Source organism: Rosa chinensis, chromosome 5 (assembly GCF_002994745.2).
Source record: "Rosa chinensis cultivar Old Blush chromosome 5, RchiOBHm-V2, whole genome shotgun sequence".
NCBI lineage: Eukaryota > Viridiplantae > Streptophyta > Magnoliopsida > Rosales > Rosaceae > Rosa > Rosa chinensis.
Window position 1 is genome coordinate 83,784,602 of NC_037092.1, and position 72,089 is coordinate 83,856,690.

At 37.5% G+C, this 72,089-nt stretch overlaps 4 protein-coding genes and 1 pseudogene across 4 annotated transcripts in view; 4 read left to right on the forward strand and 1 right to left on the reverse strand.

The window, feature by feature from the left end:
• Nucleotides 1-5,477: 5,477 nt before the first annotated feature.
• On the reverse strand, nt 5,478-17,667 carry LOC112164304 (annotated as a pseudogene).
• On the forward strand, nt 17,572-24,199 carry LOC112164737 (beta-glucosidase 12). The gene is made up of 13 exons (XM_024301032.2): nt 17,572-18,113; nt 18,235-18,304; nt 20,299-20,357; nt 20,463-20,538; nt 20,704-20,781; nt 20,873-20,960; nt 21,090-21,345; nt 21,432-21,547; nt 21,757-21,974; nt 22,080-22,111; nt 22,206-22,308; nt 22,407-22,515; nt 23,846-24,199. The coding sequence occupies exons 1-13, from the start codon at nt 17,940-17,942 to the stop codon at nt 24,015-24,017; spliced, it is 1,551 nt and encodes a 516-aa protein (XP_024156800.1). The 5' UTR covers nt 17,572-17,939; the 3' UTR covers nt 24,018-24,199.
• An 8,361-nt stretch (nt 24,200-32,560) lies between these two features.
• Nucleotides 32,561-37,149, forward strand: LOC112166087 (beta-glucosidase 12). Its single transcript, XM_024302852.2, has 13 exons — nt 32,561-32,751; nt 32,879-32,948; nt 33,763-33,821; nt 34,417-34,492; nt 34,641-34,718; nt 34,825-34,912; nt 35,408-35,663; nt 35,774-35,889; nt 36,011-36,231; nt 36,325-36,356; nt 36,460-36,562; nt 36,658-36,766; nt 36,852-37,149. Exons 1-13 carry the CDS (start codon nt 32,590-32,592, stop codon nt 37,018-37,020), a joined length of 1,539 nt encoding a protein of 512 aa, XP_024158620.1. The 5' UTR covers nt 32,561-32,589; the 3' UTR covers nt 37,021-37,149.
• Nucleotides 37,150-48,028: 10,879 nt separating this feature from the next.
• Nucleotides 48,029-52,325, forward strand: LOC112201629 (beta-glucosidase 13). The gene is made up of 13 exons (XM_024342532.2): nt 48,029-48,295; nt 48,389-48,458; nt 48,648-48,706; nt 48,801-48,876; nt 48,981-49,058; nt 49,217-49,304; nt 49,559-49,814; nt 49,914-50,029; nt 50,140-50,357; nt 50,464-50,495; nt 51,576-51,678; nt 51,813-51,921; nt 52,008-52,325. The coding sequence occupies exons 1-13, from the start codon at nt 48,110-48,112 to the stop codon at nt 52,222-52,224; spliced, it is 1,608 nt and encodes a 535-aa protein (XP_024198300.1). The 5' UTR covers nt 48,029-48,109; the 3' UTR covers nt 52,225-52,325.
• Nucleotides 52,326-69,564: 17,239 nt separating this feature from the next.
• Nucleotides 69,565-72,089, forward strand: part of LOC112167993 (beta-glucosidase 12) — a 5,216-nt gene continuing 2,691 nt past the window's right edge. The window contains exons 1-8 of the mRNA XM_024305102.2: nt 69,565-69,732; nt 69,842-70,051; nt 70,600-70,669; nt 70,999-71,057; nt 71,164-71,239; nt 71,579-71,656; nt 71,758-71,845; nt 71,963-72,089. The exon at nt 71,963-72,089 is cut by the window's right edge and continues 129 nt beyond it. Of these exons, the coding sequence (XP_024160870.1) occupies nt 69,890-70,051; nt 70,600-70,669; nt 70,999-71,057; nt 71,164-71,239; nt 71,579-71,656; nt 71,758-71,845; nt 71,963-72,089 (660 nt within the window). The 5' untranslated portion in view covers nt 69,565-69,732; nt 69,842-69,889. The remainder of the gene's footprint in view (nt 69,733-69,841; nt 70,052-70,599; nt 70,670-70,998; nt 71,058-71,163; nt 71,240-71,578; nt 71,657-71,757; nt 71,846-71,962) is intronic.

The following is a 72,089-nucleotide window of genomic DNA, read 5'->3' on the forward strand; positions in this document are numbered from 1 at the left end:
TATTGATGATGCCCTAGCATGTTCTGTTACAAAGGGAATTATAAAGTATGATGATATCGAACCTCTCTTAGTTGAAGAATGTCAACAAAGAGCATATTGGCCTAAATGGAAAGATGCGATCTAGGCTGAACTGGATTCACTAACAAAGAGACAGGTATTTGGGCCAATGACGTTGACACCCTCAATGTAAAGCCTATTTGCCATAAATGGGTCTTTGTTAGAAAGCGTAATGAGAAGAATGAGGTTGTTAGATATAAATCCTGCCTTGATGACCATGTTGGCAGCCGATCTTTCACAAACAAATACCATAGCCCAGGGTCCCTAATCCAATACCAGTAAAGATTAGAGGCCCCAAGCCTATCCAAAAAATGAGGAACATCCTAACAAATAGAGTGAGCCAGATACTAGACCCAAAAATGATAGTGGCCGGAATCCAAACCCAAAGCTGAGACCGGGTCAGAGTCCAGTGCCACAGCCCGCCGGGATCCCAAATTCAGATCCTCTTGCACCGCCGGCAAGACCCCTTGCCAGCAAAATTCGAACTCCAGACCTGCATCATCTCTACCAGAATCGAGCAACCCAGCCAAGGAGCAATCAATCTTGATCTCCCACCATTTGCGTAAAGAGAAGACCCAGCAACCGTCATCACCCAAAATCCAAAAACCCAAATCCGCCAATGACCGGATCTGTGTAATCAATCACCTGTGCAGACAGGTCACCACAACTCCAACGCCCCTTCATCGGATTCCTTAAAGCAACCACCGATGACCCACTGAAGGAAGTCGTTGATGCATAACCTCGAGACGAGATCTTCGTCGCCAAATATCCTTGAAATTGCGAACTACCACCACCGAATATGGAAAGCGATGAGAATAGCAAAGAACATATCGAAACTCATGAGTGACTCCATGAAGATGGAATAGGTACATGAACGGTTAACCCAAAAGGGTGCCGTTAAATGCAAGCTACTTGACAAATGCTCGTGCTACTCATGTCAGTTACAAATCAATTTCAGAGCTAGCAATTACAAGTTTTAATTTCTTTTAATAACAGCAAGTTTTTGATGAATATATACATGTTTATTTGTTGTTGCAGTTGCGCTTAATGGCGTCCCCATAGGTCCACAGGTATTTGAGCATAAATTTAACTTTTCTTGTTTTACTTGTTCTGTAGTAATGTACATAGATCAGTAACTCATAAAAATTTCCATCATTTTATTCAGGCTGCTTCGCAATGGCTATTTTGTTTATCCCAAAGGAATTAGAGACCTTTTATTATACAAAGACAAGGTATAATTATCCACTTATTTACATTACTGGTAAGTTATTGATTTTTGAGCAAAAAAAATAATATTTTCATTAAACGCATTAAGTATCATGTTCAATAAAATATTTAATCAGAATGAATGATGACTTGTATCAAAATATACACACTCCTCTCTTCGGGTTAGGAGAGAAACCCTAAAGCCAGTGGCGGTGGGCCTTATAACTGAGAGATCTCTCCCGTCCGGCGGTAGCTTGACGTCTAGGCTGGCCTCCAGCCTTGCCGACGTAGCAGTTGGCTGCCGGATGGGTATTGATGCTATTCCCCGAGGAAGCTCTTGATTGGACGTTTAGATTAAGGTTCTGCAGGGTTGGTTTCGGCCTCTAGTCTCTGTAGAAGTCTCTGAGCACGTTTGTTGTGCTGAGCCTTGTCGACAGCGTCTCAAACCGGTGGCGTGGCGTCGTGGATTCTATTTCGACTGCGGCACGGGTCGTGGGGTGCGTGGGTAGATAAGGTGCGGTTCCGTGGCAGTGTGGTGCACAGCGACACAGGTCGAGGTAGCACTAGTCTGGAGCCACTACAGCAAAATTGATATTTTATAGCGCACATTTGACGTGTGCCGTAAAAGACTGTCATTTACGGCACACATCTGATGTGTGCCGTTGGAATGTCTTTATTCGGGTCATTCACGAAGTGCATCTTATGTGTGCCATAAATTTAGTTATCTATTAACGGCGAGCACAATATGTGTGTTGTAAATGAATTATTTTATTAGTGTTTTACGACTTACTTTTCAAGCATGTCGTAAATAAGTTATAAAGTATTAATTTTTTTATCGAAATATGTTAATTTTTTTTTCTTTTGTTGTGATTGAAAAAAGAAAGACAAAAAAGAGGGATCTGATTTCAATCTTCCTTCTTCTGAGGAAATTATCTCGGAGTCCATGGACTCTGACTCGCCGACTCAGTGGTGGTTCACCGTTCACTCCCTCACCGCCTCTCTTTTTTTCCGGCAACCTCTGTTCTATCCGAGACCTCTCTCCGTCCGTGAAAGATCGGCCTCCCTGTTTCTTCCGCCAAGAAGGTAATAGCACTACTGCTCCTCTATGGTATTGTGTTTTGTGAGAGTAAGAGTGACTCTGAATTTTTGCAGATTCTGGTTTCGATTGCTAATGGCATAGAGCCGATGGAGGCAGTGATCGCCGTCGATGTTCCACACCGAGCCGGAGCTGATGTCACTGTGGCTTCTGTGGAGAAGCAGCTGAGGGTTGAGGCTTGTCATGGGGTTAAGATCATCGCTGAAGCTTTGGTTTCGGACTGTGGCCAGAGCTCCCTCGATCTCTGAGTACTCAGTCCCTCTCCTGAATCGATGAATGGATGTGTTCTTATGCGAGGGTATTCCTCACAAATAAACCTACGTACGTTTGGAATTCCAAATAGTAAGTATTAGTGTTTCAGCTCGTTTTGAATTTCTTGTTGATTTTGCGGTTCAATTAGGGTTTGATTGTGTGGAATGTTTGGTAGAACGAAGTGAGGGCCAAGTTATCGTTTTGGTTTACAGTTCCTGTTTTGTAGTTAATTTAGGAAATTTAAGCTGAAAATTCATTTTCAAGTTGAAGTTGTTTTTGAGTGTGAAGAAATTCATGTATGTGTTTATATTAGGAGAGACATGGAATTATTTGGGAGTAGTTAGTTCATCAGTACTGGGGGATAAAGTAAGAGATCTATTGAGAGTTTCAGCATTTCTGGGTTTGGAAATGGTTAGAGTTTTGTGGTTAGGTTTTCTACATGTTATTTGGTGAGAACTACATTTTGATGCAATTCCCTTTTGTTGCAGCTGAAAGTATTTTTCCCGATTGTGACTTTTACAAAACCAAAAAGCAGCCGCAATTTCCAGCATAGGTATTATAGTGGTCTTCATTCTTTGCCTTTAGCAGCATACATTCTCTAGAGTCAATTATTATCCCTGCAGTATATGGCAGTATTCATATCAATCACTCAGATACTCAGAGCTCCAGAAACACTACGCAGCCATTTTCGACAAGTTAGAGAGCATTTCCCTATGAAGTAGGAATATTTTATCCCTTTATTTTCATGAAACTTTGCAGCAGAATCACCATTTGTACAGAAACCTTAATATCACAACAGCCAAATCAATAACTAAAGCATGCACAATAAATCATACATTTGCTGAACATATGATCAGAAAATACATCTAGCTGTTGCTAGAAGTTTATGGTTATGAGGAACAATAAAATATAATTTGTTCATCGCTCCTCTCTCTCGGACATAACTTATGTTCTCCAAAAATGTTGTAAGCTGTAACATCAAACTTTCAAAGTGCCACCAAAACTAAAAGCAGAGGTCAACCAAAATAAGTGTTGCAACTTGTAATATCACACTACAAAAGTACCACCAAAACTAAAAGCAAAGAACAACCAAAATAAAGTGTTGTGTGTTGTAACATCTGCCTTCCACCAGGTTATTCAAGTGATACCCAGCAACCAAGGATATTCCATTATTATATTAATTTTCACTCCTCACTCACATTTCTAGAAATTCCATTTTGAGCTAACAATTTCACTGACAACCTCTTTATACCAAGGCAACTTACCCATCACAAAAGGTGAAGGTGTGAAGACAAACAAAAAGCATAGACCATAACTGGAGACAGAGCTAACCTCTGGTATCACATCATCATATGATCAATAATTTGAATGAATTGAACACTGCAAATTTCATAGATGAAAGGGACACTCTGAAAACCAAAAATAGAGGTACATTCTGAAAACCAAATACAATGATATAAATTTTAAATCATGACATTCTACTTCTTTGCTACTAATCAGAAGATTTAACTGCACCCCCAAAATAAAAGACGAAGAACTTTCTGTTAAATTCAAAAGGAAAAATCGTTCAAACAGTGTCTGAACTTTTCCAGACTATTAATTTTCATACCTATACTTTGAAAAACATCAAAATGGTACCTGACGATTTAAGCCCGACCCAATATTCATACCTAGAAACAGTAAAACTGTTAACTCCGTTAAATTTTCAGGGGTAAAACCGGTACTTCTGAAACAAAAAAAAAAATTTGGAGTTCTTCGTACCTATACCATACGAAGAACTACTCCATACGAAGAACAACTTTGTTTGTTCTCATACCAGTACTAGAAAAGTATGCCAATAACTACCATGCCTAATACGAGATTCAAATACCAATATCAAAATGGTATACTAGATCCAAATACTCGTATCCCCGTATCCAGAAGAACTCAGGAAGATTGGTGTACAATGCCAGACCACCGCCAACAGCCATTGTCATGATTCCAAGAACGTGCAACAGCCATGCTCAGCTCAGACCCATACTTGATCGGAACCCGACCTTCATCTACATCGACGACCTGAATTCAGAAACGTCCTCCGACATCCCAGAACCTGACTTAGGGTCCCACATCAAGGCTGACCAGCAAATTGCCCAAACTACGACATCCCATTTCGACAGAGATCGGAATTGCTTCGCCGTTCCATTTCCAACAGAGATCGAACCCAGACTTGACCCAAAGTGGAATTACCGAAATTTCATATTCCCTTGCTATCAGGCTCCAGAATCGAAATTTCCTTGTGCATCCACCCGAATAATCTCCATGATTCCAATTATCCGGTGAACTAGGCTTAAAACCGAGCAAACAATTACAAACCAAACCATTTTTGCTGTTACAGCTACCAAAATTTCCACATGCATCTACCTAATCACGACTTTTCTTTCCTTCTTCTCTGTTCTGTTCTCCCAAACCCATCAAAAAAAGAAAAATTGAAATTGATTTCAGCTGCAAATAATTGAATTCTATTTTTGGATTGTGGGTATTGGGATTTTTGATTGAAATCGAAGCAGAGAAAATGTTTGGAGAAGATCGGGTTACTGGTGAAGCCATGATTGAAATTGAAGTAGAGAAGATGTTGGAGAAGATTGGGTTGCCGGCGAAGCCATGATTGAAATCGAAGCAGAGAAGATGTTGGAGAAGATCAGGTTGCCGATGAAGCCATCACTGAGAGGGAATAATTGGGTGGTTGACGCCTCACACTGTGGATTTGATTTGTAATACCAAATTCCAACATATCTTGTAGTACCAGAGCTTCCATTAGGAGTAAAGAACCCGAGTTCAATTTTTTCTCCTGATAGAACTTGTAATTTTGCTTCAACGCATCCACCACCTACACAACCAAAGCCAGAGCTGAAGGAGTAAATGCCAAACTCTTCCAATTCTTCCGCCCATCAGTGGACCCATCCAAACCCAGCTCCGAAACTGAGCTGCAAAACCCCAGAATCCCAGTCAACGCCCCGAAAAACACCATCAAAGACACGAACAAGAACATCCCAGCAACAAGAACAACCAATAAAAACACTATCTGGAAAGCAAGAGCAGTACCCAATATTGGCCAGAACGAAACCTTGACGGATTGGACAGCTGCTATGAACTTGACCGGGCGGCCATAGAAGCCGTGGAAGACACTGTAGGTGATTGAGCAGAGAGCAAAGAGAGAGAGGACGAAGATGAAGAAGGTGAAAGCGAGAGCAAGGAGGTTGTTCTTCAACACCAAGACCCGTCTTCACATCTAGAATTGAAGGGGGAGATGAAGAAAAGAGCACTATTGTGAAGCGAATCAATCAATCAGAGAAGGAGAGAGAAAAGAATTTGAAAGCAGCTGGAAGAAGGGGCTCAAGTCAAAAAAAAAAAAATCAGAAGTACCGGTTTTACCCCTGAAAATTTAACGGAGTTAACAGTTTTACTGTTTCTAGGTATGAATATTGGGTCGGGTTTAAATCGTCAGGTACCATTTTGATGTTTTTCAAAGTATAAGTGTGAAAATTAATAGTCTGGAAAAGTTCAGACACTGTTTGGACGATTTTCCCAATTCAAAAAGGTGAAGCAAGCATTAAAATTAGTTTTTTACTTTATTTATCCAACAATTTCATTGAAGCTCTATATTGCATAACAAAAGCTCTATATTTATGTTCTCAGTTGTGGAAGAAAGCAACCCATTAAAGCAAACAGCAAGACCTTGAGCTCAGCTCACAGCTGCCCTCCTAATTCCTAGAGGTACTTTTCCTTGCAACATCACATTCTTTCATTTGTAGAATTGGGTATTTTGAATGTGTTCTTATTAGCAAACTGTGTTGGTTTACTTGGTGTGAAGGAGAATTCTGTGGATTGTGGTGCGCATTGTGCCTTATTGGTAGTTTTTGAAATGAGATGAATCTGATGGTCATGAGTCCTAGTGTTCTTACCTTTTAACAGTTACTTTAGACAATAGTTTACTAGTTTTAGTCTGTTGCTTTTGTCTTTAGAAGTCTGGCTTATTAATGTTACTGTTCATTTTGTACTTGTGGTGCCGAATCAAATTTAAGTGTATATGACTATATATGATTGGATTAAGCCACAAAGAGGAGCTCTTTCTTCTAGACTATGGTCTGACATATTGTAAAGGGGCATCCAATATGCTGCAGAGGTTCAAAACTGTACGGGAAGATAGGCATAGGGAGCCGCATTAGTTTAGACAGAAAGCTGTGCAATTCTTAGCACTGTATCACTTAGGAAGTTAGGAGTGTGCTGTGATAGTTACTAGGAAGTTTGCTTGCTTTCAGAAATCCCCCAGCTTCCCCTAAATAAAAGAGTGTTTTTCCTTCAATTTTTCTCTTATTGTTTTTAGATTTGGATCTGGTAATTGGTGTGTTATCTCTGTAGTACTTTCTGAACCAATCATTTCGTTTTTCTTTTGATCGTTGCAAGCAACTTGTAAGTTAATCTAATAGGTAGTATGATAAGGCTTAGGATTTCCAGTTTTCATTGTTGGCTAATAAGTAATTGTTGATGGATTCTTGACTGGTTGGATGATGTTAGGGATGCTCTTTATATAAGCTTAATTGTTGCATATGTTGGCAGCCAAGCATAAAGATTGATGTAATTGACCAAACTGTTCACCAAAGGCTCTCTATTAAGTTTAATTATTTTTTATTTGTTGTTGAATTATTCTTAGATAAGTTAGAGAGTTGTTTATGTGCATTAAAGTCTTGTACCTTTTAAATTCACTTTGAAATTGGGATTATTTTTTTTGACTTTTATGCATTACTCATTTGAACTGAATGAAGAGCCAACTTCACTAATGTTTGTCATTGCTTGTCTTTATAGACTCTATGATGTACGACTTCTTTATGGAAAATGGTTGGCATGTGGCATCATATCAAGCTATCATCAGTCCCTTCAAGTACTTATGTAATCAATCTGAAGACAATTCTAATCTAGCTAGCATGTCCTATATTTGAAAACCAGTTTAATTATACTATGATTTTGTAGTATGAAGTTATTTAATTGATATAATTCACAACATGAATGCTTTTGTTTACCATGCTTGAATGGAAGGCTTTAATTGAAAGTATTGTCTATTAGAAGAGTGAATGAAGATATCTTTTACGACACGCAAAAGGGCTTTTTAAGACATGCAAAATGGTCTTTTACGATAGGCAAAATAGTCTTTTACGGCACACAATCAAAGTTGTAAAAAATCTTTCAAGGCACGCAAAAGAGAGTTTTATGATGCACAAAAAATGTTTTTTATGGCGCATATTTTGTGTGTCACACGAGAAATTTGTCTTTTACAACATGGTTTTATACGACACGCTTCTTTGTGCCGTAAAGTTGTCTTTTATGGCGCACATTGTATATCGTAAAAGACCAGTTTTGCTGTAGTGAGCTGTGACATGCGATGGTGGGCGTAGGCCATTCCAGGCTTGTTGAACTTTAAGTGGACCTCTCCCTTGGGTTGCCTTTTGGGCTTAAAAATTTGGGCAGGTGGGATTTTTTGCCCTAGGTCCATAAAAATTCTCTTTGTTTCAGGGATCCTATGTTAGTAGTTTTACTTTCAATAATTCCATAAGTTTTTTGGGATCTATGCACTTTATGTGTGTCTAGTGCCTCTAGAGTAGTACTAAAAGAGGATTTACGCTATTCTCTACGACTTTGATGTATAATGAGTGGACCCATAAACCCTAATAATAATGGAAGTTCAAATTAGACAAGTACTTTCCATATGCCACATGGTATATGGAAAGTGTGTGCACACACTTTAATTAATTGGTATTTAAAAATTGTTACATACCATCCAAACATAAAATCCAATGCTCGTATAGCAGCTTCTTCATGGTGCTTGGCATCAGAAAAGGGCACAAACCAGTGCGACAATATTGTTATCGCTATCACTAGGGCTGCACAAGGATTAGGTTGGATCGGTTTTGACTCTAAACCGTCTCTATACTAAAGTGAGCGGTTTAAGCATTTTGGACAACCAGTTATTAAAAAAAAAAAAAAAAAAAAAAACTTAACCTAATCCAATCCAATCCAATTAAAGATGGTTTGGTTCGGTCGGTTAGGCGGTTTTAACCTATATATTTCAGGGAAAAAACAGTTTAGTCCCTCTGCTTTTAATTTCACACGTTTACTCCCTTATCTCTCAATTTTGGACCAATAAGTCCATTCCATCCAATTTCTCGGTTAAGTCATTGTTGTGGTTATCCCTTCCATGTCAAAATGTCTCATATACCCCTCAATTCTTTTTTTTAAATTAATTTATTCTCTCTCTCTCTCTCTCTCTCTCTCTCTCTCTCTCTCTCTCTCTCTCTCTCTCTCTCTCTCTCTCTCTCTCTCTCTCTCTCTCTCTCTCTCTCTCTCTCTCTCCCTTTTGCTTTTCTCTCTCTTCTTCCTCTTCCACCACCGATGGGATTGGGTGGATCCAAAACCACAACTCCATCCTCCACCTCCCCTCCCAACTTTTCCTTCACCTCATCCGAATCCGAATTCATATCGATCCCACCTTCTTCAAGCTCAACCTCCAGCTTCGAATTGGTGAGACGAAGAACATAGATGCCAAATTTTAGGAATTTGTAGACTTGGTTTGCAGAAGCACTCGAAGATCGAGACCCATATCGATCTTCTTCATCAAAAACCCAGATTGAAACCCAGCCGGCTGGGACTGGATGGCTTGTGCTCAAATCGGATCTGGAAATACAGCCGGCTTTTTTTTTATTTACTGCTTACCATCTCTCCAAAACCCCCAACCTCTTCTGTCTCCCAACTACCACCTCCCACCCACATTTCCTGATCTCAACTCACACAACTCATACACAAAATCAGAAAATCAAAACCTAGAAAATTTTCATGTTCTTGAACCAAATCCAAATAAAAAAGAATAAGAAAAACTAAAATAGTTCTTCCCAAACCTAGATCGATTAGACAAAATGCAAAGAAAACCAAAACGATCCCATCAACAATCCATGAGCTCCATCAAACCTTGCTCAAAACCTTCTTCAAAAATCCCAGTACCATCAAATCCCAATCTCAGGCCAAACAGGTCCATGCCAAAATCTTCTTAAATTCATTTACCAAAACCTCCACAGTAATCTTCTTCTACCTTGGCATCGACCTGCTTCAAACGAAAACTCGACACCAGGAAGACCGAGAATTCTGAGGCCCATGAAATGGTTTGTACGCTCATCAGAAGCTTCAGCGACATAGAGCCTCAGGGGATTCAATTCTTCTTCTTCTTTAGCTTAGAACTTGATCGGGTGGCTCTCTGTAGGCAAGGTCGGAGTCAGAAAGGGTGAGGCAGAGTGATCGAAGGTGGGGATGGAGACGGTGGAGGTGGAGCTGCTTCCGCTCGGTGGTCAACAAGTGTTTTCTAGCATTTGATCGGCTGGTGGATTTGGGGCTATTTTCCGGTGGCAGCTAAGCAAAGAAGACGTGGATTCGACCCTGAATCTGGTTCCTCCATGTTCGACATCGATCGAGACCCATATCGATCTCCTTGATCAAAGAGCTCCGAAATTAAATGAATCGGAAAAGCTCCAGGGGTCTGATCTGCTACAGCGACTTTGCTCGGGACTTGGTGCTTTGGGGTAAGATGGGTTTTGGTAGAGGTATAAGTGAGAAGTGTGGGCTGGTTTGGCTTAGGTTAGGGGGGACAAACAGAAGAAAAAGAGAGAGATGGAAGAAGAAGAGAAAACAGAAAAGAAAGGAAATAAAAAAAACGAAGTGAGGGTATAATGGGCATTTGAGAGTGGAAGAGATTGCCACGTCAGCTATTTGACAAAGTTTTTGGACGAAGAGTAACGGAATGGACCTATTGGTCAAAAATTGAGAGATGAGGGAGTAAACGTGTGAAATTAAAAGCAGAGGGACTGAACTGTTTTTTCCCTGAAAGTTCAGGGAGTAAACAGTATTTAACCCTTATATTAACATACTATTTATGAGAAAAAATTCTAGTAAAAATTCTAGTAAAATTCAATCTGAATGATAAAAATTATATTAAATAAGCATAATCTAAATTTAAAATACATTAATCAAATCTAAAACCAATATTCAAAAACCAAAATCTAGAATAGATTCAAAGTGATTGACTTATTTGATGGCTTAGCTATAAATACTAGATTTAATATGGTAGTATTAAAGGTTAGAGAATGAGAGATTGAGATCTATGATATGAGAGGATCAAATTAATCGTAGCGATTATATATTAGACTTCTAAGCCTTTGAGCGTTGGATTCGATATGGTAGTATATTATTAGAGAATAAAGTTATAATTGGATATTTAGAACTTACTTACAACAATTGGACAAATGAATATATATATATATATATATATATATTTATATAAATTTAAAACTTTTTCTTATTATATTTCAAACATACCGGTCGGTTCGGGTTCCGCGGTTTAAGCAAAAGAGAAACCAAACTAACCCAATTCATAAATGGTTTGGTTCGGTATTGAACCGGCTTTCAATTTTTGAAGTTAAAAAATCTTAACCAAACCATATTTACCGGTCAGTTTTGATCGATTTGGCCGGTTTGTACCGTGTTTTGCACACCGCTAGCTATCACACCCTTCTAATCAACTTGCTTAGACATATAGGGTAGGTTTTAATAAACTTATAAATAAATTTCACGTGAAAAAAATAAAGACCTTGAAAATGTGTTCATAAAGAATTGGTACGTGCAGAGACCCGGTACTTCTCCTTGTATAACTTTACAGCTGCTGCGTGAGCTAGAAGCTGATAGTGTGAGACAAAATATGGCTCTGTTCCTGAATTTCCACTGGTACAATGCCATTCAAAACTTTGGCAGGGTGCAAAAGTCCCAATTACATAACCACCATTGGCATACGTAGTTCCAGGGCTCGTTCCAGTCCTTAACTCTATCACCAAATTCCTTGAAGCATAGCTCTGCGTAGTATTGGAAATGGTTTCTATAAAAGAAGAAAGAGAACTGATAAAAAATTTGTGTACAAATTTGAATACTGGCTAATTATAGACTTATAAGATAGTTGTACTCTTTTCTTTATCACTTTGTCAAACATAATTTATTTTGAAGTAGATCGATGATATGATATAAGATCATTGTCACTTACACAATTTGAGGGCTTAAGAAGCCATCGTATTCACCTTCTAAAGCTTGGGGAAGATCCCAATGGAAGAGTGTGACAAAGGGCCTTAGACCTGCATTAATCTACAATTAATATTCAAAGATTGCAAATCACGTTAATTAATTAGTAGATGAGAAATTTTTAGTGAATATACTGATCAGTTTATAACTACTACCCATTCTCCAAAAAAAAAAAAGATTATATCTACTACTAGTGGCTAGAAGCTCATTTATGAGGTTGTTGTAATATTTGATTCCTTCCTTATTCACACCCCCTCTGTGCGTTCCATCTAACCAAATTTATGAAAGAAGACAAGAATGTTCATTTCATTATAGTCAAGAAAAAACCATTTCAATCAATTCAATGGGATAATCAAAAGTGACATTCGAATGGTATTATGCAAAACAGGGTGGTGATGTAATCGATTTGAATGTCTTATTTGGTAACAATCTAGATAACGAGAGGGAGAACTCAAAGCCCATATTTTTCATGATGCCGATATCCTCCCATAAAACACAATACAATCAGACAAACCCAAACAAATTATGTCCAGAAAAAAAAAATTCATTTTGTTCATGCATAAAACAACGGAGTTCAGGTTTTATGTCTCCATTCTAATATTAATATAATAAATGGATCCGGAAGTGAGGCTCAACCTCCCAGCTAGACTGGATTCCAAACCCTTTAAAAAAAAAAAAACAATGCGTCCTATTGTGTCTAGAGGCTAGCTAGTCTTGTTTAATTAATATTTGTATTTTATCCAAATTTTCAAATGAATTACAAATTTAATTTATTCATTTTCTAGCTCATGTGCACTACTTACCTCTATATAAACATCCCTTGACAGAACGAAACTGAGTATATCACCAAAGACCAGTTATGGCAATGCAAGGATCTCTGTTTCTAGGCGTAGTGCTTCTACTTGTTGCAGGCTTTAGATTGACAAGCAGTGAAGCTCTTACACTCAGTACTCCTATCTATGACACTGGTTTCCTCAATAGGACTAGTTTCCTAGCAGGTTTCATATTTGGGATAGCTTCAGCGTCATATCAGGTGAGTAGTCCTGCTCGATCGGGGTTAAAACCACCTTTAATCTGTGTTTTTATATAGTATTCGGGCCTTTTAGTGTTTTTACAAAAATTTCTTTTTTTAATCTTTTGGGAGATCAATAGCTGAATGATTGTTTGACTGTGTATCTTGAGAAAGATGTATTCAATGTTATTGACAATGAGCCTATCATCTAGCATTTTCAGAACATGAAGTCTCGTCGAGCACATCTTTAAATGTTTGATCTAAAATTGTTTCTTTTTGCTAAGATTTTGATGTATTGTAATTTTTTTTTTTTGCTAAGTACTTATTCGAATTGTTATGATATTGAATGTTTAGAAGTTTGCTAAATAACGAATTGTCTCTAATTTTATTTAATCTATTTTTTACTACGCCCCCATATAAAAAAAAATCCTAAGTCCTCCACTGGGTGGAGATGATAGCCGCGCTTCCGGAATCGGACCGCGAGGCTCTGCTCCCGAAGCTGAAAGCCAAGGCGGCCCGAACTGCCTCCGGAATGCCGTCATGGCTATGATGTCGAAGCCTCACCGGTGCCCTCACTGGGAATATTTGCGTGTATTGCCCCGGTGGCCCCGACTCGGATTTTGAGTACAGTACTCAATCTTATACTAGATTCAAGCCTACTAGCATGCGCGCAATTTAATCCATTTAGGGTTTCAATTAGGGTTTTCTTTGCTTCAATCATGGTGTAGAAGACGAAGTTTGTAGCTTTATTGATTTTACTGAACCAAATAGAGAGCTTTGTATTGAAGTAATGCGCAGTCCAGCGCCTTGTTCGGGCCTTCGCCTGAGGCAATGGTGTCCCGGGCCAGCTTTATTAGAAATTGGCCACCCTTCCTGGTTGTCGAGTGAGGTGTCGGCGAGAATCGGGTTAGGACTCTCCGGCTGAGGCGATTTGGACTTGAACCGGTTCAGTGATGGCCAGAATTGGGAGGCGAAAGGTGAGGGAGGCTTCTTGACGAGCAGCGACGGATGAATGTTTGATGATTATTAATGTTTGATCTATGAATGTTTGCTGAAAATCTATGATTTTTTTAAAATTTACTTAATAGAATCTGGTTGGGCTGTATGATTCGTTGAGTTTGGCTTTGTTGTTCTTGTGTGGTATTGGATTTTTATTGCAGATTTGAGATGGTTGTTGGTTCATTTACTGGGTTTTCTTTTTAAGAGAGAGCTTGGTGCCTCGGTTTGTTTTTGGAAGAAGAAGACGTGGATAAATAGAGGAGAATGAGAGAGCTGGAAGAAGAAGAGGTAAAAAGAGAAGAAAAAAAAAGAGAGGAAAAAAAGGAAAAAAAGAGTTAGTCAGGGTAAAATAAACATTTCGCCATGAAAAGGATGCCACATCAGCAATTTAACAGAGAATTTGACCGAAAATCAACGGCAAGAACCTATTGTTTGAAATTAGAGAGTTTTTAGGTGAAATTGAAAGGTTAGGAACTGAAATGTCGACTCCTTATAAGTATAATTAGTAAACAGTATTTTGTCCAAATATTTAATTAGAATGAATGACGACTTTTACCAAAATATACGCTCTCCTCTCTTCGGGTTAGGAGAGAAACCCTAAAGACGGCAGCGGCGGGCCTTCTGAGTGAGAAATTTCTCTCATCTAGTGATAACCTGGCGTCTGGGCTAGCCTTTAGCCTCGACGACGTAGCGGTTAGCTGCCGGATGGGTATTGATGCTATTGTCCAAAGAAGCTCTTGATTGGATGTTCTAAGGTTTTGTAGGTTTTGTTTAGGTGTCTAGTCATGATTGAAGTCTTTGAGTGAGTTTGTCGTGTTGAGCCTTGTCTAATAAGGAGTCTAGGACCGGTGGGGTGGCATCGTGGATTCTGTTTCGATGGCAGCACGGGTCGTGGGGTGCATGGATAGATGATATACGGTTCTGTGGCGGTGTGGTGCACAGCGGCGCAGGTCGATGCAGCACTAGTCCGGAGCTATGATGTGTGGTGGTGGGAGGCAGATGAAAACTGGGCCTAGGTCATTCCAGACTTGTTGAACTTTGAGTGGACCTCTCCCTTAGGTTGCCTTTTGGGTTGATGAGATTTTTTTGCCCTAGGTCCATAAAAATTCTCTTTATTTTAGGGATCGTATGTTAGTAATTTTTCTTTCAATAATTCCCTAAGTTTTTAGGAATCTATACACTTTATGTGTCTCTAGTACCTTTGGAGTAGTACTAAAGGAGGATTTACGTTGTTCTCTACAAATTTGATGTATAATGAGTGGACCTATAAACCCTAATAATAATGGAAGTTCAAATTAGACAAGTACTTTCCATATACCACATGGTATATGGAAAGTGTGTGCACACACTTTAATTAATTGGTATTTTAAAATTGTTACACACCATCCAAGCATAAAAACCAATGCTCGTAGTGCAGCTTCTTCATGGTGCTTGGCATCAGAAAAGGGCACAAACCAGTGCGACAGTATTGTTATCCCTGTCATACCCTTCTGATCAGCCTGCATAGGCATATTGAGTAGGTTTTAATAAACTCATAAATAAATTTCACGTGAAAAAAAAAAAAAAAGACCTTGGAAATGTGTTTATAAAGAATTGGTACATGCAGAGACTTGATACTTCTCCTTGTATAACTTTACGGTTGCTGCGTGAGCTAGAAGTTGGTAATGTGAGACCAAATATGGCTCTGTTCCTGAATTTCCACCGGTGCAATTTAGATTTTGTCATTCAGAACATCGGTATGGTGCAAAAACCCCAGTTATATAACCACCAATATTGGCGTAGCTCTAGGGCTCATTTAATGTGATACAGTCCTTAACTCTATCACCAAATTCCTTGAAGTATAGGTCTGCGTAGTCTTGGAAATGGTTTCTGTAGAAGAAGAAAGAGAACTGATAAAAAATTTGTGTACAAATTTGAATACTAGCTAGTTATAGACTTATAAGATAGTTGTACTCTTTTCTTTATTACTTTGTCAAACATAATTTATTTTGAAGTAGATCGAGGATATAAGATCATTGTCACTTACACAATTTGAAGGCTTAAGAAGCCACCAAATTCTCTATTCTAAATCTCCTGTGGGAAATGAACAGTACCCCTCACGTGAATTGACAATTTGCCCCTGGGGCTGGGCTTTGATTGTTTTACCTCTGACTGCCTCTTTGTTCTTTTGCACCGCTTCGCTTTGTTAGTTTTGCTCCGATTGCCTCTTTATTTTGCTTTCGTATTCCCTATATTTTAAATTTTTAATATTAGAGAATATGCATACGCTTCAAGAATCAAGATCAGATTCAATCATGTTTTCTTTTTATCATAGGGTTCTTCTTTTTCTTTTGAAAAGATAAAAGGAAAGCAAGAAAAATCATTTTAGTTTTTTTGGCTTCTCCTTTTCACTTTCGGTGAGGTAAAGTGGATTCTTCCCTTTTGATGCATGTGGTACAGTTGAGTGGCAACCCACAACTCAGTTAGCTAGCTTGTTCATCTTCTAAAGCTTGGGGAAGATCCCAATGGAAGAGTGTGACAAAGGGCTTTACACCTGCATTAATCAACAATTAATATTTAAAAATTGCAAATCAAGTTAATTAATTAGTAGATAAGAAATTCTTAATGAATATAGTGATCAAATTATAACTGCTACCATCAGTGGCAGACGCAGGATTACATATGTGAGGGGGCGAAATTTTTTCCCTAATAAAGAATAAAACTTCAATGAATGCCAATATTTGTGTTCAAATGTCACTAACCTATGTTTTTAGGTTTTTGTCTAATTACCATAAATTTCTTTGTATTAGGAACTTAAAGAGTGTAGCTTGGCTTGTCTATTCGCTATGGATTTTTTTTCCATAGCTTATGGGCTCGCTTTTAAGTGAGCGATAAGTTTGTTGGTCTATCCTATATGCCACTTTGGCTCCTCCACGAAACCTTGTTCTGGCCATTATTATGTGTCAGCGGGTGGGTATGTAATGGTCTTCTTGACATGCGCTATTATCAATGAAATTACCATTATTTTCAAAACATATTGAATGAATACTCACCAAAAAACAAATATCCATACATACCCAGAAAGCAAAACAAATAAAATTTTCAAGCGTAAAAGGAATTTTTTTAATTCAATCATCTATGATATAGCTAATGAATCAGCAAACTGTAGTAAAAAAAAAACTAAACTAATGTTCACAAAATAGCTGATCAATATATAGAGAGATTATATGTTTCTTTGTTTAATATATGTGGGCCAGATAGCATCTTTATTAATTGAGACTACAACCTTTCATACACAAAGGTTTTCACTTGAATGAAGTTTTAGAGTGGGGGCAATGATAGTACTAAAAGTCCAAAACAGCATCAATCTGCATGGGCTGTGAAACTGATATCACACAACTAGAATAATTCACTAACGGCACTAGCCCTCACTGGGCCTTAGCTGGGTCCGCTAGTGGGCAATGACAGTATTGAAAGTACAAAACAACATCAATTTGCATGGGCTGTAAAGTTGACATCACACAACTAAAATAATTCACCACGGCACCTGCCCCCACTGGGCCTTAGCTGGGTGGGCCTTAGCTGGGTCCACCAGTGCCTAGAAGCTCGTTTATGTGGTTGTTGTAATATTTGATTCCTTCGTTATTCACACCCCCTCGTAGCGATGTAAAGACTATAGTACAGAATTAAGATGATAAAGGGTGCAGATTGCCTACAAGTGTTGAGCATCTGATGGAGAGAATGAAAATTAGTTAGTAGCTGATTACAAAATTAGTTAGTAGCTGATTACTATAAGTAGTGGTCAAGTGCAAGTGTTAAGCAATTAGATCCTCTTGTAAACAATCAGAAAGATATCAAAGTAGCTCTCGGTTTTACCTTTGCTTTCCTCTGTTCTTTTTCTTCATCTTCAACCTCTCACCATCTTCATCAAAATCTTATCAAGTGTTACATCTGACCAACTTTATGAAAGAAGACAAGAATAGTCAAGAAAAACCATTCAATCGATTCAATTGAATAACCAAAAGTGACACTCGAATGGTATTATGCAAAACAGGGTAGTGATGTAATCGATTTGATCCAAATTTCCAAATGAATTACCAATTTAATTTATTCATTTTCTAGCTCATGTGTACTACTTCACTCTATATAAACGCCCCTTGACAGGAATCTGAGTAAATCACCAAAGACCCAGTTATGGCAATGCAAGGATCTCTGTTTCTAGGCGTAGTGCTTCTACTTGTTACAGGCTTTAGATTGACAAGCAGTGAAGCTTCGACAGCCAGTACTCCTATCTATGACACTGGTTTCCTCAACAGGACTAGTTTCCCAGCAGGTTTCATATTTGGGACAGGTTCAGCGTCTTATCAGGTGAGTAGTCCAGTTCGATCGGTGTTAAAATCCTTTAATCTGTGTTTTTATATAGTATTCGGGTATTTTAATGTTAATGAAATGTATTTACATATATACATATATGTTTGCAAAATTTCAGTATGAAGGTGCTGCTAAAGAAGGTGGTAGAGGACCGAGCATATGGGATACCTACACCCACGAACATCCAGGTGCCTGTACTGCCTTCCCCCTCTGCTACTTCTTTGACATGATTTCTTGCTTAGAAGTAGAACAGAATAGTTGAAATTTCTTGAAGGAATTCTTGTAATCTACCCCTTATCACGTAATCGAATCATTGAAGGAATATAAGTACATACTGTTTAATGTGGGTTGCCATTTACATTTTTTGAATTTTTTTTTTTCTTTTGTGTTCGCATGTATTAGAGGACTCATGAATTGAAATAGTTTTCTTTGTTATGATATGTATCCATTTTATATAAACAAACACATAATTTATTTGATATAATTAATCAAATAAGAGAGATTTGAATTCCGACCTTTAGTCCACCGATTAATATTAATCAAGTTAAAAGCTCCTGTTATTTTACAATATATTCCTGATCAAATCATTGGTTAAATAGTTACTATCCAAGACGTACAAAAGATTGTGGCATGAACATACAAGCCAAAAGCTACATGATTCAAGAAATGATTCAAAACCTTCAAAGGATTACAAAGCTTCTTTTTCTTTACAATGAACACTTTCTGTCTCCTCGGTGTCATTTTTCTCCCTCTTCGTTCTCCAGATCAACTGTCGTTCTATTGCTCTGCACCAGTCAGCATAGCCTTTTCCTCATGTTAAATAATTTATCAAGTTAATGTCGGTTTTTGTCTTTTATGTTGGTTTTCAATGTCTATCAGTTGTGTTGTCCCAAAAAAAAATGTCTACTACCAAAAAAAGAAAACAAAAAATGTCTATTCTTTTATTGCTTCCATTACCTATACTTGCAATTAAAACCAATAAAAGAATGTATAAGGGATTACTATTTGAATGACTATAGCTTCGTGAAACAAGAAAAGTCTCCTCCTGTTTTTTCTCATTAGTCATTATGCTACATGTCACACTCAACCTGTCTCAATCGTAAACAAACTGACTTATTTGTGAGAAATGTCTTGGTTTGGCTCCTCTTTAATTTTCATATTTTTTATTAGAATTAAATTCAATTTATCCTCATGAGATTTGAGGGTAATTTCATATTAGTTTCTGTCCTCTCAATTTAATCAGTTTATCCCTCGAGCTTTTCAATTTTCATCAACCGTGTCCATTCCATCCAATTTGGACGTTAAATTTGACAAAAAAAACCCACTTTAAGGGCTAAAATTGTCATTGCAAGGAAAAAAATTATTCTTTTTTTTTGTCATGGTTTTTTTAATTATTTTTTTTATTTCTCTCTCATTGAAGAAGAAGAATATTTTTTTAGATTGTCATTTCAAGGAAAAAAAACACCATGACAAAAAAAAAATTCTTCTTTTTTTTGTCATGGTTTTTTAAAATTTTTTTATTTCTCTCTCATTGAAGAAGAAGAATTTTTTTTTGGTCATGGGTTTTTTTTTTTTAATTCTCTCTCATTGAAGAAGAAGAAGAAGATTTTTTGTCATGGTTTTTTTTTTTAATTCTCTCTCATTGAAGAAGAATTTTTTTTTTTGGTCATGGTTTTTTTTTTTTTTAATTCTCTTCCTCTTCTTCAATGAGAGAGAATTAAAAAAAAAAAAAAAAAAAACCATGACAAAAAAAAGGAAGAATTTTTTTTTGTCATGGTGTTTTTTTTTCCTTGAAATGACAATTTTAGCCCTTAAAGTGGCTTTTTTTAAGACTTAACATCCAAATTGGACGGAATAGACACGGTTGAGGAGAATTGAAAAGCTCAAGGGGTAAAATGATTAAATTGAGAGGACATGGACTAACATGAAATTACCCCCAAACCTTAAGGGGGTAAACTGAATTTAATCATTTTTATTATTTTTCAATAAGATGATATTGAGGGACTGGTTGGTGAATTTCCGGTTATAGTACTCTCATTTTCTTCAAAACTTTAGGTCGGTGCTTGATGCTTCAAATCAGTTGTCACAAAAAATTAATATCACCTAATACTTTATTTAATAAAAAAAAATTCAGAAGGGAGGCCTATGAAATAATATTAACAACTTCATATGTTAATTGCAGAAAGGATCAAGGATGGAAGCAATGGAGATGTGGCTAATGATCAATATCACCACTATAAGGTTTTATTTGGCAATTGATTATGATATTTGGAGCGTTATTAAGAGAAGAACAACAAAAAATGGAAATTAATTTGCCTCATATGTTTTGTGTTATATAAATTGTAGGAAGATGTGGAGATTATGAAGAATATGAATTTGGATGCTTATAGGTTCTCTATCTCATGGTCTAGATTATTACCAAGTAAGTTTCATCAATCGCCCTCCCAAATCAAAAATCTGTAAACGACAATTCTTTAAGTAGCTTGTGTTTAAAGTACCTGGCCCCTGTTTCCATGATGAGACCAGTCACTACACTAATTAACTTGGGCCCTAACTTCATTTTCTTTTAATCACTCTGATCGAATAGATGGAAAGCTAAGTGGGGGAGTGAACAAGGAAGGAGTCAAGTACTACAACAATCTCATCAATGAACTCCTACGCAATGGTTATACAACTAAATCTTAATACCTCTCATCCAACTTAGCTACATCTGTTCAGTCATCAATAACTTCTCTCTATTACTCATTATAATGTAGGTCTAAAGCCATTTGTGACCCTCTTTCATTTTGATCTTCCCCAATCTTTAGAAGACGAATATGGCGGTTTCTTAAGCCCTAACGTTGTGTAAGTGAAAAAATTCTATTCTCTATATATGTTGACCGCTTAGTTATATGTCATTTACTACCATGACCTATATGATTTGAAAGACTATTAGACACATGACATATATGCTGCAACCGCTTGTATATGCAGCAAGCATTTTCGGGACTATGCGGAGCTGTGTTACAAGGAATTTGGTGATCGGGTAAAGCACTGGATGACGTTGAATCAGCCATGGGCATACAGTAATGGTGGTTATGCAACCGGGTCAAAGGCACCAGGACGGTGTTCTGCGTGGCAGCAGCTAAACTGCTCCGGCGGGGATTCGGGTACTGAACCATATTTGGTGGGACACCACCTACTCCTTTCTCATGCAGCTGCTGTAAACTTGTACAAGCAGAAATATCAGGTCAATAGCTCGATCTTGTTTAATTTTATTTATTAATTTTAGTGTGGTTCCAGTTCACCAAATGACTAAATATTGAAAATCTGCAGGCATCTCAAAAAGGACTTATAGGGGTGACCCATGTGTCTCACTGGTTCATTCCAATTTCAGGGGCAAAGCACAACAAAAATGCTGCCTTACGATCTTTGGATTTTATGCTTGGATGGTGAGTATTAACAAAATATACAATTATATATACATTAATTAAATTCTCTGTTATAATCTTCAATTCACTGGGCCGTTTATTGCTGTCTAACAAGTAAACAATTACTTTCAGTATACGAGAATATATAAGGTTGTCGGCAAGCAAATCAAGTTTGATATGCATGTACTTTTGAAGTTCACATATATATACTTTGAATTCCTGTGTTGTAGGTTCATGGAACCTTTGACAAGCGGAGACTATCCACACAGCATGCGATCTCTCGTCGGAAACCGATTACCCAAATTCACAAAAGAACAATCCAAGTTACTAATCGGATCATTTGATTTTATTGGACTAAATTATTATACTACTTACTATGCAACATATACACCTCAGAACAATTCTTTAAATGCAAGCTACTTGACAGACGTTCGTGCTACTCAATCATGTCAGTTATTACAAATCAATTTCAGAGCTAGCAATTACAAGTTTTTAATTTCTTTAGTTACAGTCAATTTTTGATGAAGATATTCATGTTAATTTGTTGTTGCAGTTGCGCTAAATGGCGTCCCTATTGGTCCACAGGTATTTGAGCATAAAGTTAACTTTTTTCCTTTTACTTGTTCTGAAATAACATATATAGATCAGTAACTCATAAAATCTCTATGATTATATTCAGGCTGCTTCATCATGGCTATATGTTTATCCAAAAGGAATTAGAGACCTTTTACTCTACACAAAGACAAAGTATAATAATCCACTTATTTACATTACTGAGAATGGTAAGTATTGATTTTTTAGCCATAATATTTTCAGCAAACATATTAAGTAGTCTCTATTAAGTATCAGGTTCAATAAAAATACTTGATCTGTGATGCAGGCATTGATGAGTTCAATGATCCCAAATTATCACTTGAGGAAGCCCTCCATGACACTCATAGAGTTGACTATTACTTCCGCCACCTCTATTACCTTCAAAAAGCAATCAAGTAAGTGGAATATATTTGGGTAATATGATGTAAATAATGGCCTTGTTAATTTAGAGCATGACAGAAAGATGAGTTTTGTATTAGGAATTCCATATTTGCTCATTTGACCTCTCATCTCTTTACACCTCGTATTTACTTTTTTAAAAGTAAAATTTGCTAAGTAAACCTCTTTCAAATACCTAACTTAACTTTATTCATAAAAGAAAATTTTTGGGACCATTAAAGATGAGTTAGTGCTCCCATAATTATTTATTTACCACAAAATAAACTTGACGTTGTTCAAAAAAAAAATATTGAAAAAAGATAGTGTAACTAATTAACATAAATATATCAGGGGTTTTTCAAGCCTACTATTTCATGCTTAGTTATGGATTTTCAAAGCTTAGTTTTTTTTTTTTTTTGAAAGGAAAAGCTTAGTTTTTATGGTTTATGGTTGCATATATGCTGGAATTTAGATAGGTTGTAATATTAAATTTGTTCACGCTCTGTTCTTTTATTATTTATTTTTGTTTTATATGTCGCTTCACAAACTTATTTGGTTAGTTTATATGAGGGCTCTCTATAGTTTCATGATCCTCAAGAGAAAGACCTTTGTATCATAGTTTTATTTTTATATAATTCGCCAAGTAATTTTGAGTGCATTTTCTCTTGGTTTTTTCTTTTTAAAAATCTTTATAAACAAAGAAAATGAGAAATATGAAATGAGAACTAAAATAGAAATGAATAATTAAAGTATTGTAAATGTGTTTCCATTATTATAAATCTTTGCACAGAAAAAAAATATTTTCCTTATTAGTTTGTTGTCTTTAACAGTCTTTTTGTATAAGGATACATATATATGTCATTGAATAATTAAAAATTGAAGGAGGTTTAGTGAGTAGATTAAGAAGTCCCAATAGAAATTCTCCAGAAACATACATTGAATCAATTATTGCTCTTAATTGCAGAGAAATTGGAAATCATATTTTTTTTCTTTAAATCAAGAAAAGCTGTATCGGTTATTGTAGATGGTGAATGAGTTGGTTACTACAGAAAAAAAAAAAAAGTGGGGGAAATTATAAGTCTTCGTTTTTTATATATTTATATTGCCAATTATTATAATATCCCTGATTTATTAAACTCGTGTAAAGTGAAAAAAGTTTTGGAAAAAATTGGAGAAATAAACGTACTTATTTTAATAATAGTGTATAATGATATGTACATATACATATACATATACATATACATATACATATACATAAATATATATATATATATATATATATATATTTTTTTTTGAAAAAGATATACATAAATATGTATAACTCTTTTCAATCTCCATTCTCCACAGGGAAGGTGTGAAATTGAAGGGCTACTTTGCATGGTCATTGCTAGACAACTTCGAATGGGGTTCGGGTTACACAGTTCGATTTGGTATCAACTATGTGGATTACAAAAATGGAAATAAAAGGCACCCAAAAGTCTCGGCACATTGGTTCAAAAACTTCCTCAAGAAGTATTGATTGAGTGTGAGAAAATAAGAGTGTAACTTGTAATGCAGGCCGGCCTATGGAATAAGCAGATGAATCATAATTCCCTTGAATAATGTAATTGAGTTTATTTGTTTGTATGAACTATGAACAAATATAAATGCAAGTCTTTTTTCAAAATAAATAAATAAATAAATGCAAGCCTTTCTCTTTTTCTTTTTTCTTTTTCCCTGGAAGTAAGAGGAAATACTAGAATTATACACATCTTTCTGCGCATCAAGACGTCCAACTTTAAAATGCTATTAATGGCAAACCTTAGCCTCTCTCTAGTGGCGCTCCCCTTCGTGCTCACTCTAACGTTGCTTTCTTGTAGCAACGACAAATCTTCCGATCTCCATCATGCCGGTCCAGTCTTCCCAAAGGGAGGTGACCTTCTTTGCCTTTTCAAATCTTCTGATCCAGCCTTTCCTCTACCTTTTCATCTGTCTAGATCTGGGCATAACAATAAAGACCCAGAGGAGGTGCCAGTTTGATGGGGACAACTCCAGCCGAGGATGGGATTCGATATGGCATGAAGACGAGACGCCAAAATTGTGGCTATGCTCTCGGTGATGTCGAAGGCAAGGATGCAGGCTATACAGCCAACCAGAATGGCCTAGACACCACTCATCACGGCCTCGGCCTCTAGATCGGTCCTAACGATGGAAGTCTCAACAAGTGCTTGGCGGAGAGGTAGTCGATTTGTCATAGTTAATGCCGTCGGAGATCGATCCTAGCACTCCCATGGTGGCGGACGCTGGCTTGTCGACGATGCTATGGCTTTGTATGGTGTTGGTGGCTGATGTTGCTAGGTGTTAGGGGCTGCACTTGTAATGCTACAAGCAACCTTGTCCAGGGTCATTAGTCAAGCCTTTGGTTGGTTGCTTGTGTGCTTGGGGTGTTTTGGTAATTTACAAATTATGTAATTTATTTTATTTAGCAATTAGTCTCCTCGGCTAAATGCATGTTTCCCCCTATCTTGTTCATGTAAGTCCGATATGCTCTTTGTGGAGGAGTTCCTAGTCGGCATAGTTTGGACTTTGGAACTAGTATAGGTACTCACTTGGCTGACTTGCTTGCTAGCAAGTGCCTCACGGTCCGCTTTGCGCATTGCAAAGTTCGGCCCGTGACACTAGGCCAACATGGCTCAAGGGTCGGCTTTGGATTGGCAATGGCAAGATAGGCACGATGCAATCGGGGCTAGGAGTGCAGAAACGAGGGCCGATATTGGTCGTGCAGAGATGTCGAGGCACCAAATAAGCATTGGATGTCCAGAGCAGATCTGACCCTGATGTTGGGCTTACTTGAGGCCCAAATGTTGTTGGTTGGGTTTGATTTCTCCATGGGCTGGATAGCTTGGAAATGGGCTTAAGCCGCTCAACTAGTACTAAAGAAATCCTTGGCAAATTATGAGCCAAAGAAGCAGCATGTACGACCTTTGGGTTCCTAAAATCAGACTCTATGAACCAAGTTTACTACTGATAATGCATTTAAACCTAGTGAAGGGCATGAAAAAAATGTAATTTTTTTGCATTAGCCTATAACTATGTCCTAGTTTATCGTAGTTGATAGGCTTGCTTAAATAAATGACCACTGGATGTCTAATGAATGGTCTAGTACTATGTACCATATGATATCTCCACAACGTCTTGTCTATCTTTGAATGGTAGTGGAGGGGTATGTAAGGGTCATTCTGGCTTGAGTTTATTAATGACAATCATTGATGGATTGATTTAAAAAAAAAAGGGAATATACTTCCTTGAATATAAATATATACAGGCGCTTGATAATTTTGTTTTGTGCATTTTATATTCATTTTTCAGTTATATTTTAACAATCAAACCATTTAATTTTTATTTATTTACACCTGAATTGACTATGTTCGCAAAAATTGAGCAGAGTTAAATATGTTTAATGTAAATCGTCTATTATTTTAACAATTATTAATGCCTAAAATAGCATCAATATGCCAAAAAAGCTATCAGACAATAGAGTTCAGACGACAGAATGGTCATTTTTTGTCGTCTGAGTTTTTAAGACGACACATAAATTAAATTTGTTGTCTGAATATAATGAGAAACCATGCTTGTTTCATTTTGAAGATATGGTCAGATTCAGACAACACATATTTTGAAGATATGGTCAGATTCAGACGACACATAAATGTCGTTTGAAAAGAAGGAAATTTTCTTAGCAGAAAGTTTAGATTTCCCTCCAACAAGATTGAGTATTTTCCCTCCCAAATGCCCAAACCCTATCGGTGACTAGTCAATGGGGTGATATTCAGACAACATAGCCAAGAAATTCTGTTGTTTGAATAAGGTGAGTTTGACTTTTTTATTTTATTTTAAGTCTCTTTTGACATAACACAAAACCTTCGTGTTTTGCATTCCCACAAATATTACCTCTATCTAAAACTCTCTTAGCGACCAGAAATTCGAAACTCACAGCATTTTGAGGAAAACTCAGCCATCTATATCTCTAAAAAATCAGCCATCTCTCAAATCTAAGAATCCTTACCCAAAACTAATCTCTCCTTCAACCCCGACATCCTTGCTGTTTGCATTCGAGTCCGACTTAATGGAGTTCTCCACCAGTGACTCAAGAGATTAGAGGAAGCTGGACTATTCTATTTTCGATTGGGTTATTGTTAAGCATTTTACTTCATTTAGTTTAGGGGTTTCGATTGGGTTCAGTGTTCCATTTTAGGGTTTTTCATTGCAAATTCGATGTAGTTGTTAGGTCTTTCTTTGATTGAGTTTCAATTTTGCTTCATTTAATTTACGGTCAACATTCAAAACAATGAATAAAGAGAATTTGTCTCTCATTCTTTAAAACGGAAAGTCTGAAACCCAGTCATCTCTCAATCCCCTTGATTCAAAACTAAAAAACCGACCTCTCAGAATCCTCTCTGAAACCCAGTCCTCTCTCACCCAGATTTCTCTCCTAATCTCCTCGACGAACCAATGATCGACGACGGTTGCATGATGGGCAGCGACACATCACTTTTCTCAGTCTCTCCTCGAACGACGTTCTTGATCTCTTGCTCCACATCACTCGATATCTCAGTCTTTAATTCAAAAATTTGATCAGTTTACTAGGTGGATTTTGATTACTAGGATTGGTTTTGATTGATTACTCTGAATCTAGAACTGAATAAACCCAGTTCTTGGCTTGTTCTGTTGTTCTGTTTATAAATATATATATATATATATATATATATATATATATATATATATATATATGATAGCTAAATTTATAAGCTATTGATTTTCCTTATTCACACTTAAGATTGTCAATTGTAGCAAGGGTAAACAAGGGTCTTTCCCGCAGAGGACTAAGGTTATAACTACTCAAAACAATGTCACAAAAGTGACCACTGTTCCTAGAGAACAGCAGTCGAAAATCTAATTAAAAACCTAATTTAAACTACTCAAAAAATTACGAAAATTTACAGGGATGTACTAGACACACAGGGCGTCCAGCACACAAAATTTGGTGATTTTTGGATATCGTTTACTGTAAAAATAAAATACATAAAGACAGAGAACAGAAAGAAAAACGAAACTGAAACAGATTTGAGATTGGTTGATATCAAGAGAATAAAGCTAGCTAGGGAAGATGCATCCACCCCCGACAATCACACACAAGACAATTTGTTCAATCCTAATTCAATTAATCTAGATGAAGATGCTCAGGTTGGCTCGGTACGCTTGAACACAACCTATTACCCTTTCTTACTTCGTACGCTAGGCAGGAAGTGCTCTACACCTAGACTATTCCCTAACAATGCAACCTAAAGGTACGCTTATTAGATTAAACATGCAGAGATCATTAAGGTCTAAAAGAGTTTGAGACATCACTAGGCATCGCAATAAACTTAGCGCCTTGCTAAACCTAGGACTTAGTTTACTTGATAGTGAAAACTAACAATTGCTTCTCTAGAAGGTTTGAGGAGTCCAACTATTGACACAGGCATCAAACAATCAAAGCATTAGAACCCTAACATGCATACTAAGCGTGCACTCAAAGCATACAAGCAAGAATTCATCAATGGAAAAGTAGTAAACAAAAGTCTCATCTTGGATTAACAGAAAATAACATCAAAAATCAAATCATCTTGTAGTTCATGTCTAGGGGCTTCAAGCAGCCCCCTAACTAATAAAAACTATCTAAACATAGAAGAAATAAAACTAACTAAGGAAGGGGAGGAAGAAGAAGAGAGCCAGAGCTGCTGCAGATTGATCCCTTTTATATGCTTAGAGGTTAGGAAATCCAAAACCTAAAAGAATTTAGGGTTCACGTGCTTAGGTGGAGTTTTCCTATTGGCGTTTGAGCTTGATGACTCATTCCAGCCATTCACATCATGCCATTTGTCCATCATAAGTCGGAATATGAAGCAGAAACTCGTCCTCGGGCTTCTTGGTGTGATTTGGGCCTCGAAACATAAATTCCCGTCCAACCTCAGATTCACGCGCAGCCTGACCTTCTTGTACTAAATCGGCCATAACTTCCTTTAGAAAAATGATATTGATGAGCCGTAAAAATATTTGGAAACTAGACATCCAAGGCTTTCCACCAATATAAAGATCATTCTCTGGATCGTTCTGAGCTGGTCTCAGTGCTCTGTCGAAGTTAACTGATCTGCACAGACAGATTTCCCGATTTTGCTTTTCAATCCCTCTTTTACTTCTTTTCTTCTTCTTTACTCCAAACACCTATAAAAAAAATAAACAAAGTAAATAACTAGAAAATACACTAAACTAACAAAGAAAGTATGGAGATTAACGCTATTAATATCGCATAAATATGCTCTTATCAATATATAAATATGATTATATGAATTATGACAAGTGATGTTATTTTGTTAATCTGTTATTCTCAAAGGGAAGTGATGTTATTATAGAAGCCAGGCAGGGAGTGTTATTCTATTTTGAACTTTTGATGGGCTTTGAATTGAATCAATCGATTGCTCTTGTTGGTTTTCCAGTCCATATATCCACTTAGTCATTAATTCTTCTTCCTTGCTTCTACCTTGTGAGTCCTAACATAGCCACACGCCCATGTACAGGCTTCAGACCCACTGACCAACCTATAATTTTGTCCACATGGAATGGAATGGAAGTGGAGATCCAATGAACAAACCACATTTTCCACCCACCCATTCACGTCATCTCCTTCACTTGACATCTTAAATTAGCCTTAATTCTTCTCTTCCTGGTGTTTTCTATCAGTAAATGTAATATCTGGTGTTGGGTTAAGTTTTCTTGCAAGTTGCAACTTAGTTTATTTGGTTGTTTTCTTTAATTATTTATTTTTCCTTTTGGTTAGTTCATTAGAGGCATCTAGGTAGCACTTATTAGTTATTTATGTGTAAACATAAATATAATTTTATATTTATTTAAGTCTTAACTTTATTAGGGGAAAAAGAAATAGAGTAAGTTATTCTTGACTGAAATAGTTTTGACGTTGTAATTGCAGGAAACAAAGGAAATATAGTTTTGGAGAAGGAAAACCTAGAAACGAGGGATTTAGCAGCAAGAGAGGTAAGGGTGACGTGCTTCATTATGTTTCCTCTACTTGTACTTTAGAACTCCTTAATTTAGCAATGGAATTGAGGAAAACTTTATCTATGATTTAGGTACAGAATTGACGTGTGTGCAGTTTGGGGGAGGAGAAGATTTTGACAAACATTAAGGTATCTCCCTCTTAGGGTTAATTAGTTTCTCTTGTTTGACTGTTCCTTGTTGGCTTTTGTATCCCTTGCGTTATATTCTAAAAAGAGAATTGAAGTTTGGTATGGGAGAATCTGGGTTTTCTGTTTATATTGTGCTGTACGACCTTTGCCAATGTGTTCCTGTATAAAAACTTCGTATTTTGGCTTGAAATTTTTATATGTCAAAATAAATGTCCTAATCGTTCTTTGCTCCTATCTGGGAGAGGAGGGTCTTTGGTGCGACCGCCGGTTTTGGCTTCAACCGGTGCTGCTTTCCTTGGGACTTAGTAGTGCAAGAAGATGGTGGTGCTAGACTGAAGGGGTCTGCTGATCAAGCGATGGGATCGTGGTTTCAGATCCGGTGACGGTAGGAAGAAAGGGGGTTGTTAATCCCGATCCAGTATTTAGTTGTTTGGATCGGGCAGTCTGGGCAGCCATTGAATAGATCGGATGTCCTCGTGTTTTGGATCTCAATCTATGTCGACGACTTGTCCCATTGGTGTTTGTGTTAGGAGGAGAGGTCGAGGTTCTACTATGGTCCATCAACGGCGATGTTGTCTCTTGTTCAGGGACCGGAAGGCTAGTAGCAACAGTTGGAGGAAGGTGATGGCAAATCCGGACTGCAGCAGGGGTATGAAGCGAGTTTGGACCGATGTTTGGGTTGGGTTTAGCTGATTTTGGATCTAGACCCTTCTCTGGGTTTTGTTTCTGGAATTGGCTTGGATTTGATCTAGGTTGGGTCTAGACTTGGCGTCTGTAATTTGTTTCTTCAATTCTAGTTTAGTTTAGTTTTCTGTTGTTTTTCGTGGGTGACCCTTTTTGGGTCTTGCGGTGCTTCAATGTTTTTCATACACCAACACCTATTTGTGATGTTGATCCTCTAAATAGATTCTATCACGTGTATTCACTAGAGACGAGGCAGAGATGACTGGTGCGCATTCTTCCTTATTGGGTCTGAGCCACGACTCAGTTGGTATGCCAGCGTTGGCTTGAACCATTTTGTGGCCCGTTTTGCTGGATTTTGGTCATTTGTTGCCTTAATGGTGTTCTGGAGAGTTTAGCTCCATTTTTTGTTTTTAGAATTTGGAAGGTATGTTCAGATCAGATGATCGGACTTGAGTTAGAAGTAGGTCTTTTGGCTATTGTACTACTTTGCTTCCCTTCTTGTAACTTTCCTTCTGCTGGAATGAATTATGGATGATGATTAGATAAAAAAAAAAAACATTAGTAGCTAGAGTAGCTGACATTATTACACATAGAGAAAACTTGTGCATGATCAAATGATGTAATTGAGCCGAATAGAATCATAGTGCTAAAAACATTAATCTGCTCCCTTTTCTCATTATATAAGGACTGTAGCTCGCTCATTTTTGTCGATGTATCATAGCCTCATTTTCATTTTCATTAATAGAAATCCACTCTCTCTCTAAATTCTCTGTTCTTGATACAAATCTCTCACCCAGTGGCATAAGTTGTCCATGACTTTTCTTTATTTCTAGGATAGAATCCCAAATATCACGGGTAATACAACCAGCGGTAGATAATCTCAAAACTATGTCTAACCATCGAATTTGACCACATATATCTACGTACTGCGTGAATATACACCAGCTAGGACAACCATAGAAATTAATTAGACACGTTTTCTGTGAAAAGTTGCTGCACAAAATGAATCCATATGCATGGCTCTAAGTCTCCATCTATATCAGATACAGAAACACAGAAGATAAAGATAGACTTGATGACTTTTCGTTTTGGTTTATCCAAATGTAGGCCATTCTCACCACAAGTTTATAAAGGTCGTCTGAGAACCCGTACACTTAACTACTTAAGGAACTCTCCCTTTGCCCCCGATTTTCAAATTATTAGAGAAGGTGGATCGGTTTTCATTTTTCCAATCCTAATTAATTAATTGTATGAATATTTCTAGGTTGTTGTACTAGCGTCTATTGCATATGTTGAAAGCTTGATAGGGAAAGCTTGATAATATTGAGAGAGAATAGAGATTGCATTTTTAGTAATGCTGTGACACAAACGACAATGATCGAATTTGATGGTAACAGGCTAACTGGAGGTGCAGATAGCAGACACCTGATCGAACTACAGCTGTAGGCCACTAGCTAATCTGATAAGCAATTAGCAACCTCACGAATTAGCCTAACTCATGAGCTAGGTCCGAGTAATACATCATAAAAGCAGCTAATTAGGATTATATCTCTAACATATATAGTCCGATTATTAATTGAACTTAATTGGTCGATCAAGTTCGCGATCATGCTAAATTGCCAAGTCCTAGTCATGTATATTATCCATCATGATCAGACCGACCCACGTTCCAATATTTGGTACGTCCATTTGGACCAAAGTGATAAGCCGTATCCAAGTCACCACCTAACAATGTGCGTATCACTGCATTCATGCATTTCTTAGTACGTACAATCCTTTGTGGTTTTTACCAATATGGATGGATCTCGATCTTTCAAGAAGCGATCTACTTGCATGAGGTAGAGCTTTCAAGCCAACCTCTTCCGTTCACATTACCATTACAAAAATATTATGAAATTAACTGATTATGCGACATACTGTTAAGAAAATCTAATTAAGCTAATTAATATATGCATGGTTATTGTATACATTAATTACCCACAGTTTATTTGTACTTGTTTCAAATTCAAAATACTTGACCTCATGGCATATGTAAAGAGTTTATCTTGAACGTACGTACAATGCCTTTGAAATGAAAAATGTGACAACTTCCACACCATGTCATCCGTGTTTATCTCTAATGTCACGTTTCCCCTCTATATAAAGGGGGCCAAGTATAGAGCCAGAAAACATAGTCGATCAGTTATGGCACTTCAAGGCACTCTCATCTCTGCAATCATACTTGTTTTTAGCTGTGCAGTGGCAACTAGTATAGCTACCGCCCCAAGCCATTACGACGTTGCTTCCATCAACCGGAGCACCTTTCCGGCAGGTTTCATATTTGGGACAGCTTCTTCAGCTTACCAGGTACCTCTAGCTAGGCTTTAACTAGTTCTTTGAAGGTTCTGAATCGTACGAAAGATGTCACTTGAGCATGATCAATTAAATTTTATATTTGCTTATTTATATTCATTAATTGGTGCTTGAATTTCAGTTCGAAGGTGCTGCAAAAGAAGATGGAAGAGGACCAAGCATATGGGACACATACACTCACAAAATTCCAGGTCTTTTCCACTCTTCCCGTCCTTTTCACATGTGATTTGTCTTGCGTGTCGGTTAATATATGGATACGTGTTTTAGAGAGCACGAACATGCATGCTTCATATCGATAAGAATAAGAAGAACCTTATGTTACAAATAATAATATGTGATATGCAAAGCAACAATTAACGTGAAGTGAGAATATCAGAGAACTAAAATGAAATAAGTTCATAGTATTCTATGAAATGAATTTCTGTTTGAAATTTCTTTTCCATTAGCTCTGAAAAAGACTTGGTATTCAACTACATCAAGTAAAAATATTTGACTGATCAATGAGCATCTGCTATTTGATACGAAGAGTATATGTGTCTAAACATCTTCCATACAAGTTATTTGAAACTTGAAAGGGAAAGGAAACAGGCAGAATGTTAAGGCATGCATATATATATATATATATATATATATATATATATATATATATATATTGCATGTATAGTTATTTTTGTCGACGTTGGTGAGAATAACACGGCTGTGAAAATTTACAAATTGCGAGCTGGGAGGCATTTTTGTTGACCTTTGGACAGCACGTAATTGCTTAATTGTTAATGTCAATTTTTGAGAAGGGAATACTAGGATACCTGCAAAGATCGAGACCCACACTTTCACATGTACATTAGTTTTCGCATATATTATCTAGTACGATGAACCTTGAATAATAACAATAACAACACAAATAGAAATACCTCTGAATTTGTATATCTATCTTTTTTTTGAATTTATTAATTTCTTTTGCTTATCAATATTGATGATTGAGTATGTGTTAATGGAAAATACCAGATAAGATAAAAGACCGCAGCACTGGAGATGTCGCTATTGATGCATATCACCGCTACAAGGTACATATATTAAATTTAGAACAAGATATTAAGAATAGAAACGTTCACATGGTCATCTGGTGACTAAAACTATAAATATATATATATATATATATATATATATATATATATATATTTTAAGGGCTCTTCCACTAAGGATCTATTTTTTAACCATTTTAAGGGATCTCTTGTGGGACTCACTTTTCGATCGTATTTGGGCATCTTGATCGTTCATTTTTTAAGTCCTAATGTATAGATCACTTCTGCAGCTAAATTGATTATCGTTAAAGTATCAAATAAAATAAAATCAATGGACAAATATGTCAAACCTGAACTATTCATGTTTATAATTGTAAATCACAGTTATGAATGCCTTAACGATTATAAATTTGGCTGAAAATTTGCAGAAGTGATCTACTTATATAAACTTAAAACTGAATGGTTGACATGTAGATATGTGATCGAAAAGTGGATCTAATAAGTTATCCCTTAATTGCCAAAAAAAATTGATCCCTCACCAGAAGGGCACCAGTTGAACACTAATACAAGAACAAAATGAATTTTGTTTTTTGGACATAATTTGTTTGGGTTTGTCTGATTGTATTGTGTTTTATAGGAGGATGTTGGCATCATGAAAAATATGGGTTTTGATGCTTACAGATTCTCCATCTCGTGGTCTAGATTGTTACCAAGTAAGACGATCAAATCGATTACGTCACTACCCTGTTTTTCGTAATACCAATCGAGTGTCACTTTTCGTTATTCCATTGAATTGATTGAATGGTTTTCCATGATAATAATGAAATGAACATTCTTGTCTTCTTTCATAAATTTGGTCAGATGGAACGCTAAGAGGGGGTGTGAATAAGGAAGGAATCAAATATTACAACAACCTCATAAACGAGCTTCTAGCCAATGGTAGTAATTATAATCTGATCAGTATATTCACTATGAATTTCTCATCAACTGATTAATTAATTAACGTGATTTGCAATTTTTGAATATTAATTGCTTATTAATGTAGGTCTAAAGCCCTTTGTCACACTCTTCCATTGGGATCTTCCCCAAGCTTTAGAAGATGAATACGGTGGCTTCTTAAGCCCTCAAATTGTGTAAGTGACTATCCTTGATCTACTTCAAAATAAATTATGTTTGAAAAAGTAATAAAGAAAAGAGTACAACTAGCTTATAAGTCTGATAAAGTTATTTGGGGTTTAAATCCAAAACTAATTGGCAATGGACGGAGTGGCGTAAACCCGTATAAACCCATAGACAATGTCCTATTTTTCTCATGTGGGATGTGAGAATAAACACACTACCGCACGTGTGACGAATTTTCAAGTCATACACATGGACAATTTTGGATGACGTGGAGCTGGTGAGGCATGCACGCGTGGGATAACCTGCTCTGATATCATGATAAAGTAATCTAGGGTTCACATCCAAAACTAATTGGCTATGGATGGAGTGACTCAAATCTTTATAAACTCATAGATAATGTCTTATTTTTCCCATGTGAGATGTATATATTCTCAACAAAGTCTATAACTAGATAGTATTCAAATTTGTACACAAATTTTTTATCAATTCTCTTTCTTCTTTTACAGAAACCATTTTCAAGACTACGCAGAGCTATGCTTCAAGGAATTTGGTGATAGAGTTAAGGACTGGATCACATTAAACGAGCCCTGGAGCTACGCCAATGGTGGTTATGTAATTGGGACGTTTGCACCATGCCGATGTTCTGAATGGCAAAACCTAAATTGCACCGGTGGAAATTCAGGAACAGAGCCATATTTGGTCTCACACTACCAGCTTCTAGCTCACGCAGCAGCCGTAAAGTTATACAAGGAGAAGTATCAGGTTTCTGCACGTACCAATTCTTTATAAACACATTTGCAAGATCTTTATTTTTTTCACATGGAATTTATTATTTATAATTTTATTAAAACCTACTCAATATGCCTATGCAGGCTGATCAGAAGGGTGTGATAGGGATAACAATACTGTCGCACTGGTTTGTGCCCTTTTCTGATGCCAAGCACCATGAAGAAGCTGCTCTACGAGCATTGGATTTTATGTTTGGATGGTATGTAATAATTTTAAAATACCAATTAATTAAAGTGTGTGGTATATGGAAAGTACTTGTCTAATTATTATTAGGGTTTATAGCATTTGGAATCTTGAATTTTAACTGTTAATGTATGTAGGTATATGGATCCCTTAACAAACGGTGAATATCCGCACAGCATGAGATCTCTTGTTGGAGATCGATTACCCAAGTTCACTAAAGAGCAATCCAAGATGTTAAAAGGTTCATTTGATTTTCTGGGATTGAATTACTACACCGCTAACTATGCTACTTATGCACCTCATCTCAAGAATGCTGCAAACCCTAGCTACTTTACAGATGCTGTCGCTACTGTTTCCAGTGAGTTGAACATTATACTAATCCAAAAGTGTTATTAAGATCGCAATTACGACTTGATTTCTAACAAGCTTTTGATCATGTATGTTGTTGCAGCCGAGCGTAATGGTATTCCTATTGGTCAAAAGGTGTGATTTAGTTATTAATATAGTCATTGGATTAATTGAGTTTCTTTAGAACACTTAATTAAAATGACAATACCTGCTTCACTTGTTTAAATGGTTTTCCCAGGCTGCTTCAGATTGGCTCTATGTTTATCCAGAAGGAATTCGAGATCTATTGCTTTACACGAAGGAAAAGTACAATAATCCACTTATTTACATCACTGAAAATGGTAATTAGTATCATGTGATTTTCACTCCATGTGTAAACTATAGTACTAGAATTAATAGCTAACTAACTAAAAAATTGTCATATATCGTATTGTAGGAAGGGATGAGCACAATGATCCCAAATTATCACTTGAGGAAGTCCTAGCCGATACTCACCGAATCGACTTTTACTATCGACATCTTTATTATCTTCATGAAGCGATCAAGTCAGTTCTAATTAACAACGTATCCAATAAAAATGAATGGTCCTAATTTACTGCCACTAACTGGTGTATATTTTTGATTGATCAGGGATGGCGTTAACGTGAAGGGATATTTTGCTTGGTCTTTGTTTGACAACTTCGAATGGAATATGGGTTACAGTGTTAGGTTTGGCATCAACTATGTGGATTACAATGATGGGCTTAAAAGATACCCTAAACTCTCAGCACACTGGTTCAAGAATTTTCTTGAAAATTAGTGAAGACGTGATCATACGCAATAATGGATTAATAAACAAACAATCTTTGTGTATGTACCTATATGTTCCTCTCAATAAAAAATATTTAAAAAAAGTGCATAGTTTACGTACTTTTTTCTCTTGCCAATATACGGAAGTGTTGTCTATGGGTGTAAAGTTCATATTTGTTTGCCAAATTAATGTAAATAATTTAAATATACGACCGTAAACTTTTTTATCCGCCGATGTGTTGAGAATGTGTAAAAATATAATTCTCACACTGGAAAAATATAAGCTTGCCTATGGACTTATAAAGATTTGGGTCACTCCATCTATTACCAATTGGTTTTGGATATGAACCTTATATTACTTTATCATAATATCAGAGCGGGTTACCCATATGTGCATGGTTTCAATGATGGCCACATGTGCTCACGGTCACTCAATATTACTTGTCCACGTGTATGGCTTAAAAAATCATCACATGTGTGGGTTCGTGTTGAGAATATGTAAATATATAACTCAATCCATAAGAACAAGTAATTTTATCATGTGGAGAACCTCAAGTTCTACGTCACATATAAATCTGTAGTCATAAAGAGGAGGGACTTCAGGCCGCATGATAAAGTTGGGTGTAATGTAAGAAAAAATGGTCAAGCGCGTGGGGGCTACAACCAGCAGTTGGGCCCAAGGAACAATGTCAAGATTACTAAAGGAAATGGTCAGATGATCAACACTCATAAAAATAAAGACAATGCTTGTCTTAGATGTGGTGGTAAAGGCCATTGGGCTCGCACCTGTCGTGCAGAAGACCATTTGGTGGCACTCTACAAAGCTTCCTTGCAAAAGAAAAATGTGGAGACAAACTACATTGACCACACTGACCCTTGGGATTCATCTGAGTCTATGGACATTACTCCGCTTGATGTCTCAGATTTTTTTGCGAACAATGGAAGCAATTTTGATGATATGACCAGTGGTGGAATCCTTGATGACAACTAGTTGTCAGCCTATGTTTAGGCATTTTTTTAAATTTTCTTTCTACATTATTCACCTTTTGTTTAGGTCTCTGAATTTTTTTTAGTTTGGTTTGTTCCTAGCTATTTTGCAAGGCAATAAAAAGAAGTTTTTTTTCTAGATACTTTTTGCTATATCATGTGGTCTATGATGCATCTAATCAAATTACATATGTTTTTCATTACTCACGTATATAACTCATGTGTCTAAGTAATTTATTAATTGCTTCACGGATAATTACTCATTCGTAATTATGATGGGTATATAACTAGTCTCCTTTTTTTTTTTTTTTTGACGTCAGTTTGCTAAAAGGAATTATGATGGGTGTATATATATATATATATATATATATATATATATATATATATATATTTTCTCTCGTACCCAAATGAATGACTAAATTGTTTTTATCTATAAATGATCTATAATATCATGTTTTACTACCTTAGTCAGACTAATTAATTAATTATTATTATTTATTTTTTTATGAAGGCATGAACATGGATTTTGGATGCTCTCAACTTATGAAGGATGGAGAGGAAATATGTCCTGCTGACAGTGCCACTACACATATGATCCTTCGCGATCGGATTTATTTCTCCACTTTAACGCCTTCTAAAGCCAATGTGACTACTATCTCAGGTCCTGCAGACCTGATTGAAGGCTCCGGAAGAGCCCACATTAGGCTACCCAATGGAACTCAATTATCCATTCAAGAGGCTTTATATTCTTCGAGATCCAGAAGAAATCTCCTCAGATTTAGAGATATCCGTTTAAATGGATACCACATTGAGACCACGAATGATAATCATGTGGAATATCTTTGCATTACGTCCGATAAAAACTGCCAAAAGCAGATATTGGAAAAATTGGTTGCCCTATCATCTGGGTTGTATTACACAACCATTCAACCAATTGAGGCATACCATGTTGTGAACCAGCAGTTCAAAAATCAACATACATTTATGCTTTGGCATGACCGTTTGGGTCACCCCGGATCCACCATGATGCGTAGGATTATTACAAATTCCAATGGACATCCATTGATTACTAAACATATTGTTTTGCCAAGCAACCCTTGCAAAGCTTGCTCACAAGGGAAATTGGTGGTTAAACCATCTTATGCAAAGGTAGATATCGAATCCCCATCTTTTCTAGAAAGAATTCAAGGGGACATTTGTGGACCGATTGACCCATCTTGTGGACCATTCCGATATTTTATGGTCCTAGTTGATGCCTCTACAAGATGGTCACACGTTTACCTCTTGTCTACCCGTAATGTGGCATTTGCCAAACTACTTGCTCAGATAATTAAATTACGAGCTCGATTCCCGGACTACACCATCAAGTCCATTCATCTAGACAATGCTGGTGAATTTACATCTCAAACCTTTGATGATTACTGCATGTCTATGGGAATTGAAATTGAACATTCGGTTCCTCATGTTCATACACAAAATGGTTTGGCAGAAGCTCTTATTAAGAGACTTCAAATAATAGCTCGCACTTTGATAATGAAAACAAAGATGCCAGTTTCTGCTTGGGGACATGCAATTTTGCATGCAGCAGCTGAAATTCGGTTGAGGCCCATAGCCAACCATCAATATTCCCCATTACAACTTGTTTCTGGGAGCCAGCCCAATATCTCCCATCTTCGAACATTTGGTTGTGCTGTTTATGTGCCTATTGCACCTCCACAACGAACAAAAATGGGCCCTCAACGTCGATTGGGAATCTACATTGGTTTTGATTCACCATCCATTATTCGGTACTTAGAACCCATGACGGGTGATACCTTCACCGCATGGTTTGCAGACTGCCATTTTGATGAGACAATATTTCCGCCGTTAGGGGGAGATAAGACTGTTCCAAATGAACGTCGTGAATTAATGTGGACTGTACCCACTATATCTCATCTTGACCCTCGTACTAAAGAAAGTGAAATTGAAGTACGAAGGATTCTGCACCTTCAAAATATTGCTAACACAATGCCTGATGCATTCACTGACACAGCAAAAGTGACAAGATCACATATCCCAGCAATAAATGCACCGGCAAGAATTAATGTCCAAATTGGAAAAAATAATGTGGCGGCCAATGAGCCATCTGCTGCACGCCTGAAGCGCGGCAAACTTGTAGGTTCAAAAGATTCAGTTCCTAGAAAGAGGAAAACAAAGGCACATCTGAATCCTAATGAAATCGCCCCTGAAGAGAATATTGGGCAAGACATTAATGTCCGATCCACAATTCATGATTCTGTGACTACAAAAGAGGAAAATGACATCGGTGAGACACCAGCCCATGAAGAGGCTCAGGTACCTGAAAATAAGGAAATTTCCGTAAACTACATGCACACCAATGAGTTGTGGGATCGTAGAGATATGATCATAGACAATATATTCTCATTCGCAGTAGCTACTGAAATAATAAAAGGCGATGACACTGAACCTCGCTTTGTTAATGAATGTAGACAGAGACATGACTGACTCAAATGGAAAGATACAATCCAAACTGAATTAAATTCTCTAGAAAAACGCAGTGTTTTCGGACCTGTTGTCCAAACACCACCCAATGTCAAACCGGTTGGATATAAATGGGTATTTGTGAGAAAGCATAATGAGAAAAATGAGATTGCAAGATATAAGGCGTGACTTGTTGCGCAAGGTTTTTCACAAAGGCCTGGGATAGATTATGAGGAAACATATTCTCCTGTAATGGATGCTATCACATTCCGCTATCTAATAAGTTTAGTAGTTTCAGAAAAACTTGATATGCGTCTTATGGATGTTGTTACTGCATACCTATACGGTGAGTTAGATACTAATATCTACATGAAAGTCCCGGAAGGACTTAGGTTGCCTGAAGCAACTATAAAACCACGCAATATGTACTCAATCAAACTGAGACGATCCTTATATGGATTGAAGCAATCTGGACGAATGTGGTACAACCGCCTCAGTGAGTATCTACTTAAGGAAGGATATGTCAATGATCCTATATGTCCTTGCGTGTTCATTAAGAAATCAAATTCTGGTTTTGCAATAGTCACAGTTTATGTCGATGACATGAATCTGATTGGAAGTTCTTCAGAACTTAGAAAAACTGCTGAATATTTAAAGAAAGAATTTGAAATGAAAGACCTTGGAAAAACAAGGTATTGCCTTGGGCTGCAAATTGAGCATTTGGATAGTGGGATTCTTGTCCATCAATCTGCTTATACAGAAAAAAATTTGAAGAGATTTGGTATGGAAAAGGCTTACCCACTGAGTACCCCAATGGTTGTTCGGAGTCTTGACACTATGAAAGATCCATTTCGTCCAAGACAAGATGGCGAAATTATCCTTGGTCTAGAAGTACCATATCTTAGTGCTATTGGTGCCCTTCTTTATTTGGCGCAATGTACAAGACCAGACATTGCATTTGCAGTTAGTGTATTGGCAAGATATAGCTCTGCTCCAACATCACGCCATTGGAAAGGCGTAAAAGACATTTTACACTACGTTCGTGGTACAACAGATATGGGTTTATTCTATACAAATAAATCTGTTGATAATTCCACGATTGTTGGATATGCTGATGCAGGATATCTCTCTGATCCGCATAGAGGTCGCTCTCAAACAGGATATGTTTTTACTTGTGGAGACACAACAATTTCATGGCGATCATCTAAGCAAACACTCATGGCAACTTCCTCTAATCATTCAGAAATAATTGCTTTATATGAGGCTGGCCGAGAATGTTTTTGGTTAAGATCCATGATTCGCCACATTCGAAGCACATGTGATTTACGTTCAGTAACTGACAAACCAACAGTCATGTATGAAGACAATATTGCTTGTATTGCTCAGATTAAAGAAGGATTCATCAAAGGTGACAAGACTAAGCATATCGCACCAGAGTTCTTTCACACTCATGAGCTTCAAAAGAATCAAGAAATTGCAGTGAAGCAAATTCGATCCGATGAAAACTTGGTTGATTTATTCACCAAATCTCTACCTAAGTGTACTTTCCAGAAGTTAGTGGAAGGGATCAGATTGAGACGACTCTCGAAGCTATCAAGCGACGCATGCAAAGATCAGGGGGAGATTTCAATCAGGGGAAGCATCAAGAAACATGCTACCTAGGACATATGCGCGTTGTGCTCTTTTTGTCCTTCGACTAGGGTTATTTTTATCCCACTGGGTTTTTGTTACCTGGCAAGGTTTTTAACGAGGCAACAATAAGCGCGTCCAATGTCATCATCAATTGGTGGACATCCAAGGGGGAGTGTTGTAGATATTATTTCTTATGTGGCTGTCCACGTAATTAGTTTGGGACCTACATGTATATCTCAATAGTTTAAACACTTATCATGTAAACCCTACCTCTATATAAGGGAGGCCTCTAAGACTGAATAACACACTTCTCTATTTTCTCCTCATCTCTCTTTATACGTTTCTTACTCTCTACAAAGTAAGTCAATACTTTTTAATGACATTCTCTTCAGGAGAACCATGTCAATTAGATACACTTGCATCCCACAAATCAAATGGATTCTACATTGTTTGTATTAATATGGTTGGTCTCAAGGACTTTAACCCAAGCAGATGCCTTTGCATTTAGCATATAATTTTGTCACTTTCTTTTATCAATTCACTAGTTTTGATATTTCTCAAAGTCAAAATGAGACGGTGGATAAATATCTCACACCAATTCATATCGTTCTTCAGGAACAATCTTTCTCCGCCTCATGGCAGGAGGATTGTCTCATTAAAGTGACAACTCGCAAATATGCGGTAAATAAATAATTTGCTTGTGGTGTAAGGTTAGCAGTCATCAAAACTTGTAAGTGATTCCACGCAACATGGTAGACAAAAGATGACACAACTTCACATGCCAAAATAGTGTATTTGATGCAATGAACTTCTGGTTCATGACATTATATGCCTCAATTTACTATACAAATTTGACATGAGAGAGTAAATGTATTCTCTAACCACATTGGAGGTACTTAGTGTGACAATACTTCAAATTAGGTAACATGACAGTAGTTCATTCGGAGCCACAAAACAAGATCTACAATTCTTGATATGAGTGTTACCTTAACTTTAGTAAACATCAATTGTGAAATATCAACAATTGCAATGGACCAAATTTATTTTGAACTGCTGGCCAAAATGATATACTCAAAATTTCGAGTTAAAGACTACAATCCATAAGAACAAGTAACTTTATCATGTGGAGAACATCAAGTTCTGCGTCACATATAAATCTGTAGTCATAAAGAGGAGGGACTTCAAGCCCTCATATAATTGGAGATCCAAGAAACTTGAGGTTTCAACTTTTTCAATTTACAACAACCTCTTAAGGAACATCAGGTTCCTACATAATCAGATTAAGAAATATTTAGTTTCAATGGGAACTCAAGATGTTACAATAAATATGAGGAATAACACAATAGTGCTTTCAACTTTGCTTATTGTAAGCAAAAGATATCAGGCATGTGAGATGAATCTCAATGTTCTTACTAGTCAATGCAATTTAATTTGACCAGTGCCCTTTCGAAAGTGGCTTGATAATCATCCACCATATAGTGTACCATAGGCGACACACACCCAATTTATAATTTCCTCACATATGTGGATGTTAGGACAATATTCACATTGACTCCTGATTTTTCTCTTGCCATGATCCACTTCTGGTGGCATTTCATGGTATAGCCATGTCAATCAGCTTTCTTACTATACAATGAGATCTATGAGACGGGGAGACTATACATCTCTAGTAATATTGGAGGCACAGAATGCAAAGGGACAATAATGTGTGCTCTTCTGGAGCCATCAATCAGATATGTAAGATCTGAGATGATTGTTATATTAGCCTCATAAGCATAAGCTTTAATAATGTTTTCTGGACACCATGCATAAAATTGCATTGCCTGAAAGTCACTCAAAACATAAGTTTGAAGATGACACAAATCAAATTTGTAAGAATTGAACGGTGGATCTTATAGGATATACACGAAGCTTCTGGTCCGTGTTATACAATTAAAACATGACGTTCAATTATTGTATTGTTATCTGATGTAGATTAACATCAAATGTATTTTGAACTTCTTGCCAAAATAATATACTCGAAATATCGAGTTTAAATTTATGACCATAACTTATGAGTGAAGGACTTTAGATGGTCATCTAGTTAGTTTGATCATTGAGGAACTTCAAGTCCTCATGTAATTAAGGATCAAGGAACTACAAGTTCTGATCTCTTTTAATTACAAAATCCACGATCACAAATTTGGGGTATACTCATACTCATTCGTCATAGACCAACGGTTAAATATATGCTTACTTTTAAATTGGTGTCAATACAATTCCCTCAAAACTTCAGGTTTGAGGTTGACCGAGATTAAAACTCTTCGATAAATTGTCCTTATATCCACTCGAAACTTAAGGCTTGAGTCTGCACAATTAGAACTTCAGGTTCTAAGGTGGAATGCTTTAAGCAGGCATAAAAAAGAATGTATCAATCGATATATGAAAATTTACTCGAAACTTCTAGTTAGAGCTGATATAAAGTCAAATAAACTATGAATGAATTATATGTGTAATCGAAGCTTTAGGTTCGAATTTTTTTCTACGAACTGCAAGTTCTAAGATTTCGCAATAATTTGAACTTCATGTTCAAATAAATTTGGTCTTCGAAACTTCAGGCTCGAGGTGACTAAAGTGAAGCTTCAAGTTCACTTTTATACTCAAAGTTTCGGGTTTGAGTTTTACTGTTAGAACTTCATGTTCTACTTTGAAATTTTTGAACTTCTGGTTCAAAAATATTACACTCAAAATTCATATGTTCGAGGTATAGGACTGCTGGTCCGTATGAGTAAAAAAAAAATATGTACTGTAGTTAAGATATACAATAAAATAGAAAAATTGCGGGGAAGAAAAATAGATAAACTATGCAATAAAATTAACTGTGGAAACTTCTGGTTCCATTAATGAAGAAATTACACAGAACTTCTGGTCTGCTTCACTTCACAAAATGATAATTTTTTCTCTCCTCTAATCACACAAGAACATAATTTTATCTTGTGGAGAACGTAGCTTCTAGCTTTACATTCAAAATTGAACTTCAAATTCACATTGTCGTACGGAGGAGGGAACTCCAATACCAAAAAATTTGAAGAACTTCCAGCCTCTTATAATTATTGGGGATCAAAAATATGTGTCTGCATATAATACGTCGAGGATCTTCTGGCCCTCGTTAATTGCATAAGTTGTGAGGAACTCCATGTCATAATTTCTCATTGTATCCCTCTGAGGATCTTCTGGCCCTCGTAATTATAGAAACTCTGGGAAAAATTTCATGTCGCAATATTTCACTATATAATCCTTGAGGAGCTTCAGGTCCTCTTGTAATCAGATCAAGAGATTTTAGGTCTTGATGAATTTTGATTACAGAATAAGGTGGTCAGATCAAATAATAAATCAATAGAATAGAGGCCAAAATAAGGTTCGGTCAGTTAAGTTCACCCATACGGCTTGTAGACCAAAGAAAATCAATTGTTTTGATATAGACCAAACAAATTTATTTCCTCACTGCAAGTCTTGCATATGTGAACGGTGATCCCAGCCTTGTTCGTGTTGATTGATGGAGATCGAGTTGACCATCACATATGTTCAGATTAATTGCCTAATTGGTGCCTCTGCCTCTCACCATCAACCGCCATCCTTCGAGATCGACTTTGGCAAAATGCTTCTTCTTCTGGAATCCAACTATTAATCATCCCCATCACGCATGATCATACTGTACGTCAAGGCCTCGATTGGTATTTGTTGATTAATGATATACTAGAGCTTGGTGCGCCATATGCCCGACCAAAGTAATCAGGCAGTTAATTCCAAACCGAAATACTCTGCGGCGCGTTATGATCCTCTGCCTATATCTTTCTGGTGCCACCAAAATCACTAGAGCTTGCCCCACCATGTAGGCAACAAAAATCACTAGAACTTGCTGCGCCATACATGCGACCAAAACCGCAAACCAAAATACTCTGCGGAGTCTGCGCCTCATGATCCTTGCACCAAAATGTCTTAGATCATCATCGAGTTTTTAAGAAAAAATGAATAATAGCAAAACGTGCTGATAACGTGTTATAAAGTAGGGAAAAGATGAAGAGAGAGTAATTGGGAGGAAGTAGAAATATCATCATTCAGTCTCATTAGCCTCCTTTATATAGAAGTAGGGTTTACATCAAAGTACATAACTAATGAGTATTTACATGGACATCCACATAGATAATAATATTTACAACATCTTTGTGTATGTACTAGGGCTGTCACTCAGTCGGTTCGAATCGGTTATAGGTATTACCAACTTCAAAACCAAAGCTTTCGGTTTCAAAATTGAGCTACCAATTACCAACCAAAATTTTCGGTTTTTAATCATATCTACCAATTTCGATATTTCGGTTTTCAGTATTACCAACTTTAGAACAACTAATTCTTTGTAATATAAATTAGAATGAACAAAATTAGGTTTTTCAATTTTATAACCGTAAACTTCGTATTTATCTACTAATCATATCTTTCTTTTGTATATATGACATCAAATTTTATCTATTTTCAATAAAACTAGGTTATTTGACCATTTTGGACTAGGTTACTCAAAATACATTGAGTAATGTTCATACTATTATGAAAACTTTTATGTTTATTTCTTAATATACATGTATGTGTATTGAAAATCATAGTATATAAAGCTAATATTTAGATAATCAGTAAATTCGGTATTTACCAAAACCAAACCAACTTTTTCAGTAATTTTCGATTTCGGTTTTATCGGTTTCGGTTACCAAAAAGTCGGTTTACCAAACCTAAAATATCGGTTGGTATTCGGTTGGTTTGGTAATTACCAAACCAAGTAGCAGCCCTAGTATGTACTTATATGTTCCTCTCAATAAAAAATATTTTAAAAAAGTGCATAGTTTACGTACTTTTTTCTCTTGCCAATATACGGAAGTGTTGTCCATGGGTGTAAAGTTCATATTTGTTTCCCAAATTAATGCAAATAATTTAAATATACGACCAAATACTTTTTTATCCGCCTATGTGTTGAGAATGTGTAAAAATATAATTCTCACACTGGAAAAATATAAGCTTGCCTATGGACTTATAAAGATTTGGGTCACTCCATCTATTACCAATTGGTTTTGGATGTGAGCCTTATATTACTTTATCATAATATCAGAGTGGGTTACCCATATGTGCATGGTTTCAATGATGGCCACATGTGCTCACGGTCACTCAATATTACTTGTCCACGTGTATGGCTTAAAAAATCATCACTTGTGCGGGTTCGTGTTGAGAATGTGTAAATATATAACTCTCACAGTGAAAAAATATAACCTTACTTGTGAGCTTATAAAGATTTCAGGCACTCCAATTTGTTTTGGATGTGAACCTCATATTACTTTAACACTATGTACATACTTTGATGATAAGTTTTCTTAGTTTTCCTTCATACTCAATTAGATATAATTCCCAACAGAAAACAAAAATAAACTATCATCCCTAAATTGTCGAGTTTTGAAACCAAATTCATTCTAAATTTACGTGATGAATAATATGTTACTTGTCTTGAAACACCACTTTTTATTTTTTCTTTTCCTTATCCGAATTATGATTTACTGACGTGGATCAACAAATTGAGGAATTAATGACTACAAAAAATAAAAATAAACTATCATCCCTAAATTGTCAAGTTTTGAAACTGAATTCATTCTAAATTTGTGTGATGAATAATATGGTGTCTTGAAACACCCATTTTTTTTTTCCTCCTTGATCTTATCCGAATTATGATTTAGTGACCTGAATCAACAAATTGAGGAATTAATGAATAATGACCGTTTTCGTTGTACGTTCAATGTACCATTGGCCCTCTTCAACGAATCAACAACGATTTCGAAACTAAAAATCTCACCATTGACCGCTTCTTGTTTTCAAGACAAGAGGCTAGGGATGGAAGGTACCCTAAATATAGATAGATGGAGGACTACTTAAATTCCCGAAGTTGACATATACAGATTTCAAATTGCTCTGTCGCAGATAACTTTATGGCTCTCCGGTTAGGCATCCGTACCCTTATCTTTGGCCTCCTACTTGTTCTTAGCAGTATAGGGACAAGTAGTCATAGTAGCAGAAAAGCTGCCCCCCAAAAGAAGTCACGTAATTCTACTTCCTTCAGCTGCAGCTCATTTCCGGCAGGTTTCATATTCGGGACAGCTTCCGCGGCTTACCAGGTATCTTTTAGGCTTTGAATTTCTGTGATGGTCGGAATATACAGGGGATGGTCAGGCATGACTAAATTTAATCTAATTTTGTCCAATTTTTAGTTCGAAGGGGCTGCAAAAGAAGGTGGTAGAGGACCGTGTGTATGGGACGCCTTTACTCACAAGTATCCAGGTGATCTGTTATTCCAAAATCTGTTATATAAATTCTAATTATTAGAATATTACTAGGAATTGGTTTGGTGTCCGATAGATAAATAGAATCATGATTGGAGTTTCCATATGACTGATATGAAGACATACTATATTTTCTTCTGCCTTCTAAAATGTCTTCTGTGCTTTGATATGGGGTAAAATATATCAGAGAAGATCAAGGACCACAGCAGTGGAGATATGGCTACTGATCAATATCATCGGTACAAGGTACGTTATCGAGTAAAACGACATCAACAAGTTCTCTTTTACATGCTTATTATCTATCAAATGCTTATTCTCTTGTATACATTCTTGTATATAGGAAGATGTGAAGATGTTGAAGGACATAGGTTGGGATGCTTACAGATTCTCAATCTCATGGTCTAGACTGTTACCAAGTAAGACCATCAAATCTATTAAATACAACGTGCACTCTCCTTTTTGGCATATTCTTCGATTGACCTATTAACTAAATTGGATCATGATCGATGATATTGATCAGCTGGAAAGCTGAGTGGGGGTGTGAACCAGGAAGGAATCAAATATTACAAGAATCTCATCAACGAGCTTCTAGCAAATGGTAGTACTCATGAGCTTATCATTATGTACACTGATATATAACTTGCATATATCCTCCGATCTTTCCCCATTCACAAATAAAGAATTAAATCTTTGTCATATATTTGATTTCCATGTTAGTTTCTTTCTTATTTTCTTGATATTAATGGTTGAGTGCAGGTATAAGCCCCTACGTCACACTCTTTCATTGGGATACGCCCCAAGCTTTAGAAGAGGAATACGGTGGTTTCCTAAGCCCTCAAATTGTGTAAGTGATTGTTCCCAAATAACAGTATGTAACAAAGCTAACATAGATGCAAAAGAGAAAGCAGGGGAAAAAAAAAGTAAAAAAATATCCCTCAAAAGGGTCAAAAGAATCATTCAGGTATCCAAAAATGGTGGCAAAAAGTCGGAAGAGCTTCGCAATAGAGTGTGATGATGGACGTACCGGTTCATTTGTAGTTTTGGTCATAACTGGCATTTCATTTTGATCATTCTTTTCTTGTTATATGGAATGTACAGGAATCATTTCCAGGACTTTGCAGAGCTCTGCTATAAAGAATTTGGTGACAAAGTCAAGCATTGGACTACACTAAATGAGCCGCATACATACAGCGTCAATGGTTATGCAACCGGGGGAATGGCACCAGGCAGATGTTCTGCTTGGAAAAATCCTAATTGCACCGGTGGCGATTCAGGGACTGAGCCATATTTGGTGTCACATCACCTACTTCTAGCTCATGCCGCTGCTGTGAAGGTGTACCGAGACAAATTTCAGGTGATCCATCTACATATGCTAAAAGTGTTTCAAGTCATCACTATTCACTACTATTAGTATGTGCACTGCTTAAAGACTTAATCAGATATTGTTGAACAGGCAAAACAGAAGGGTTTGATAGGGATAACGGTAAACACAGGATGGTTTGTGCCATATTCCGACTCAAAGCGTGACCAAGATGCTGCACAACGAGCAATGGATTTCAACCTCGGATGGTACGTACCAACTATTTTAAACTGATCGACTTGTATTCTAAACCACAATGGATTTCAACCTAAACCACATCATTTAGAACTAATATTGTATTCTAAATTTGTTGTGTTAGGTTTATGGATCCCGTAACACATGGTGACTATCCGCACATCATGAGATCTCTTGTTAGAAATCGATTACCCAAGTTCACTAAAGAGCAATCACATATGCTAAAAGGATCATTTGATTTTGTTGGGTTGAACTACTACTCCGGTGGTTATGCAGCGGATTTAGCTAAACCTGATCCTAAGCAACCAAGCTACACGACAGACTCCCTCGTTGATACTACATGTTAGTACAGATTTTAGTTTGATTAAGCTGTTAATTAAGTTAATTATAGGCTTCTTCATTTATGATTACTACTCACTAACCAAGCTTGAACATGATGTTGTGGCAGCCGAACGTAATGGTGTACCTATTGGTCCGGTGGTATGTACCATCTTTATCACCCTTGAGCTTGAATTAATTCTTATAAATTTAAGCATCTAATTAAAGGTTGGGGAATGCTATATACACATGCAGCTGAGTGTGTGTTACCTTTTCAGCCACACTCAGCCATCTGTCACCTTTTCATTTGTTAAAGGAATATAGCAGCAAACCCATCTCTCTCTCCGCATGTGCATTTTTTCTTTGTCTATTTTACCCTTTTCTGCTTCCAACACCACTCCCCCTAACTTCTCAATCATTACCAACAAATAATGGATTTCCGATAACCCCAAAAACCCGACGGTCTCCATTTTGGGGAATATGAATAGAGAACTAGTCAGCCTGGCTTTCTCAGGATGGAGTTGGAGGTCTGCTTCAACTTCGCAGCTTTTTATTTGCTAAAAGATAATGGAAAATTGGAATCACTCCTAGTAAATATGTATCATTCAGTTTCTCAGTGTTGTTTTTTTATTATCAGTTTTGTTAGTGATGAAGTCGGATGAGGTGGTGCTGGAGGCAAAGTTGGCTGCAAGATAGAGAGGGTAAAATATACCAAGAAAAAATGCACATGAGGAGAGAGAGATGGGTTTGCTGCTATATTCCTTTAACAAATGAAAAGGTGACAGATGGCTGAGTGTGGCTAACACACACTCAGCTGCATGTGTATATAGCATTCCACTTAAAGGTTTCCACCAAGCATTTTCCAATGAGTAACTTATGATAATGACTTATTCAGAAGTTTTAACTCAATTATTGGACGGAGGTTTAATTATCTATTAACATTTAAACACTACTATATCCATGAATTAAAAGCCCTCAATATGTCCTTAGTGTAAGGTAGTGATTGTAGGCTCTCCTAAATATTCGTACTAGTTTTATTCTGTACCTCTGAGCTCCAACTTATTTGAGTTATTCCTATGCATTGATAGTTGAATAAGTAAAATGATGATAAAGTAAGAGGAGAGCAAATGTAAGTAACTAATAAAACTGTCAAAATCATCATATTAGTTTAATCTCATCATCATCAATGTTTGCATTAGAATTCTTAGAATTAGTATCAATGATGATACTTCTTGAATGCAGGCGGCTTCATCGTGGCTCCTTGTCTTTCCTCAAGGATTTCTAGATCTATTGCTCTACACAAAGAAAAAGTACAGTGACCCGATTATTTATATCACTGAAAATGGTACGCAGCTAAGTTCATTTGATGTGATTTTTGTTAGTGTAGTAGTGTTGGAGCTATCACTAAACTAAAGGTAGTGGCTATTGCAATTACACTTATGTTCGGAACTTAATAAGTGTTTCATATTGTTACTGTAGGAGTGGATGAGGTGAATGATCCTACATGGTCGCTTGAGAAAGCTCTTAACGATAGTAAAAGAATTGAATATTACGATCAACATCTTCAGAAACTTCATGCAGCAATTAAGTAAGTTCCTATTAAATGTTATTTGATAAATGTTCATCGGTGAATTTTAGCTAGTTAATTTGACTCTTTGTTTTTCTGGTGGGTAGGGCTGGCGTTAAGGTAAAGGGATACTTTGCATGGTCATTCCTTGATAACTTCGAGTGGGCTGATGGTTACACTGTTAGATTTGGCATCGTCTATGTGGATTTCAACAATGGGCTCAAAAGACACCCTAAAGCCTCAGCAAACTGGTTCAGGAATTTTCTTAAAAAGTCTAAACAATCAGGAAAGAGAACCTCTCACAAATCTGAATCACTAGAATGAGAGGTCGATGAAGAGTTTTTATATTCCACAATGTGTACATATATTATCTATGTAAAAAGCGTAAATTAATTATAATACAAGAAATATATACATATACTTCAGTCTGGTGAGAGGTTTGAATTTGAAGATTGAGTGCGCTCTTCTTCTTTTTTGTCCTTTTTGTCTTTTTTATTTTTTTATTTTATTTTATTTTTTATTTTTAAGAAAAGGGCCGAAACTTTTGTCCTTAAGAATTGACTATTGAAATTGTAGAATACTTACAAATATGAGCCTGGTGCCTAAATCCTAGATTATAAGAAGATTCGAGATGAATGGAACTGAACGTGAGGTTGAGCCTTCCAACTTGGCTGGGTTCCAGACACCTTTATAAAAAAAATAAATAAAGAGAGAGAGAGTCCTAAAAAAATATTAGGAGTCTCAATTCATTAGATTCTTCTGATAAAAAAAAATCTTTACATTTTAACATGCACCAATTAGATACCCTAGTAAAAGAACACCATTAAAAAATCTTACTCAACGTACTTATGAGGAATTCAAACACTATTAGGGGAAAGCTAGTGAGAAGTTTATTTTTCATGAAAAATAAATTGTTCTTCTTTCCGCAGACCAAATAAGGTATTAGAGTTTTGTTGAATACATTGAAAAACACTAATTAAAATATATATGCTAGTAGTAGGGAAGGCAACCGCTAAACCAATGCTTTAACAACTATAGCCTTAACAACACTAATTAAAATATATATGCTAGTAGTTGGGTGCAGCTATAGCCTTACCAACTCCTTTTCACAACTTATATTCAATATTTTTATCATAAAATTCCAATTTTACCCTCTTTACAATTAGAAAAGGAAAAAATAAAAAGGCCAAAAAGAAAAATTTCCGGAAAAGCAAAAGAAAACTGAAAAGCTGCCTCCTCTTTCCCCTCTTTCCTCTTTCCTCTTTCCTAATTCTATTTCCTATTTTATTTCTCGCTTTCTTCCTTGTCTGAGTTGTCTCACATTATCTGCGTCCTCTTCCAAGTTAAAAAGATATATAGCAATTGAACTAAACGTTGAATCCTTGTGCGTGGCCTGAAAGCTTAAGGGATGAGGTACAGATTAATAATGCATCACACAAGAAAAAAAACAAAAATAAAAAAAAACAAATATATATATTGTTAAAGGAAAAACACATTATGTGCCTTCGTGCCTTCGTCAAAGTGATTGACGGAGAGGGAATCAAGCAATTAGCAATTACCATCAATCAGCATGGATTACGGACCAATCAGTAGTTAATGTCATCATTGTAATTGTTCTTTCCGTTGTAATTCTCTCCTATATAAAGGGGCTATGAAATGAAATTAGTAAACCAATTCCAATTGTCATTTTACTTTTACACGTTATCAGCACGCTCATAGCAAATAGCCAATAGAAAAAAAAAACCTAATTTTCTAGTTTTCTTTCTATCGTAAAGAAAAAACCCCTAGAAGAAAAAAATATTTTCTTCTTTTTCTGCCGCCACCAACAACCAAAAAAAAAAAAATCGGCCTTCGTCAACCCCACAGCAGTACACCACCGGCCTCCCTTGCTAGCACAGCAGGCTACCACCCGCCTGCGCGGCCCCCCCTGCACGCCTAGCCTACATCACTGGCCTCCATCTCGATCCGGCGACAGCAACATCCTCGCGCCAGCAGCCTACCCGCCTCCACCCATCGCTGCTGCAGCAACCTAGCCGGCAAACCCGCCCCTGCCCACCCGACCCGCCTGCGTCGATCCTAGCACCGATCCCTGCAGCACCAGACTTCGGCGACCAGACCTGCGCCTGCTTCTCACACTCAGACCAGTAGGTTTTTTCGACCCAGACCCGACGATCTCCGGTCCATTTCCTACCCAAACTCGTTGAAGAACGACGAACGAGATTCTGGCGACTCAAAAGCAATAGCCACCGTACCCAGACCTCCGACGATCAGATTTGCTGAACAAGTCCCGGACCAACCTGCTTCAACGACCCAGATTGAGGCACTGCACCCACCTGCAAACCAGACAGAGAAAGAAGAAGAGCAGAAGGAGGAAGACGCGAAAGAAAAAAAAGAGAAAAAGATTTAAAAAAAAAAAGCTGACCTGCCCCAAAGAAAAGAGCCGGCCCAATTGTCAAAAAAAAAAAAAAGAAACAGGCCCTGCGGCCCAGAAAATAAAAAGAAAAAAACAACAAGGCGCTGTGGCCCATTGCTAAAAAGAGAGAGGAAGCGGCCCAGTTTTTCTCAAGTCCAAAAACATCGCTACGCACGCCTGCATCAACACACGCGTGCGCTAAGACTGTTTTATTTTCTCGAAATCAAGTATGTTTTCTTTATTTTATTTTTTTAACCAAGCATGTGAATTTGATTTATCTTTTCTATTTTTAAGCATGCTTTAGATTTTATTATATATGCTTTTATTATAAAATTTTCGAGCATGTTTAGTTAGATTATATTAATCATTTTAAGCATGCTTTGTCATTTATGCTTTATATAATTATCTTTAAGCCATGATTATATATTTGATTTTTGAGCATGCCATATATATCTATATATATTGTTATATATTATTTATGAAATTTTGAGCATGTTTTTATTTTATTTACGCTTATATAAATTATGTCTACGCATGCTTTGTATTTTACTATCGTTTACAATTTATTTTATGCATGATATATTCTTGCTATTATTATATAATTTGCTATGATTATGTGTAGTATATAATTTGCTATGATTATGTGTAGTATATAATTTGTTGTATATTTATGAAATTTGAGCATGCCATGTACTTTATTTCTTATATATGCTATGATTAAATGTGCTATGTGTAAAAGTAAAAATGGGTTGGAATTGGTCTACTCATTTCATTTCATAACCCCTTTATATAGGGAGAGAATTACAATGGAAAGAACAATTACAATGATGACATTAACTACTGATTGGTTCGTAATTCATGCTGATTGATGTTAATCGGTAATTGCTTGATTCCCTCTCCGTCAATCACTTTGACGAAGGCACACAATATATTTTTCCTTTAACACTCCCCCTTGTGCCAAGTCAAAGACGAAATGGTGCATGAGTTGTTGCCTCACTAAAAACCTTGCCAAGTAACAATAAAAACCCTGTGGGACAAAAATACACCTTGGTCGAAGGAAAAGAGCACAACGCACCTTTTACATTTGAGTATGACATGTGTGTGTTAGACTCCCCCTGACGTCTACACCTCCCCCTGATACTTACATTAATCTAGGGAGCTTGGAAAGTCTTCGCATTCCTATGCCTTTCACATGTTTCTCAAATGTGTCCTTAGGCAATGATTTGGTGAACAAATCTGCCACATTCTCCTCAGACCTTACTTGATTCATTTGAATCTTGAGGAGAGTTTGTTGTTGCTGATTGTAGGACAACTTTGGCGATATGTGTTTTGTGTTATCACCCTTAATATAACCTAGCTACATCTGTTCGATGCAAGCTGCATTGTGTTCGTAAATGCAAGTAGGCTCTTCAGTGGTAGAACTCAAACCACTAGTCCCTCGAATATGTACAATGATAGTTCTTAACCATACACACTCAAGAACCGCCTCATGTAGAACAATGATCTCTGAGTGGTTCGAGGAGGTAGCCACAAAGGTTTGCTTGGTTGATCTCCAAGATATCGCTGTGTTCCCATTGGTAAATACATAACCAGTTTGGGAACGATATGTGGGTCAGATACGTATCTAGCATCAGCAAAACCGACCAAAACGATATTTGGCGTTTTAGTGTAGTGAGTGGCGTTTTCGCCATCAACATTTCCTTTAGGAATTGCAGTTCCATCTGCGGTCCCTCTTGTCTCTCTGTAGGGAAAGAACAGTCTCAAGTCAGTGGTTCCTTTTAGGTATCGAAAATGTTCTTGATACCATTCCAGTGACGCTGCGTTGGCGCTGAGCTAAATCTAGCTAACAAGTTCACTGAGAATGCAATGTCTGGTCGAGTACATTGGGCTAAGTACAATAATGCGCCTATTGCACTTAGATAGGGAAATTCAGCTCCCAACACTTGTTCGTCATCTTCCTTTGGACGAAATGGATCTTTCCTTGCATCCAAACTTCGACCGATCATGGGAGTGCTAGTAGGATGTGCTTTGTCCATGTTATATCGCCTGACTTTTGGACATATGCAGACTGGTGGATTAATATTCCACAAACTCGGTGTTCTAGTTCAAGACCTAGATAGAATCAAGTTTTCCCAAGATCCTTCATCTCAAATTCGGATTTCAAGTAGCTCGCGGTTTCTCTTATTTCATCAAGAGTACCAGTTAGGACATATACTACTACAATTTGCAAATCCGGAACTTGTTTTCTTTATGAATACGCAGGGGCATAATTCATCGTTCTTATATCCCTTCCCAATCAAGTAGTCACTTAGACGGGTATACCACATCCGTCTGAATTGTTTTAATCCGTAAAGTGAGCATTTCAACCTAGTTGCAAACGCACTCCGTGGTTTAGAGTCACTTGGCTTGGGTAATGTAATGCCAATAGGCACTTTTCATATATATCTCTGAATCTAGATCCCCATGGAGATATGCAGTAATCACATCTATAAGCTGCATTTCCAGTCCTTTGGAAACTACTAAGCTAACTAAGTAGCGGAACGTTATAACGTCCATTACGGGAGAGTATGTCTCCTCGTAGTCAATTCCAGGGCGTTGTGAGAAACCTTGCGCCACAAGGCGAGCCTTGTACCTCAGGACTTCATTCTTCTCATTACGCTTTCTGACAAAGACTCATTTATGTCCTACAGGCTTTACACTTGGTGAGGTTAGCACTACCAGACCAAATACCTGTCTCTTTGTCAGAGAATCTAATTCTGTCTGGATTGTTTCTTTCCATTTAGGCCAATATGCTCTTTGTTGACATTTTGTAACAGAGCGTGGTTCGATATCATCGTGCTCTATGGTTCCTTGAGCAATTGTATATATATCATCAATGTGTATGGAAGATATTTCTATCAACTCATACGCACTCTCATAATCCTCTGAGATTTCTTTGTTCTCTGGAATCATTTTAAACATCGGAGCGTTCTCCAGTATTGATTCATGGACATAACTATAATCAGAGACAATCTCATGAGAGGGATTCTATACATTGATGATTGGTTTGTGCCTTACTCACCCTCTTCTTCCTTGGGTGAGTGTCAATCGAACCAAGTGACCTCCCCCTCTTCCTTAGGGAGCCACGGCCTCAACCACACCTCCACTAAGTGCGGTTGTAGTGCCTCTATCTGCGGCACCGTGCCCCTTGTTGGGGACTTCTAACCTTGCAGGCATATTTGCAGCTGGTATATGTGATCTCGTCACTTTTACGATATCAGTAAACGCATCAGGCATCGAATCTGCTACGTTCTGAAGATCGATTATTCTTTTCACTTCACTTTCACTTATGAAGTGCGGGGATCAAGATGAGACAGAGTGGGGACAAACCACGACAATTCCTGTCGTTCCTTTGGAAAATCCTTTTTCCTATCTCCCCCTAACGACGGGAAGACTGTCTCATCAAAGTGACAATCCGCAAATCTAGTGGTAGAGAGATCGCCTGTCAAGGGTTCCAAATAGTGGATAATTGTTGGGGATTCGTATCCAACATAAATACTTAATCGTCTCTGAGGACCCATTTTGGTGCGCTGTGGGGGCGCACTAGGCACATATACTGCTCAACCAAATATGCGTAAGTGTGAAGTGTCAGGCTCATATCCAGTTACCAACTGGTACACAGAAAATGGTTGGCTAGCTGTGGGTCTTTAAACGAATAAGTAAAGCTGCGTGCAATATTGCATAACCCCATGCAGATATAGGCAAGTTGGTGCGCATAACCAATGCCCTAGCCACCATCTGTAGCCTTTTGATGATGGCTTTTGCGAGACCATTTTGTGTATGCACATGGGGTATAGGATGCTCTACATTGATCCAAATAGATATGCAATAATCATCAAATGCTTTTGATGTAAACTCTCCAGCATTATCAAGCCTTATAAACTTGATAAGGTGATCAGGGTGGTGAGCCCTTAAACGTATAATCTATGCTAGGAGTATTGCAGCATTTTTGTGGACAATAAAACGACATGTGACCAGATTGTCGAAGCATCCACCAGAACCATAAAGTACTTGAATGGTCCGCATTATGGATGGATAGGTCCATAGACATCTCTTTGTATCCTTTGTAAGAATGGAATGTTTTGTTTTGTATCTTTAGCATAGGAAGGTCTCGATCCTGTTTTTGCTAAAGAGCAGGCTTTGCAAAACAAGTGATGTACCTTTGAAATAGTCAACGAGGCATAATGGGAGGGAGGTAGTGCTTCTGGTACTTCAGAAGGCAATGACTGCATTTGAGCAATACTAGAACCGACACCTTGCAATGTGGCGGATTTTTCTCCCATTTTTCACTCGAAAGAAGGGATGTCCGTGTGAGTTCTTTTAAAAAAACGGATCATCATGTCATGACCTCGGTGCCATAGGCGGTCATGCAAAAGCCTGTATGAGTCAGGGTCCCACATTTCATTGTTGGTGACAATATAGGATTCAATGATCCAAATCGTAGTGAGGTACAGTCCACTAGATGGACTCATAAGTTTCTCTAAAATGCGTTTCCTTCCACATTCATTAGAGTTAATATCAAGGTATTCAGTTCCATTCTCACGGTGTGTTGTTACATGATAACCGTTGGCACAAATATCTTTGAAACTTAACAAGGTTCGATTAGCTCTTGGTGCATATAGAGCATCTGTGACTTGAAATGTTGCGCCATTCTGCAACAAAAATTTGGCAGTTCCTCGCCATTTTATTAGTTTTGATAATCCAATCATCGTAGTCACAGAGGAACTATAGGTTATTAGTTCAATGAATAATTGCCTATTTCTTAATATTGTGTGGGTAGTCCCACTATCATCTAAGCACTCAAGTTCTCCTCCATTCATTCCTATAAATAAATGGGAGGTATTTAGAAAATATAACTCATATTCTTTAGAGTATTTCTATCTGCGTAGAATGGTATTCTTTTCATTCTAATAATTTTTCTCTAGATGTATTGCTTTACATCTTTATAGTGCTATGTCGAACCATGTAAATATGTTTAGTAAATAAATTTGAATAAATTCAGTGCTTCAGAATAAAATTCAAAATTTATTAATAAGCCAACGATAATCAAATCAAGGTCTTGTTCATAAATCTTATTCATCAATCCATGATTGAAAATAAACTTTAAGACCAAACAATAGTCTAATTAAAAATGAGGCATTATGCCTTCACAACTGTCTTTGGAAAATAAAATGAATAAAGCAGATCAGTCAAGATTGAGAGCATCCATTGACTTAGCAAGTTCCTCTTTGCCATTGGAGTCTGCAACTGTAAGGTTGACGTCTAGGTCATGACCTCCTTCTTCCATATAGTGAGCCACTTGTTCTTTAGACTCTCTATACCTCTTGTAATGGGCTGTTACTCTGTTGTTTGCTTGGCAGTTCTTGTACCAATGCCCAATGAATCCACACCTATAGCATGGTTCATTGTCAACTCTTTCCTTTGGCATCTTGTTTCCATGATCCCCATGTCCCTTTCCACGTGGTGCATTGTTGCCACGTGGGTAGGGATCAGCACGTCTAAACCCCCTTGCATTGGAGTTATTTCCACCTTTCATTTTTCCATAATTAGCCTCGAGAATTTTCTTTGTTCCAGTGGGCCTGGCATTGTTATTCAAGAGAATCTTATTTTGTCTCTCAGCCACTTGTAGTAGGCTTATCAACTTATTGAAGGTTGTGATTCTTTTCTTGTCATAATCCAACTGATACTGGTTCGCTAGTATAAAAGCTGAATTAGGAAAGGTAGTAAGAGTCTTGTACATCATATCATCTTCTGTGATTTCCCTTCCACAGAAATTGAGACGTGCCTTTAAGCGCAACATGTCCTTGTTGAAGTCATTGACCTTTTTATAGTCAAGCAAGCGAATTCCATTCCACTGAACAGTCAGTCCTGGGAGCAAAGTATCGTGAATGTTCCCAAAACGTCCTTTAAGGGCATCCCACAGTGCTTTGGGTGTCTTCAACTGAAGGTACTCCCAACGTAGGCTGGGATCAATATGTCGCCTCAGAAAAATTAAGGCATCTGCTTTTACCTTATTAGATAGTTCATCATCTTTGGGATCAGTAATGGTGGCAGTGTAGTCTTTTGCCACAAAGGCAGTTTCCATATCGGAAACCCAACGATGGTACTCAAGTCCTTCTGAGTCCAAGATGTCAAACTCAGTTCAAGTTGGATCAGCCATCTACATAAAACAAGATAGAAGATATAAATTACGTAGTCATAAAGACATCCACGTGAATTATTTTCCAAAAATGTGAATTAGATTTCAAGACCAAGTTTCGTAATGGTCACACATTTTTTTTCGATGCTATGTGAAAATACTTTATCACGGTAATGTTGTGTGTATAATGCACATGAAATTTCATTATCATGGCCAAATGGTATTGATATGTTGCATTAAAATAATCATAGTACATTTAAATATAGCATATAAAAATAAACTACATGGCATGCTCAAATTTCACAAATATACAACAAATTATATACTATACATAATAATAGCAATAATATAACATGCGTAAAATAAAATGTAAACAATAGCATAATTAAAGGCATGCTTAGGAATATAAGCGTAAATAAAATTCACAAAACATGCTCAGAATTGCATAAATAATATATAACAAAATATATATGGCATGTTCAAAATAAAGTATAAACTATAGCATAATTGAAACATGCTTAAACATAATTATTTAAAACATAATTAACAAGGCATGCTGTAAGAGGATTAATATTATCGAACAAAACATGCTTAATAACAAAATATAATAAAAGCATAAACAATAAAGTATAAAGCATGCTTTGTTAAAATCATAAAATAAAATATAGAAAACATACTTGATTTCGAGAAAATAAAACAATCATAGCACACGCGCGTGTTGATGCAGGCGTGCGTAGCGATGTTTTTGGACTTGAGAAAAACTGGACTGCTTCGTCTTTCTTTTCAGCAATGAGCTTTGTTCTCTTTTTTCTTTTTCCCTTTTTCTGTTTTTTTTTCTCTGGGCCTTTTTTTTTCACTTTTTTTTTTGTGGGCCTCAGGGCCTCTTTTTTCGTTGCCTTTTTTTTTTTTTCGGCCACAGGCCTGTTTCTGTTTTTTTTTTGATTGTTTGGGCCGGGTCTTTACTTTGGCCCGGTCACCCTTTTTTTTTTTTTTTTTTTTGACGTCTTCTTCTTTGCTTTTTTTTCTTCCTCCTCCGTCTGGTTTGCAGATGCTGCTGCAAGGCCGGTGCTGCTGCAGGCGCGCGGGGGCAGGAGACTGAAAACTGTGCAGTGCGGGGAGTTGCTGGTATCTGCGCCGAGGGCGGGCAGCACTGGTGGGCTGCGCCGGTGGGTAAGCTGCAACCGGGTCTGCGCAGGCGGGGTCGCTCGGGGTTGCAAGGCTCAGGGCTGCTAGAGGCTGGAGCGCACTGGGCTGGGATCTGCAGGGGTCGGGGAGGGCGCTTGGCTGTTGGCGCGGGGCAGTAGACTGCTGGGCAGGGCTGTCTGGTGCGCGGGGCTGCTACGTCGTCGCCGATGTGGGTGCTGTGACAGTGGACAGGGGCGCCGGGGTTGGGCAAAGACTTGTGGAGGGGTGTGGTGTGTGCGCGCTGGGTTGGCGGTAGTGCTGGAGGCCGGTGAGGTGAAGTCGGAGATGTGAGGCCGCTGGAGGCCGGTCTGGACAGGGAAGAGAAAAGAAATTTTTTTTTTCTTTGTTTTCTTTGTTTTTTTTTTTTTTGTGTGTGTGTGGCAGAAGGAAAAAAAAAATTCTAGGGTTTTTTTTCTTTCTTTTTCTTGGCTATTTGCTCTGAGCGTGCTGATAACGTGTAAAAGTAAAAATGAGTTGGAATTGGTCTACTCATTTCATTTCATAACCCCTTTATATAGGGAGAGAATTACAATGGAAAGAACAATTACAATGATGACATTAACTACTGATTGGTTTGTAATTCATGCTGATTGATGTTAATCGGTAATTGCTTGATTCCCTCTCCGTCAATCATTTTGACGAAGGCACACAATATATTTTTCCTTTAACACTATGCTTGTTTTTACAATGCAATATACAAAAATTGCGTTTTACCATGATAATGAAAATTCATGCGCATTATACACACACACTTACTGTGATAAAGTATTTTCACATGCATCGAAAAAAAAATGTGACCATTACGAATCTTGGTCTTGAAATCTAATTCATATTTTTGGAAAATAATTCACATGAATGTCTTTATGACTGCGTAATTTATATCTTCCCTCCTGTTTTATGTAGATGGCTGATCCAACTCGACCTGAGTTTGACATTTTGGACTCAGATGGACTTGAGTACCACCGTTGGGTTTCCAATGTAGAAACTACCTTTGTGGCAAGAGATTACACTGCTACCATTACCGACCCCAAAGACAATGGACCGTCTGACAAGGTGAAAGCAAATGCCTTAATGTTTCTGAGGCAACATATTGATCCTAGCCTCCGCTGGGAATACCTTCAGTTGAAGACACCCAAAGAACTGTGGGATACCCTTAAGGAACGTTTTGGGAACATTCATGACACATTGCTCCCAGAACTGACGGTTCAGTGGAATGAAATCCGCTTGCTTCACTATAAAAGGGTAAATGACTTCAACAAGGATATGTTGCGCCTAAAAACACGTCTAAATTTATGTGGAAAGGAACTCACAGAAGATGATATGATCCAAAAGACTCTTTCCACTTTTCCTACTTCATCAGTTATACTAGCGAACCAATATAGGCTGGAGTATGATAACAAAAGAATCACAACCTTCAACAAGCTGATCAACCTACTACAAGTGGCTGAGAGGCATAATGAGGTTCTTTTGAACAACAATGCCAGCCCTGTTGGGACAAAGAAAATTCTTGAGGCTAATTATGGCAAAGTGAAAGGTGGACAGAAGCCCAATGCAAAGGGGGTTAGACGTGCTGATCCCTACCCACGTGGCAACAATGCACCACGTGGCAAGGGACATATGGGTCGTGGAGGCCCTCCTAATGTATGGTGCAGAGATGGTGGTGCTGGCCCTAGTGGTCATGGAAACAAGGTGCAAAGGGCACCTAAGAACCCTGCAGTCAAATAGAATAGAGTTGGCAATGAACCATGCTATAGGTGTGGAGTCATTGGGCATTGGTACAAGAACTGCCAAGCAAGCAACATAGTTGCAGCCACTTACAAGAGGTATAGGGAGTCTAAAGAACAAGAGGCTCACTATATGGAAGAAGAAGGTCATGACCTAGATGTCAACCTCACTATTGCAGACTTCAATGGCAACAAGAAACTTGCTCCGTCAAAGGATACTTCAGACTTTGACTGATCTGTTTTATTTATTTTCCAAAGATAGATATGAAGGCATAATGCCTCATTTTTTTAATTAGACTATTATTTGGTCTTAAGGAATGGTTTGATGAATTAGATTTCTGAACAAAGACCTTGATTTGATTATCATTGGCTTTTTAATAAATTTTGAATTTTATTCTGAAGCATTGAATTTATTCAAATTTATTTACTACACATATTTACATGGTTCGAAATTGCAATATAAAGATGTAAAGCAATACATCTAGAGAAAAATTATTATTAGGATGAAAAGATTATTATTCTACTAAAATAGAAATACTCTAAAGAATCTGAGATATATTTAAAGTCAAAGACGCTCTGTATGCACCAAGAGCTAATCGAACCTTGTTAAGTTTCAAAGATATTCGTGTCAACGGTTATCATGTAAAAACACACTATGAGAATGGAACTGAATACATTTATATTACCTCTAATGAATGTAGAAGGAAACGCATTTTAGAGAAACTTATGAGTCAATCTAGTGGACTGTACCTCACTACGATTCAGATCATTGAATCCTATACTGTCACCAACAGTGAAATGTGGGACACTGACTCATACAGGCTTTGGCATGACCACCTAGGGCACCCCGGTCATGACATGATGATCCGTATTTTAACGAACTCATATGGACATCCCTTCTTTCAAGTGAAAAATAAAATGGGACAAAAATCCTTCAAACTGCACGGTGTCGGTTCTAGTACTGCTCAAATGCAGTCATTGCCTTCTGAAGTGCCAAAAGCACTACCACTCTCCCATTATGCCTCATTGACTATTTCAAAGGCACATCACTCGTTTTGCAAAGCCTGCTCTTTAGCAAAAACAGGATCGAGACCTTCCTATGCTAAAGATATAAAATAAAACATTCCATTCTTACAAAGGATACAAGGAGATATCTGTGGACCTATCCATTCAGAATGCGGACCATTTTAAGTACTTTATGGTTCTGGTGGATACTTCGACACACTAGTCACATGTCGTTTTATTGTCCACAAGAAATGCTGCAAAACTCCTAGCACATATTATACGTTTAAGGGCTCACCACCCTGATAACCCTATCAAGTCTATAAGGCTTGATAACGCTGGAGAGTTTACATCAAAAGCATTTGATGATTATTGCATGTCTATTGGATCGATGTGGAGCATCTTGTACCCCATGTGCATACACAAAATGGTCTCGTAGAAGCCACCATCGAAAGGCTACAGATGATGGCTAGGGCATTGGTTATGCGCACCAACCTGCCTATATCTGCATGGGGTTATGCAGTATTGCACGCAGCTTTACTCATTCGTTTCAGACCCACTGCTAGCCAACCATTTTCTGCGTACCAGTTGGTAACTGGATATGAGCCTCACATTTCACACTTACGCATATTTGGTTGCACAGTATATGTGCCTATTGCGCCCCCACATCGCACTACAATGGGTCCTCAGAGACGATTAAGTATTTATGTTGGATACGAATCCCCAACAATTATCCGCTATTTGGAACCCTTGACAGGCGATCTCTCTACCGCTAGATTTGCGGATTGTCACTTTGATGAGACAGTCTTCCCGTCGTTAGGGGGAGATAGGAAAAAGGATTTCCAAGGGAACGACAGGAATTGTCGTGGTTTGTCCCCACTCCGTCTCATTTTGATCCCCGTACTTCACAATGCGAAAGTGAAGTGAAAAGAATAATCGATCTTCAGAACGTAGCAGATTCGATGCCTGATGCGTTTACTGATATCGTTAAAGTGACGAGATCATATATACCAGCTGCAGATGTGCCTGCAAGGTTAGAAGTCCCCAACAAGGGGCACGGGGCTGCAGATAGAGGCACTGCAACCCCACTTAGTGGAGGTGTGGTTGAGGCCGTGGCTCCCCAAAGGAAGAGGGGGAGGCCACTTGGTTCGATTGACACTCACCCAAGGAAGAAGAGGGTGAGTAAGGCATGAACCAATCATCAATGTATAGAATCCCTCTCATGAGATTGTCTTTGATTATAGTTATGTCCATGAATCAATATTGGAGGATGCTCCGATGTTAAAAATGATTCCAGAGAACAAAGAAATCTCAAAGGATTATGAGAGTGTGTATGAGTTGATAGAAAGATCTTCCATACACATTGATGATATATAATGTTGCTCAAGGAATGATAGAGCACGATGATATCGAACCACGCTCTGTTGCAAAATGTCAACAAAGAGCATATTGGCCTAAATGGAATGAAACAATCCAGGCAGAATTAGATTCTCTGACAAAGAGACAGGTATTTGGTCTGGTAGTGCTAACCCCACCAAGTGAAAGCCTGTAGGACATAAATGAGTCTTTGTCAGAAAGCGTAATGAGAAGAATGAAGTCCTGAGGTACAAGGCTCGCCTTGTGGCGCAAGGTTTCTCACAACGCCCTAGAATTGACTACGAGGAGACATACTCTCCCGTAATGGACGTTATAACGTTCTGCTACTTAGTTAGCTTAGTAATTTCTGAAGGACTGGAAATGCAGCTCATGGATGTAGTTACTGCATATCTCTATGGGGATCTATATTCAGAGATATATATGAAAAATGCCTGATGGCCTTACATTACCCAAGTCAAGTGACTCTAAACCACAGAGTGCGTTTGCAATTAAGTTGAAACGCTCACTTTACGGATTGAAACAATCCGGGCGGATGTGGTATACCCGTCTAAGTGACTACTTGATTGGGAAGGGATATAAGAACGATGAAGTATGCCCCTGCGTATTCATAAAGAAAACAAGTTTCGGATTTGCAATTGTAGTTGTATATGTCGATGATATGAACATAATAGGTACTCTTGATGAAATAAGAGAAACCGCGAGCTACTTGAAATCCGAATTTGAGATGAAGGATCTTGGGAAAACTCGATTCTATCTAGGCCTTGAACTAGAACACCGAGTTTGTGGAATACTAATCCACCAGTCTGCGTATGTCTAAAAGTCAGGCAATTCAACATGGACAAAGCGCATCCTGCTAGCACTTCCATGATCGGTCGAAGATTGGATGCAAAGAAATATCCATTTCGTCCAAAGGAAGATGACGAAGAGGTGTTGGGAGCTGAAATTCCCTATCTAAGTGCAATAGGCGCATTATTGTACTTAGCCCAATGTACTAGACCAGACATTGCATTCTCAGTGAACTTGTTAGCTAGATTTAGCTCAGCGCCAACGCAGCGTCATTGGAATGGTATCAAGAACATTTTCCTATACCTAAAAGGAACCATTGACTTGGGACTGTTCTTTCCCTACAGAGAGACAAGAGAGACCGCAGATGGAACTGCAATCGCTAAAGGAAATGTTGATGGCAAAAGCGCCACTCACTACACCAAAACGCCAAATAACGTTTTGGTTGGTTTTGCTGATACTGGGTACCTCTCTGACCCACATAAAGATCGTTTCCAAACTGGTTATGTATTTACCATTGGTAACACGACGATATCTTGGGGATCAACCAAGCAAACTCTTGTGGCTACCTCCTCAAATCACTTAGAGATCATTGCTCTACATGAGGCAGTTCATGAGTGTGTATGGTTAAGAGCTATCATCACACATATTCGAGGGACTAGTGGTTTGAGTTCTACCACTGAAGAGCCTACTTGCATTTAGCATTTATGAAGATAATGCAGCTTGCATCGAACAGATGAAGCTAGGATATATCAAGGGTAATAATACAAAACACATATCGCCAAAGTTTTTCTACAATCAGCAACAACAGGTCCTCCTCAAGATTCAAGTGAATCAAGTAAGGTCTGAGGAAAATGTGGCAGATTTGTTCACCAAATCACTGCCTAAGGACACATTTGAGAAACATGTGAAAAGCATAGGAATGCGAAGACTTTCCAAGCTCCCTTGATTAATGTAAGTATCAGGGGGAGGTGTAGACGTCAGAGGGAGTCTAACACACATGTCATACTGAAATGTAAAAGGTGCATTGTGCTCTTTTCCTTAGACCAAGGTGTATTTTTTGTCCCACAGGGTTTTTATTGTTACTTGGCAAGGTTTTTAGTGAGGCAACAACTCATGCACCATTTCACCTTTGACTTGGCATAAGGGGGACTGTTAAAGGAAAAACACATTATGTGCCTTCGTCAAAGTGATTAACGGAGAGGGAATCAAGCAATTAGCAATTACCATCAATCAGCATGGATTACGGACCAATCAGTAGTTAATGTCATCATTGTAATTGTTCTTTCCGTTGTAATTCTCTCTCTATATAAAGGAGCTATGAAATGAAATGAAATGAAATGAAATGAGTAAACCAATTCCAATTGTCATTTTACTTTTACACACACACACACACACACACATATATATATAGATCCTATCCAGAGCGAGGCATCGCTTTGAAATTTTAAAGCGAGGTTAGGGTTTAGGGTCACTTTTCGGTCGCATATCCACATCTCAACCGTTCAGTTTCTAGGTACTAATGTATAGATCATCTCTGCCAAATTTCAGCCAAATTGATGGTCGTTAAGGCATTGATAACTGCCTTAAAGCTAGTACGGTTCAGGTTGGACAGATTCAGTTCGTCCATTGGTTTAAGCGAGTTTGATACCTTAAAGACCATCAATTTCGTTGAAATTTTGCAGAGATGATCTATACATTAGTACCTAAAAACTGAACGGTTGAGATGTGGATATGGGACCGAAAAGTGACCCTAAACCCTAACCTCGCTCTGAAATTTCAAAGCGATGTCTCGTTCTGGATATGATCTGTATTGGAGAAAGTTGTCAAAGGCTGTCATATCTAATTGGTTGAATTACCTTTCGACATATCCATATCCATATCCAATATAGCAATATTGCGTGGAATACCAGTCAAACTATATGATCTGTCCCATATCCAGAGCGAGACATCGCTTTGAAATTTCAGAGCGAGGTTAGGGTTTAGGGTCACTTTTCGGTCCCATATCCACATCTCAACCGTTCAGTTTTTAGGTACTAATGTATAGATCATCTCTGCAAAATTTCAACGAAATTGATGGTCTTTAAGGTATCTAACTCGCTTAAACCAATGGACGAACTGAATCTGTCCAACCTGAACCGTACTAGCTTTAAGGCAGTTATCAATGCCTTAACGATCATCAATTTGGCTGAAATTTTGTAGAGATGATCTATACATTAGTACATAGAAACTGAACGGTTAAGATGTGGATATGCGACCGAAAAGTGACCCTAAACCCTAACCTCGCTCTGAAATTTCAAAGCGATGCCTTGCTCTAGATAGGATCTGTATATATATATATATATATATATATATATATATATATATATATATATATATATAGTTTGACTGGTGTTCCACGCAATATTGCTATATTGGATTTGGATATGGATATGTCGAAAGGTAATTCAACCAATTAGATATGACAGCCTTTGACAACTTTCTCCAATTGTACATGTTCTTTGGAGAAAGATTAAAACATAGGTGAGGTTGCCGAAAAACTGATGACAATGGCGGTGCATATTTGGAAGGCGGTCAGAGCGGGTGGTTGGATTCGCTTTCATTTTTTTCTTTATTTTTCAATTTTATTATGATTTTTTTGTTCTCATTTTGTTAATTGTAATAGGAGACGAAGTTGGTAGTTTATGACATAAAAATAGAATGTAGGCTAGGGGTGTGAAAAAAAATTAATATGGTGCCAATCGCCGCAATTTTCTCTGGTTTTGACAAACTCGTGCCCACAGTATCTTTCCTAGCAACGTGTCTGGTGCTTAATATTTGTCTTCTGTTCAACTTGAAAGCAACCCGGAATCTGACTTTTGCACTAGATCCAAGAACAAAAACGTGAATGAGAAAACTAAAGCTCACAAGCAGCTAATGTGGGACTATGGGCACCCACTCTCTTGATGTGTTTTGGTTCTTTTTGACAGATGTGTTTTTATTCTTCAATAAATGTGATGGCAAGACTGCAACTAAACACATCACAGTAAATCGAGGTAAACCCTCGCTTGAAAGAGATTGAAATCCTCTGGAAAGGGAGCCTCGAAAGTTCTATTAATGGTCTGGTTTCATTGACCGTTTCTCCCGTATGGAAATGACTGGTCAGACAGGATATTGAGAGCTCCCAAAAGGTACATACCAATTATAGCATTGAGATTTTTTTTTTTTTTTGAAAAGATTATAGCATTGAGATTGCTTGCTACTTATGTTTTATCATCTGTATATAAAATGGCCAAGAAGACTTGACCCTGCAGGAACCAAAAAACAGTTATACTAATTTAAGTATATATGGCACTCCCTCGCACCCTCCTCTTGGGTTTCCTTCTTGTTCTTGGCTGTGCTGTGACGACTAGTAGATCGACCAACTCTAAGCAATGTGACAATGCTTCCCTCAACCGGAGCAGTTTTCCAGCAGGATTCATATTTGGGACAGCTTCGGCAGCTTACCAGGTACGTACATGCATCTTGAATCTATATATATATGGCCAGATCTATGGAGAGGACATCCCTGAAGAGATTAATTTTTTGTGAAGCTCCCCTTTTCGATTGTAGTTTAGTCATGCAACTGTTGCTACTTTAATTCCTTCTGTAATAATCATTCGATCAAATCGAAAGTTCGAAACCATATAGCCGCCCTTGGGGTTAGCCACTTAACCGAAATGATGACAAAGGGTGGGGAATCGAGTACTAAAGATCAATTAGGCTACACTAGGGCTCCCTCGAATGTAACAAAAAAAAAAAGCAATCGAAAACATGTAGCAAATAATTGATTTGGCGCGGGCACTAAATTTTTTTCCAAATCATTCTGTATGTGACTGATGTTTTACATGAAGACTCGCATAAAACACAGAGAGTGAAAGTGGTTCTATGATGAAATCGTGTGGTTGTTGGAAAGAGGGAGATTTGCAAAAAATCATTTTGGTCCTTTATCAGACAGGCGTATATAGAATTATAGATAATTAGATATGCCTACCCATTAATTTTTGTTTGAATTTCAGTATGAAGGTGCTGCAAAAGAAGGGGGTCGAGGACCAAGTATATGGGACACATACACTCACAAGCATCCAGGTTCTTTTCTTTTATATCGATGCCTGATTGTTGAAATCAGAATTGCTTGAAAACAATTAGCCAAGTTACTGGATCTTAGGTCCCTAGGCCCAATTGCAGGGCTCTAGGTTCCCAAATCCTGGATGCTTCTTCTCGGGACTAGGGTCCGAAATCCAAGGTTCCAATTCAGTCATTTGTTTAGGGTCCGAATTGGGTGACCCGATTATATTACAATGAACTAGGCGCTTTTGTGTATGTGACATAGTCGATTCATATTTCAATTTCTTATTACAATCGATGATTGTCTTCTAAAATATATGCTGCGTTGTGATTATTGGGACAAAAATCAGAGAAGATCTTTGACCACAGCACTGGAGATGTGGCTATTGATCAATATCATCGCTATAAGGTACAAAGCACATGGTGGATTCTGTGGAAGTTTGAACTATGAATACTGTGTCATCCCATATTTATATCATATTTTATCACCATTGTTCTCTAATCATTTTCGGTAGGAAGATGTTCGGACTATGAAGGACCTAGGTTTCGATGCTTACAGACTCTCATTCTCATGGTCCAGACTGTTACCAAGTAAGAGAACAATGGATCTTTATAATTACATCAATCTTTTAGTGATTGAAATTATATTTCTGATCTAACCTTTTTGACTTTTCGATTGAACTGATTTTTGTAAGTAACTAGCTATTACTATTTCAAAGTGGTAGAACTATTTTATTTGTAGGAGCAGGAAGAGGAGAACTAAAGAAACTCTTAAATAATTATCAGACATTTTACCCACCTTGCAACCATATCCTTCCAGAACGCCAACTTCTTTAATCAATAACGAGAAATTTATTTGAGGTTGCCTTGATGCATTGAAATATTGTTTTTTATTTTTTCAAAATTAACTTGGTTCATGATATTGATCAGATGGAAAGCTAAGTGGGGGTGTCAACAAGGAAGGAATCAAATATTACAACAACCTCATCAATGAGCTTCTAGCCAATGGTCATTCTCTCTTCCCATAGATATCATCCACTTAATCTTGCACCATTCAGAAATGAAGATTTAAAATTCATTTTCACTGTTATATCAACTGTTGAATGCAGGTGTGAAGCCTTTTGTCACAATCTTTCATTGGGATCTTCCCCAAGCATTAGAAGATGAATACGGAGGCTTCTTAAATCCAAAAATTGTGTAAGTTGATTGTTCAAATTGGACATATATACCTGCAAATATGTAATGCAATTCTTAATTGATCGGAATTTCTTTGGAATATTTTTATCTCATTCTCTTGTGTTACGCAATGTACAGGAACCATTTTCAGGACTATGCAGAGCTCTGCTTTAAAGAATTCGGTGACAGGGTTAAGCATTGGATCACCTTAAATGAGCCCCATAGCTACAGCCGTAATGGCTATGCAACCGGAAAGTTTGCACCA

Excerpts from the sequence above, each read along its gene's own strand:
- LOC112164737 (XM_024301032.2), top strand. The coding sequence starts at position 17,940 with ATGGCAATGCAAGGATCTCTGTTTCTAGGCGTAGTGCTTCTACTTGTT. Across the intron at positions 20,539-20,703 it reads ATGGTCTAGATTATTACCAA|ATGGAAAGCTAAGTGGGGGA; the intron begins GTAAGTTTCATC and ends CTGATCGAATAG. Across the intron at positions 20,961-21,089 it reads TTCTTAAGCCCTAACGTTGT|CAAGCATTTTCGGGACTATG; the intron begins GTAAGTGAAAAA and ends TTGTATATGCAG.
- LOC112166087 (XM_024302852.2), top strand. The coding sequence starts at position 32,590 with ATGGCACTTCAAGGCACTCTCATCTCTGCAATCATACTTGTTTTTAGC. Across the intron at positions 36,357-36,459 it reads GTATTCCTATTGGTCAAAAG|GCTGCTTCAGATTGGCTCTA; the intron begins GTGTGATTTAGT and ends TGGTTTTCCCAG. Across the intron at positions 36,563-36,657 it reads TATTTACATCACTGAAAATG|GAAGGGATGAGCACAATGAT; the intron begins GTAATTAGTATC and ends ATCGTATTGTAG.
- LOC112201629 (XM_024342532.2), top strand. The coding sequence starts at position 48,110 with ATGGCTCTCCGGTTAGGCATCCGTACCCTTATCTTTGGCCTCCTACTT. Across the intron at positions 50,358-50,463 it reads CTCCCTCGTTGATACTACAT|CCGAACGTAATGGTGTACCT; the intron begins GTTAGTACAGAT and ends ATGTTGTGGCAG. Across the intron at positions 51,922-52,007 it reads AAACTTCATGCAGCAATTAA|GGCTGGCGTTAAGGTAAAGG; the intron begins GTAAGTTCCTAT and ends TCTGGTGGGTAG.